At 32.7% G+C, this 65,903-nt stretch overlaps 1 protein-coding gene and 2 long non-coding RNA genes across 3 annotated transcripts in view; 1 reads left to right on the forward strand and 2 right to left on the reverse strand.

The window, feature by feature from the left end:
- LOC139491004 (uncharacterized) overlaps positions 1-2,910 on the reverse strand; it is a 2,944-nt gene extending 34 nt beyond the window's left edge. The window contains exons 1-4 of the long non-coding RNA XR_011656444.1: positions 2,803-2,910; positions 1,791-1,904; positions 1,179-1,292; positions 1-357 (exon numbers count right to left, since the gene is read on the reverse strand). The exon at positions 1-357 is cut by the window's left edge and continues 34 nt beyond it. This is a non-coding gene — a long non-coding RNA (uncharacterized lncRNA). The remainder of the gene's footprint in view (positions 358-1,178; positions 1,293-1,790; positions 1,905-2,802) is intronic.
- A 27,715-nt stretch (positions 2,911-30,625) lies between these two features.
- LOC139492720 (low-density lipoprotein receptor-like) lies at positions 30,626-49,707 on the forward strand. Its single transcript, XM_071280873.1, has 14 exons — positions 30,626-30,797; positions 32,419-32,544; positions 32,877-32,908; positions 35,977-36,094; positions 36,501-36,626; positions 38,065-38,190; positions 39,389-39,514; positions 40,693-40,821; positions 41,293-41,418; positions 45,570-45,689; positions 47,928-47,951; positions 48,588-48,592; positions 48,739-48,867; positions 49,663-49,707. Exons 1-14 carry the CDS (start codon positions 30,626-30,628, stop codon positions 49,705-49,707), a joined length of 1,404 nt encoding a protein of 467 aa, XP_071136974.1.
- A 4,892-nt stretch (positions 49,708-54,599) lies between these two features.
- LOC139491006 (uncharacterized) lies at positions 54,600-57,967 on the reverse strand. Its single transcript, XR_011656445.1, has 3 exons — positions 57,823-57,967; positions 57,048-57,142; positions 54,600-55,150 (listed from the first exon to the last, which is right to left on the reverse strand). It is a non-coding gene; the product is annotated as an uncharacterized lncRNA (long non-coding RNA).
- Between the last annotated feature and the right edge of the window lie 7,936 nt (positions 57,968-65,903).

A 65,903-nucleotide genomic window follows, 5' to 3' on the forward strand; every position in this document is an offset into this window, starting at 1 on the left:
AGCCGACAGTGTGATGGCTGTATAGCCAGACATGGCCGTTAAACACTTCAATTATCATCTACCCTTACATATTATTTAAAATAAAAAGTATAAGTCGAATAAATATATTTTAAACTGGTTTATTTCGATCAATTTCTTGTAGTGAAATTATTGAGAGAAAGACACAAGAGATGAAGAAAGTCATAGTAATAATTTAAAGATTTATTTTTTTGCGGTAGTAAATTTAATTATAAGAATAATTCCGTCCTTCACAGTTCCGTCCTTGGTAACCAGATTTACATATGCAATCGTAATCATTTACTTTATTCCAACATACAGCTCCGTGTTTACAAGGATTCGGATGGCATTGGTCTATAGCTGAAACAGTGATATCAAATGTGTTATGAATTCTGCATCATGTAATATATTCCTAGGTTAAAAGAAACCTGAGTGGTTTAAATTATTCTTATTCTGTAGAGAAAACCTTCAACATATACAAAATAAACTTCATACGTTGATATACCCCTTATCAAAACGTAATTATGCTATGGCAAGTATGGGGTTTTATATATATTATATAATCATTGGTGTTTACATAGATGTTTAAGTCTCAAACGAAACTTGCGTATACTCTTTGAATGCAGCAAGGCATATTGACAATTTAGTAAAGACACTCGTTTTCTACGAAGACAGGAAGAATTGGTAACTGCATATCATTTAAAATAAACCTGAGTCTGCTGCGATGACAGTTTTCCTTTTTGTAAGTACAAATATAAGTGAAAAATCTCAATATCATGGATTACACTTTAAAAGATTGGATTTGAACTAGATGGAGAAAAGGATACAGACACAATTTTACAAATAAAAGTTGAGGAGTACTACGTCAAAATAAACAATTTGTGTTTAATTAAGGTACATGGCCAAAGAGAGATAACAGTAAACAATTATTTGAAATGTTAAAGCACGTTAATAACCAAAAATATTCAAATAAGACATATAGACTTCTGGCAATTAACTTTAAACTGAACGACCATATAAGTTTGAATGTCTAAATTGTGTGATGAAAATATAATTTCCAATTTGATATTCATATATGTAAAGTTAAGGTAATGTGGTATGATTGCCAATGTGAGAGATATCCACCAAAACAGTTTAAATGTTGTAAAAACAAGTTTTGATGACTATTTAAAAGAGTTTACCTTCATCACAGTTCTTTCCTTTGTAACCCTGTTTACATTTGCAAAAGTAACCGTATTCCGTACTTTCACACAAGGCGTCGTTCAGACATGGATTTAGAAGGCATGGGTTGATGTCTGAATTAGATAAAGAATCAAAACACATTACTCAAAACGCTGAAATATTATAGAAACATATTTTGGTTTACGTTGTTCCTCAACTTCGTCATTGATGAAGCCTTGCAACTGTTGTGATTCAAACGAAATTTATGATTCTCCTGGAATACTTCGTTATAGGTCTGATAACTTTTGTAACTTGTTTACAACCACTTGGTAACTATGTTTAAAGTACACGGGCAAACATATTTAGTCTCAGTAGTATCTATTATCATTACGGTGACAGACCACCTAAAGACATTGACAATGGGGAATGTAGGATTTCTGTTTATTCATTTAAAATTTGAATGAAATTGTTCAATATATATACAATTAATATAAAACAAAATTGCATACATGTAACGAATACATTTTTCGTTTAGGGTAGTTAAGAGAATGCAAACAAGAGATAAAGAAATCCATAATAACAATTTAAAGAATATTTATGTGTTCGTTGATAAATTTAATTATAAGAATAACCTATTTCACAGTTCCGTCCATTGTATCCAGATTTACATATGCAATCGTAATCATTTACTTTATTCCAACATACAGCTCCGTGTTTACAAGGATTTGGATTGCATTTGTCTATAGCTGAAATAAAACTAAAACAGTACTAGTGAAGTATTTATTATCTTTTATCAGAAAATATCTAAAACAGCGGAAAGATATCAAATCTGTAACAAATTCTAACTCATGTCATAAATTCCTAGCTAAAAGAAACCAGAGTGTTTAAAATGATTCTAATTTTCAAGAGGAAACCTTCAACATATACAAATTAAACTTTATGCTTATAGTTTTTAGTGTTGATATACCCCTCATTAAAGCGTGATAATGCCATGTGATATACTGCCTTAAGTCTGTATCTCCTTTGTTATGGGTAATCTTCTTTTTGGGTTTGTTTAATGTATATGATTTACTTTTTGCGTGTTTATATGAGATAATTTTAAGTTTCAAACGAAACTTGCGAATACTCTTGGGAAACAGCAGGCCATCTTGACAAATTAGTAAAGGAACTCTTTTTTTTACGAAGACAGGAAGAATAACTGTATATCGTTTAAAATTTAAGTGAAAACTCTCAAAATCATGGAATACACTTTAAAAATCGTATTTAAACTGGATGCAGACGGGAGACAAACACAATTTTACAAATAAAGCATGAGGCCTATTACGTACGTCAAAATAAACGATTTGTGTTTAAATAAAAAGGTAAATGACCAAAGAGAGATGACAATAAACATGTATTTGAAATGTTAAAGTACGTTAAAAACCAAAATATACTCAAATAAGACATATAGACTTCTGGGAATAATCAACTTTAAACTGAACGACTAAATAAGCCTAAATGATATGATGAAAATCGAATATCCATTCTGATATTCATAAATTTAAAGTTAAGATAATGTGGTATAATTGCCAATGTAAGAGATGTCCACCAAAACAGTTTAAATGATGTAGAAATGAGTTTTGATGACTATTTCAAAGAGTTTACCTTCATCACAGTTCTTTCCTTTGTATCCCTGTTTACATTTGCAATAGTAACCGTACTCCTTTCTGTCACACAACGCATCGTTTAGACATGGATTTGGAAGACATGGATTGAAATCTGAATTAGAAAAAGAAGCAAAACACATTATTCAAAACGCTGAAATTCTGATGAAGCATTCAAACTGTTGTGATTAAACGCAATTCATGATTTTCCTGGCGTACTTAGTTATAGGTCTGATAACTTTTGTTAATTGTTTGCAACCACTTGGTCATTATGTCTCAAGTACCTTGGCGAAACATATTTGGACTCGATAGTACCTAATATCATAGCGGTGACGGACCACCTAAAGACATAGATAATGGGGGATAATCGTTTTCTATTTATTTATTTTAAATTTGATTTAAATTGTACAAATATATATAATCAATATAGCATAAAGTTTCATAAATGTAACAAATACATTTTTGCTTACATCCACTTCAATTGAACTTCGGTAAATATTTGTCTCTTTGACAAGCACATCTCCTTTTTTTCAAACAAACAGACTTACCAATTCCCTCATTGTCCATATCTAGTTTTCTGTTACCCTAATGGTTATTCGAAATTAGATATTGTCGGGGTACTTTAGACATAATGTAGGTCGTTACCGCTTGTGTATAAGGTTTTGGTCCCTTGCTTGTTGACAAGAAATATTATTGATGTGCTTATTTTGGTTGTGAAATTTTTATAATCATTCGAAATATAATCGAGGATTGCTTATGAAAGATTTGTCACAATATTTTTACTTTTTATTTTCGATGGTGTTCAGCTTCGACCTTTATTTGGTTTTATAAATAGTTTGATTTTAACATCATGGATGAACCTTACATTATGTAGAACTTATCAAACAGGCCATTGGTTAATTTGGATTTACAGCTCGACAACGGTTTCGGTTCTCATACATCCTTTGCATTTAAACATTCGGATTTGAGAGTTCCTGATGAAGGTAAACCGAGGTAAGCGCTTCCGACGTATGCAATTTATAAAATGTTGATTAATATTCATATGATGGATGACCATATCTGAGTAATGAAGAATTAGTTGGTCTTTATCTTATTTCTGATATCTTTTTGGAAAAAAAACGCGACTAATTTATATACTTATATTGGCAGCTATATGCATTGATACCCGAAGTCCAGCTTCTGTTAATACCTTCAATATATTTAACACCAGTAGGGAATATTATCTCCGTAAATTAAAACAAACAAATTGAAACGAAATTACTGTATGCCGCCTTAATTTGCATAGACAAAGATGTGACTGTGTATTTGTATTGCTTGTAATGCGTGTTTTATGTTCGCTTAACATGGCCTTATTATGTAAAAGGAAAAGATGTGTGCAAGCGTGACAAATATTTGTATGTGTGCAAGTGTGGCAAATATTTGTATGTGTATCAAGTCAGGCTTAGTGGAAATGATTTCAAATAAAACAAATATCCGATAGAGTTTAAATAAAGCTGATACAAGAAATATAAGTCCCAGTACTACCTTCCATTATGAGAAAAATGCCCCCGATGTGACAAAATATGAAACAATACAAACGAAAACAAGACGATTTTATTTAAGGGCATACGAAACAGTTACAGGGGAGGTGTGACGTTGCTAACGTAAAATTTTATTTTCACGACGTCAAACTATGACTTATCAGGAAATGATTCAGTTTTTGGCTGATTTTTATCATTCAAACTTATTAAACTTGAAAACGAGTTCATGGACCCCACATTTTTAAAATGCCATTTGGTTTCATTGCGCGAGAAGATTATGTGTGCCAATTTTCATGAAAACGTAAATAGTGCAATTTTTTTAAACTTGATAAATATAGAGCAAAAAATTATGTTTTTTCTTCATTCATGAACATTTGATAAATATGAGTTATTTCTGAATAAAAAAATGTATAAACTTTTTGGATACTTATGAAATACAGAAATATCAAATGATTGAACAAAAAACAATTTGCTTTCATTTTTTAAAACAAAAAAATTATGTCTTTCTTTCGAAAGGGAAAATACGGCCACAAATCCGAATTTTGAGCAAATATACAAAATTTCGACCTCATTTTACTCAAAAAAAAAGCACATGAAGGTATATTTTTTGTTATATATTTGATTTAATCAGGTAAAAAATAGTCTATATGGAAATTTTTTATCAAAATGTAAATACGGGATCAAAACTGTATCGTATGCCCTTAAGACACAATAATACAAAAGTAAAAATTATGACAGCCGGCAACCACTGCAAGACTTTGACAGGATTAAACATGTTTGTTAGCACTCAACTTACTCCTTAACCTGTCACAGTGGTGTAACAGCACAACATCAGGAACATACGAATAAACTTTCAACAACAAATCAGATCGTAATGAAGTACTAAAACAACTAACATGAAAACTATTACTAAAGACACAAAGTTCCGATCTAAGAGTCTTTGTTTCTACGTCTTTTTGAAGTATTACTGTGTTTGTAGTTGATTTGGTTTTTTATTCTGTTTTAGTATCAGTGGACAATTACGACGAATGAAGTGATATTTAAAGTAAAACTATGTATTTATCTTAATGAATCATATACGAATGAGAATGACTTATCATAGGTGACCAAATTTGATATAAAAATAAGATTTATCATGATAATGTGGTATAATTAAACATTTTACTCACAGTATAGCCGTCTTGCTGGAAAAAAATATCATTTTTGAAATCAATCAAATTATGCGCAGTATTTCAAATATTTAAGAATTATCTCTGTAGAGCATAAACAAAAATTGAAAACTACATTTTATTTTATCAGAAATAAAGATTATCACGATAATGAAGAAAGTATAAAACCGATAGATGTGATAGTTATCAAAGGTACAAGGATTATAATTTTGTACGCTAGACGCGCGTTTCGTTTACATAAGACTCATCAGTGACTCTCATGTCAAAATATTTATAAATCCAAATAAGTACGAAGTAAGATGTGAGTTATACGATAATGGAAGAGCAATCTGGACATTCATCTAATATTTCTCTTGTTTTGACATAGATATCATTTCTATGGTAGTTTTCTGTAACATTGTGTTTACTCAATATTGTATAACCGCTAGCATAAATGCCTGGTATATTTGATGTAATTTGTAACCAAAGGGTTGATGTCGATGATGGTTGACGTTTCCTCACAGAGGGAATAACCAGCCTGTGTAGAGCGCGATGTTTTGTTGCAAAAAATATTTATTTTTAAATTCTTTTTTCTAAAAATAAAATTTAGACCTGGCAGATTACCTAAGCTGTATTTAGCACACTTTTTTTTTTTTTTTAATGTTCTTGAACTTCGAATATGAACTTGGCTTGCAACTAATTTAATCTAGCGCCACTTATGAGTCTGGCGTAGACGAAACAACCATATTACCTTCAACCATAACTCATTCTCTATAGTCAGCTTTGCAAGGTCACGGGATAACAAAACGTGATTAGAAACTAAGGGTATGATTGAAGTTTATAATATATAGACTGACAACAATTATGACAACCGGCTAGACTAGAGGACAGCTACTTAAAGAATATGATGGGATTTACATGCTTTAGATGTAAATATGCTTTCAGAGCCTAGAATGCATTCAACTTGGTGAACATGCATGTTAATCTCTTTTACAAACCAGATAAACATGTAATATAAACACTTGACGATCAAGAGGACGACGAGAGACGGACATACAACACCATGATTAAAACAAAGACCAAATTACAACAAAAAACGGCAGAGAATAGAGAAAAGGACTTTTATAGGTCCTCTTTTTTAATTGATGTGCTGGTTGTTTTTCATGAATGATAAGAATCGTGGTAATTGATCTTGGATTGTAAAACATTTAAATATCATTAAATTGATTAATGAAGTACATTTTAAAGCATATAATAATATTTCAAAGAAAAATGTGTATATTTTAATTGTATTCAATTCAACTTTTGGGTATCTCAGGTTCATAAATATCGTATTGAACATATGTTGATGTTGCTTTGAAGTTTAGATTGTTCTCCATTTAAAAGGTTGCCTTAAATACCACAATCGTTAGTATAACCAATTATCTTTGTAGATTCATAATCATATATTCATATTAGAATTTAATTTACCTAAGTCTCGCTGTTGAATTTCAAGTCCAGTTATCCTTAGTTTACGTATAGGCATTGTACCATCTGCACGTCTAAATTTGTTATGGTTTCTCTGTGAAAATATACTTTCAATGTTCACCACTGAAAGGAGAAAATGTGTATTTTATGTTATGTATAATTATACTTTAAAAAAAAACTTAAATCACTTTGATAGCAGCCAGTACAACAGACCACATTGACCAGCACGACAATAGCATTCCGATAATAGAAATGTTGAAAATATTTCGGAAACAAAATAAACATAAAAATACACCGGCTAAAACTACACAGAAACACAAACAAACAGTAATAAAAATAATGTTTGTATTATGTAATTGCTTTTAAACAATCGTTTAATTTTCATACTAAAAACGCCCTCAACAATGCGATGGTTTTATGTAAAAAAAAAAAACAACAAATGAATAAGTTCTTTCATTTCTTATCATTTAAACCCTCCAAATATGTTTTTATTTTACTCTTTTGATTGTCAAAATAGATCTTCTTATTTTAAATAGCTCATACATTTTCTGGTTTTTCAACAGCTCAAAAGCATTTTCTGCCGCATTTGTTAAAACACTTACCAATGACAGCAAGATAGATTAAAACAACTTTTTGGAACATCCTCCGTCGTCAAGTGAATTTCATCTAAAATGACACAACCTCTGAATCGTCCTTTTAAATATTTATGTTGTGCAACTAGAACCATACTCTGCAATCTGTTGCCACTGTTTATTGGTATTAATCCAGATGATATTTTTACATTTCAATAAAATACATAAAAATAACAGACGATTTATCAAAAAACAATATGAATTAGTCGTGAATTCATTACATGAAATCACTTCAAAGCATAATTATGATAATGTAACAAATGCTGCAAAAAAAAAACATAACCTTAAATTTGAACAAAATTCAACATAGCAAAGTAGGGCGATGTGGACATTTTTTCTTCTTCAGAAATACTATAAATCAAGAAGTTGTATGTTACGGAATCCTTTTAGGGCTATGCTAATTTACTTTTTACAATTTGAGATAACAAATTAATGATTTGTTATATTAGACTAATAATTTGTTATATAAAACTAATAATCAGTTAAATCTATTCGAATTGATAGTCTGTTTTATCAAATTGATAATCTGTTCCATTAAATTGTAAAACGTAAATAAGCATGGCCCTAAAAGGCTTCCGTACTACTTCAATGGCTTTCAAGCTATTTTTTTTCATATTCGAGCATTCCAGATACAGTTTATCAATAAGAGATGTTCGGACGCCAATATCCGGCTCAGAATTCATACCCGTTCCATTCATACTCCGCAGTACTGCACTTAGTGTTACTAAGTATGGAACGGAACGGATATGAACTATGCGCAGGAGATTATTCGGACGCATGCAAAGTGTAATTTTCATTACCTACAAACATGATCATGTATTGCGCCCGGGTAATGCCATAATACTTATGACAGTCTTTTGACATTAAATATTTTGCATTATATAATTTCAATTCAAATATGTACTCCCATTACACTATATATTTAAAGCATGTGTGTCAGCATGACAAAATGAAACTAGACAATGTCAACAAGATCATATACACAACAAAAATAAATATTTTATTATATATTGGGCCTGTATGGAATATTTTGAAAATTAGCTTAATTATGCACCCTGATGAAGTATTTTTCATCAGTAAACGTTGTTGAAATTTATCTAATCATACTAAATTATATCTAATTTTCACTTGATTTACCCTTTTAAAATTTTCAATCTTAAGGTAGTTTGTAAGGTCACGAAACCATACGTATTTAATAAATCTGGACATGTGGTCGAAGACTTATATGTAAATTTCATTTATATGTCTGTATAAACTGGAATAAAAACATTATTCTCTGCTAGTCAAAAGGTACAGTTTACATTTTAGTACTTAGATTATCCAATTTTGCATGTTTTAAAGAAGTTAGAAATATCGTTATCTTTCGTACTATTTATACTAAAGCTACTGGTATTTTCTTTTGAATAAATTTGAAATTGGTAACGTAAAAAGACAATACATTGGTTAGAGGTATAGGGGGAGGGTTGAGATCTCACAAACATGTTTAACCCCGCCGCATTTTTGCGCCTGTCCCAAGTCAGGAGCCTCTGGCCTTTGTTAGTCTTGTATTATTTTAATTTTAGTTTCTTGTGTACAATTTGGAAATTAGTATGGCGTTCATTATCACTGGACTAGTATATATTTGTTTAGGGGCCAGCTGAAGGACGCCTCCGGGTGCGGGAATTTCTCGCTACATTGAAGACCTGCTGGTGACCCTCTGCTGTTGTTTTTTATTTGGTCGGGTTGTTGTCTCTTTGACACATTCCCCATTTCCATTCTCAATTTTATTAATAATTTACTTTATAACAAAGGCTTACAAAAATTAAAGAAATGCTTTGTTATGTTATTTATTCCTGCAATAACAGGTAAGAATAACTTGTATCTGTGTAAATTTGCACTTAATCTAAAAAGAAGGACGTCAAAAGATACCAGAGGAATAGTCAAACTCATGGATTGATAATAAACTGACAACGCCATAGTTAAAAATAAAAAGACATACAGACAAATAATAGTACACAAGACACAACATAGAAAACTAAAAACTAAGCAACACTACTTACGCCAAAACAGGGGGCGATCTCAGGTACAGTTTACATTTTAGTACTTAGATTATCCAATTTTGTATTGTGTTGTTGTAAAATCTTTCCATATGCGGAACAAAGAGTCTATTGTACTGTCATATAAAAATTATTTACCAATCAATAAAAAATTAACAATAGTTAACAATATTTAAAATTATATATTACTACATTTTTTTTTAAATGGCTAATGTTTAATTTCCAAATCTCAACAGACAGTGTACGTATATATACAATGTCTAAAACACCCTCGGTGGTTTGTAAATAAACAAATCATGGATACTAGGACTAAAATTGTGTACGCCACTCGCGTGTTTTGTCCACAAACGATTCAACAGTGATGCTTGAATCAAAAACGTCATAAAGGCCAATACAGAACAAATTACTTGAAATGTGCCAAAAAGTAAAATCACAAAAATACTGAACTCCGAGAGAAATTCAAAACGGAAAGTCCCCTATCAAATGGCCAAATTAAAAGCTCAATATATTGCAGTCATTTTAGTCGGCACTTCTGAATTGTCATGAATTGTGATTGATATGGTCATTATTATAAAGTAATTATTCACAAGATTTTAAATCTTTCGAAAAACAAAGGATTTTCGTTAGTTTTTATGTTGTTTTGTGTATCTTGTTGTTTGTTTGTTGATGTTTTTGCCATGCCGTTTAAACGTTTATTTTCGAATTTGAATGTTCTGTTGGTCGTCCCTATTTCACATTCAATATGTGTCAAACAATTGACTGGCTCTGTTTTTTTCCCACTATGACAGAATGTTTATTCATCTTAATTTGTGACAAATATTTAACGCCAAATTAGTTTATGAGACTGTACACGCTGAGAAAACACATCAATATGTTTGATTGGTTACTGGAGTTTTATAATCCCGCTGCAATTTTTTTTTTTGAAATTTGATTTGAACAAACAAAACGATGACTTTGTATTCAATGCAACTTTAAAAATTGCAACGGTTTTTATTAGACAATGAAGTAATAAATGAATGTATTTGTTTTCAATTATTTTGAATAAAGACAACAATATTATAGTATACTGCTGTTCGAAAGTCATAAATCGATTGAGACAAAAACTAATCCGGGTTAAAAACTAAAACCGAGGGTAACACATCAACTTTAAGAGGAAAACAACGAAACAACAGAAACACTGACGTGAACGAAAAACACATGAAAAGGCAACAGACATAGAAACGAACTTTAAGATAACAACTGCCATTTTCCTGCCTTGGTACAGAACATTTTAAGAAAATGGTGGGTTGAATAAAACCATATTTGAAAATGAAATATATAGAGAATAATTTAGGGTTGCGTTTTAAGAGTCCTTCAGTATATGATAAAAATTAAAGCACATTTATTTTATGCTGCACACCAAAATGTTTTATATAGCAAGTTAAAACATAAAAAGGTAACCAATCACAAAACCATACGAACATAAAAATTCACACCAGAAACAAAAGGTCTGAAATGCCCTCCAAGGACAACAGTTCCTGTCTCACTAGTGAATATCGTAGTTCATACTTATGATGGTATGATACTAAACCCCTAAAGGGAGGGATTGTGCCTGATATGCATATGATGAAGACATAATCTTTCAATCAGTGTAATTGAAGTCTGGAGCTGGCATGTCAGTTAACTGCTAGTAGTCTGTTGTTATGTATGTATTATTGTCATTTTGTTTATTTTCTTTTGTTACATCTTCTGACATCAGACTCGGATTTTTCTTGAACTGAGTTTTAATGTGCGTATTGTTATGTGTTTACTTTCTAATTTGGCTAGAGGTATAGAGGAGATTTTATATCTCATAAACATGTTTAACCCCGCCGCATTTTTGCCCCTGTCGGGAGCCTCTAGCCTTTGTTAGTCTTGTATTATTTTCATTTTAGTTTGTATACCCCACCTACGATAGTAGCGGGGCATTATGTTATCTGGTCTGTGGCTCCGTTCGTTCGTTCGTTCGTCCGTCCGTTCGTCTGTGCGTCCGTTCAGGTTAAAGTTTTTGGTCAAGGTAGTTTTTGATGAACCTGAAGTCCAATCAACTTGAAACTTAGTACATATGTTCCCTATAGTATAATCTTTCTAATTTTAATGCTAAATTAGATTATTAACCAATTTCACGGTCCATGGAACATGGAAAAGGATGGTGCGAGTGGGACATCCGTGTACTTTGGACACATTCTTGTTTGTGTATAATTTGGAGTTTAGTATTGCGTTCATGTTCAGGGTCCAGCTGAAGGACGTCTCCGGGTGCGGAATTTCTCGCTGCATTGAAGACCTATTGGTGACCTTCTGTTGCTGTCTGTTCTATGGTCGGGTTGTTGTCTCTTTGACACATTCCCCATTTCCATTCTCAATTTTATTTCCTTAATAGCAGCAACAAATTATTAACGATAATACAATAATAGGAATTACGAGCCCTGTAGTTTCGTATCAACTGGTATATATATTCTTAATACGCATACGCCACCGAAATGGAAAGTTAGCATTTGGAAAATTGTAAGCATTTCTATTCATAAAGGTATGTTCATATTGATTATTGTCATATCTAACAGGTATAATGGAGGATCTTAAGCCTACGTGTACACCATGTTCAGACGGCTCTGGCTGTATATCTAGATTGGAGTATTGTGATGGCATGAATACTTGCGATAATGCGGAAGATGAAAACGAGGATACATGTAAAGGTATGTTAATTTTCACATGTATATTGATGTAATTTAGAATGCATTAAACGTTGTTGATTTTTTGTGACATTTTCTAATCACTAAATGGGATTCGTGAATGAGTGTTAAATCCAAACAAACTAGTGTCTAGTTGGTGAACAAGGTGTGTACTATCAATGATCGTAGTATGCGTTTAACTGTTAATTGTTTCGTTGGCCATCATACTAAATCTCCATATTTTTTATTTGTATCAAATAAGACGTTTGGCTGTACAATTATCTATCATCAATTATACACGGTGCTAGCACTTGTGGTTTTTTCTAATTTTTCATCAGTGCCAAATAAACATTTAATAATCATAACAGGCCTAGGGACAATCTTATTCATCTTTTTTATTTTACATATTTAAATATGTACTTAAGTGAGGTTTTTGAAATTTGTGTCAGATTTTTCTAATTTTTCATTAGTGCCATTTATTCAAACCTGTTGTATGTATAATCAGTCTGTATAATAGTCTCATATTGTAATTTTCTGTAGTCTCTTATCTTTCTAAAATCTCATTAGGTGTAAATATTCCCTATAGTTTTATGAAGTGGTTGTTTGTTATTCGTGTCTGAGTGGTATGCAAAGACTTTTGTAAATGTATATTGTCAGTGAACAAAACATTGTAGGTCACCAATGGCAGGCTTACTAAATATTTAAGTTATTTATATTTTCCTATCCCAAAGAGCAAAGGTTTCATAATGTAAGCCTTCCATTGAATGAAATGAAAAGTTTAATGATCACATCAACCTGGTTTTTGTTTTTTTTACAGCTGTAATTTAGGTAAATTATTTTCTGTATGTATTGATAAGAAGTCCTGATTATTTCCTGTGCGTATTGATGATAAGTCTTAAATGTCTAATATTTAGTACAAGTAACTCTCCTGGTTGAGCAAATCACAATTAAAGTCAAGACAGCAACCCACATATTTTAGCATTGTAATCAATGACCTACTCCAAACAAATTTAACATAAGGGATATCTGTGTGTTAACCAAAACATAATACTTGCAAACCACACTGGCTAAAGCAGGAAGATATGTTAAAATAATAATTTAATTAAAAATAATCAAATCAGTTTTGGCCCTTGAGAAACACTCAGCATACAAAATAAAATTTTGAGTTCCTGCCTGAGCAGGTCAGCTTGCGTTACCTTCATTTAAAGGAAGAAACTGCCTGCCCGACAATGCGCCAGTCAGGAAGTGGAGTGTCTCCACAGAGAGGATGAGAATAGACATCTCATCTGCAGACGGGTTGTGCAAGGTCTGCATCAGGGGATAGCCCATGTGGTGCTATTACAAGTAGTAAGTAGCATGGTCTATCAAACTGGCGCTGGAATAATTTTGATCAAGTTTGTCCCCGAAATGCTTGGGGATGAATGAAATTTTAGAAATGACCAGTGATAAAATTCCATCAAGGTCCGAAAACACAGATGGAACAGCTGAGTGCCCCCAAGGATTTAGGAGAGTGGACTTATTCACCTTCAATAAAGTCATGAGAAAAAAAAAAAAAAATAACAATAAAATAATGATAAAATACACATGTTGACATATAAAATCATAATAAAAAAAAATACATTTTGCAATGATATCATAATGCTTTGTGTTCAGAATTACCTAATAAATCTGTGCATACTTAATTGAAGAAGATGACACTCTTATATACCTGCAGTTTCTATCAGAGGACCAGCGTTCTAGTACTTTGACCAAATGGTCTTCAATATGTGCTTTACCTGCAGTAGTGGCAGCTCAAATGCGTAGGCTATGACCATTATAGTGATCGGGATTGAAGCCACATAAACTAAGTACATGTTTAATGCAATTAATGAAATAATTTCTTCTAAAGCTGAAGAATTTTGTGAGATAAAATAAAAATCAGAAGGGAGATTAGGAATTAGATTTTTTCGAGTTCGAAAATATTTAATTAAGATTTTATAAGGACAAATCTGATTTTGTACTTTATGAAGTTGAATATCTATACCCTTCCTGAAGGGATCTGTTTTTGACTGTTTCAGTTTCAAAACGGTCATATCTTTATGAAATGTAATATCTCCAATACATATATTTACAGATGAGTCATATTGGTTGGCATTCAAAACTGTGAATTCTCCACATCTCAAAAAGCCATGAAAAACCTACTGTACAGGCTGTTTCTAGCATTAAATCAATAAAAGGGGTAAACACCCCATATATAAGACGAAATATGATTTTTTAATATCTCAAAAGTAATAGGTAATCTCTTATGGTTCCTAGGTTTTTGAAGTTTTTTGACAGAGTTCAAAATGTAAGTGAGTCTATCTAAAGGTGTGTTGTTGTCAGATTCTAAAGGGTCTTTACAAGTATTCTGCAAATACCTGTATCTTATCCCAGATAAATACAATTTAATGTCACATTTGTTCAAACATGTGAATGCTATAATAAGAAATTAAATTCAGTATGCCAGAAATAATATTCAGTATTCAATAATGAGAAAACCAGAAAAATAATATTCACTATTCAATAATGAAAATTCTATAAAAATGATAATCATGCAGTATTCGATTTATGAGAATGCTATAAAAATAATACTCAATGATGATAATGCTATTAAAATGATAATCAGTGTTCAAATTATGAGAATGCTAGAAAATCAAAGTTTCAAACATTAGAATGCTATAAAATTATCTTCAGTATTCAATGATGAGAATGAAGTAAAAAGGATATTCAATGTCAAATTCAAAAATGAGAAGCTACACCAGATCTATCAATTATAGATTTTGAACGTCATAGTAGATGCATTCAGTATGCATTTAAGAATGAGGATGAAAAACTGCCTGTATGTCAATATGCCAGTTCAGGAATGTGGAGCAAGGGGTTTCCACAGAGAGAATGAGAATATACATCTCATCTGCAGCCGGGTTGTGCAAGGTCTGCATCAGGGGATAGCCCATGTGCTAGTAGAGTAGCAGGGGTCCATCAAGACTGGCTCTGCAATACAGGCATGAGGATGTAATAAACCATATTCAGTATGATAAAAAAATTTGAATAAATTTGTGAAGATACCAATCTGTTCAATTTTTATGCTGTTGAAAAAAAAATCCTTGGCTAGAAGTTCTCATCATTGAATACATGTTATATGCAGTTAATATATTTAATAGTCCTTTCGAAGATTCTTGGTGGTATTGAATGCTCATGTATAATACTGTAGTCTGTATTTAAACTAAACAATGTATGTATAAATAAAAATTGATAAGCATGTATACTTTACAGTAAACATGACTGTAATCCGACATATTGATATATTAAACATTTACACTTTCAGTCCATCAGTTACTCCTCAACAGTTTATATAGCAATAGAACCTATGTGCATACTGTCTTACTTTGAATAAATAGATAACTGTGAAAAACCAGTCACCTTGAAAAAGACATACAAATGTGTAAAACATCTCTTTATAATAAGTACAAGCCAGCTGTATGGTTCCATGGTGTAGACAGTTTTAAATGTAACATAGTCCATCTAAAAGACGTATATTGTCAGATTCTAGGGATTTAAGTATGCTAAAAAAAAAACAATGTCCCAATTACAATTGGTTCATAATCACATACTTCCTGACTTCTTTGGTACAAATGAGGCTCACAGTAGTGCTGTTTTGTAGTCAATATCCTAAAATGGTACTGATTGAATGGTTGGAGAAATATGTTCACATGAAAATAGAATCTGAATATACTCCATGTGTAGTAAGGATGCTCTAGTTTCAAATGTTGTATGGTTGAAGTATCTGTTACAATCCTGCAGGAACATGGGAACATCCTGAATTGATAAACATGTTAAATTTGTTGCTCATCTGTTCTTAAACCACAGGTTAAGGATGAAATATTGTTAAAATTATCAAATTTCAAAGTGATACTACAATAAGAATACTGGCAATGTTCAAGTGTATATGTCGGTATGATTGAGCTTCAGTAGATTGAAAAGTAAAGTTTAATATCCATGCCTGGAAAATGTTGGTCCCATTGACATACAAGTTCAACTGTAATCCCGTCTAGGTAAATTAGTCACTTTAAAATGACAGTGTCTAAAGTCTTTGTTTGTAAATCCGATGAAACTCAGTGTGCATACAGGAGGTGCATGTCTCCATTTCCATAAAGTTTAATATGCAAAAGAAATAAAGGAAGGTGTCAGTAATAGGCAATATTGAATGCTGGAATTCATTCTATGAAAATATATATATATAATATGTAAATGTAAAACAAAACAAAGTAACTGTTTTACCCATAAAATCATTTAAAATCGGAACTGAATTATACTAAATGTCAACAAGTGTAATTCCTCATCTTTTGAATCAGTAAAGTACCGGTATACGAGATGCAATATAAAAATTATAAAATTCAAAAAATTGTAATAAACTACTTAGCCCAACATGGCCAGCCCCTAGATCATGTAGATTTGAATAAAATATCTTTATTTAATCTATCTGAGGATCATGAACTATTTTAGTAAAAGTGCAATAGGTGGAGCAAACACTTATAACTGAAAGAGAGAGGATCCATATTGGATGTAGCTGTTTTCTGAAGAAAAAAAAAAGAAGAAAAAAATTTAAATATGAATAAAGTGCATATGAACATGATAAAATTTTCATATAAACCAGTTAGATCAGTAAGTCTATTGTTTGCTTGAATTTAAAAAATTTCAAAGAAAATTCGAGGCACAATACATCTGGGTATAACAAATAAAATTCAGTCCAAATATACTTGCCTAGAACAGTTGTTTTGAAAGTATCTCTCTGTATGGTCAGGACGCACATGTGCATACGGATCCCAAGCCTGGTAGTAAGTGGATCTGCTATAATTCCTGCTCAGTCTCATAATTTACTGTCTAACACAGTTAGAAACTTTACAAGTATTACCAAATATTAATATATTGGTCACTCATACTCAGATTATCTCGATATGATAGTGTACATGTACTAGGTACTACACAAGTTTGCAAACATTGAAAACTCAGTTGTGTAATAGGTTAATAAGATCCAAAGTGAATAAACAAATTAAATAATAGCTCTTTAAACTATATCAACTAGTCAGACTGCTATGAACCTAGACAGTGATTATACAAAGACCATGCATATGGCTTCACACACAGATTGGGTATGTCAATCAAATAGAGGAAGAGACTGACCTCACTTGGCCTTCAGAATGATATACTAATTGCTGTGCAATAAATTTATAAGATCTGTTTTCATACTCTGCATTTCCTCACCAAGAGTAATTGCTTGTGACATATATCTGATAGAAAAAGATTAATGTTTCCCTGTTGAGACTCCATAATCTCAAAGTGTCAAATACCATAGAAAATATTCTCAAGCTAAAACAGGTGGTCAATGATGTTCAAAGTATCAATGATGTCAGCATCTTTCACCAGATATTAAATATACTCTTGTTTGTATAAACAAAACTTATATTACATATAAGTAAGATAAATAAACATTTAATAATCATAACAGGCCAAGGAACAATCTTATTCATCTTTTTTGTTTTACATAATTAAGTATGTACTTAAGTGAGGTTTTGAAATTTGTGTCAGATGTTCGGACTCCTTGGGTTTTTACCATACGATACAATGTAAAATATTTTGCCCCATAACACCCATTTATCTTTAAATTTCATATAAGACTTAATTAGTACTGCAACCGACATCGAAAAAGACGCTTAGTTAACGAGTTTAATGGTCCGGAATAACACACGGCTGCAAATTGTTTTAAATGATAGAATAATATCTATATTTTAATTTCCGTCGGGTCGTAAAAAGTTTCTATGGTCACATTTTTGTATTATATCCCTTTAATGGGGGTACCCCACAATTTACGGTTTTGGGTAGTTACCTTAAAATCCAAAAATATATTTTTTGGGTAAATTTCCCGCTATTTTCGTAAATATTTTCTATGCACATATCATCAAGGATCATCGGAATGATGAAGACATAAATATAATACCATCTCCAAGTAAAACTTTGAAACTTAAAGTTAGCTGTTTTTAAGGTAGAAATTTAACGCGTTTTTCTTTGAAAACGAGAAAATATATAATTCAAAAATAGTATTTGACATTTGAGAGGACAAAACATATTCTTGCGATACTGCATGCAAATTTTGCTGGGCAAATTCCAAACAATTTTGTCAAAAACTCAAAAATAAAAACATCATTTGTACCTTTTTTAGTTACGGAAATTTCCTATCCGTCAATCAGCTCCACCATTTATTTTTTCCTTCACCGTCAATTTGATAGTTTTGATGTGATTATGTAGATTTTGTAAGAGAAGTTAATTAATTTTTGAGTGATTTGAATATATATAGTAGTTCTTTCGTGTATTTTCTGTAAATAAGTTATATTTTTGTTAATAAAATTTTGACTTTATATAAAAGTTAACCAAATCCTTCGGATAAGAGGTTTTTCCGGATGATGACTAGTTGACATTGTGTGAAAATACATTGTATGTCAATGTTTAACCTCAGAGCAATTAATATGCATGCAAGTGGTCGGGGGAAAAGTACTATTATTGAAGATTCGCATATATTTGGTGTGTGACAAGGTGATGCTAAAACCAACTTCTCTTAATATTCTGCTTTCCGTGGGTGAATCATCAGTGATGTTATGAGACTGGCACCAGAAGGCAAAATTGGTGCGTCTTTATATTAGATTGATTGATTGATTGTTGGTTGCTTAACGTCCAATGACAAATATTTCATGCATGTTCAGGACGAGAACAAGTTAACAATAAAAACAATAGGTAGGTTTTGTCATAATAGAGGCCATTCGAGATGATGATCGGGAAAATTTAGACTGCCACTGGAAAATGATTGGATTGGGACAGAAATTTTCCATTGAAACAGGCCACCTTCGGACTCCTCAAAGAGTTGATGCAAGGGTTTTAACATGCAAATAACGTGACACTCCCTTTACACGAGGCATCGGACTTAACGTCCCCATTCTGACCGGACGTGACTGCGAACTTGATACATCGCCCCACTTCGTTTTACTGCCGGTCGGGAGAAGACCAAGTGACCACATTTCGTTTCCCCAGTCACCCTTGGGGAACTTTAAATTAGAAACAGAAATCCATACATGTGATCAAACTGATCGACATGTATCCTCACAACCTGACACTTGTATACGATCTCGCGCTCAGTTTGGATATGAAAACAGGGTTTTTGTGTGAAAGACAAACCTCTAAACGTATTGACAGTCTTTAAAGTTGTGGTTATTATTGTGAATAATCATTTATCCATGCATAACCAAGTACTTATTGAAGTCAACACCTGTGCAATTAAGTAAAACAGTTACTGAAAAATTAGAATTTGAACTTGCTGTCAGTTCATTAATAACGATTGTTAGTGATGTGATTTGTTCTTCCATAAAAAAAAAAAGCCTTTCTCATGTAGCACATCCTCTATATATACCGATCAATTTTACCCAAGATTGTCTCTGATACTTACCAAACTGCCAAACTCCAGAACTACATGTAACTAGATATTGTGACACCTTACAATTCAGACACAGTGGGGCCAAGGGATATGAAATAAAGAGTTTAGCTCTGAACTCAATTTAGGGGATGCCATATCTGCTGCAGGAAAATTGAAGTCTATGTTAAGACTTTCAAAATTACACCAAGGTGTGTCTGAAAATATTAAGGATACATTAAAAGAAGAACAATTACTTCACCCTGCCACCAGTGCTCTTATGAGCTATGTCCTCGTTTTGGTATTTCTATGGAAATGCATAGCTTGTTAATAGATATCGGAAGATGTGGTATGAGTGCCAATGATACAACACACCATCCAAGTCACAATTTATAAAAGTAAAGCATTATAGGTCACGGTCCGGTCTTCAACACGGAGCCTAGGCTCAAAAGTTCATTTGTTAGTTAATTGATAAAAATAACACAAAGGCGCTTCTGAACCGTATATTGTCCCTAAAGATAACAAAAATTCGTAAATGGATGGCTATTACAAAATCAATCGTTTCTGTAGCAACATTCGCCCCATTACATTTTGGATTGGCAGTGCAGATACATCATGCATATGCATATGGGAATATTGGTCACTAACATTGATCGAAACTTTGTACTCACATTTCTTTTGTGCTTCCTATGCAAAGGTAAGACGATATCTGACGAGTTTGACCGAATCATGACGGTATTTACGCTCCAGATAGCATTTGTACTCAAAAACTGTGTTTGCTTTGAACAAACTCTGTCCTACGCCGAACTTGTTCTTATAAAAAAGGGAAGTGTCTTGTAATGCTAATACGCGTACTGAATCCGCATATGATGACTAAGAGATTGATTCATGTCCCTATTTTATGAATACTTGAGCTATTGTGTGTCACTTTTAAAAGTTATATAAGGACCATGACTGATTTTGAAGTACAACATTATAAAATTGGCATTGCATTGTATAATTTTTCATCCTTCCCTTAAAAAATTAATGAGTTAACTTTATTAGGATTATCCCACTAAAAAAATGTTCATGCACCAAACTGACTTTGTTTTACACTCATTTTTTTTAAACCTCGCATTCGCCTCGTGTGACTATAGTATATTTTGTGTTATAACTGCCCTTTCTAGACTTTGCAAATTCAAAATATGTTTTATCTATAACTAGATACTAATTTTCACAAAATACACAACCTTTAAGATGCAAAATTAAAAACACTGTTTCAGCGCTTGAATTTTGTTTTTTTCAAAGATAGAAGAAATATTGAAATAATTTGATAAACTGGTGTTTTATACATTAGAAAATAATTCTGTAATATACTATAGTGAAATACTATACACAATATGAAAGTTTATGGATGTGAAAAGGTCAAGGCCACTTCTTCTTTTGCTATGTCTTAAATGGAAAAAAATCAGAAGGTTCCAAATCAACGCCATTTTTTAATGGCAGCTTTTCATATAAGTAGTCAAATTTGTCGTTTTAACATCGTTTATACCATATGCTTATGATTGAATCGTTTTTGTAGCATTCTATTGAATAAATATCAGAATATTTCTCCTTTTTGTCCTTGTGGTTGAAATGTTGATATTTTTAGGTCTGACCTTTGACCTCAATTCCACAAAATTGTGACCACTCTGGATTTTTACGACCCAACTTTTCTTATTATACACGTTTTCCTCTTTCCATCGATATATAATTTAGGTGTGTGTTCTTCTGGACCATTAAAGTTTTAAAAAATGAACTCTGGTTGCAGTACTATAATAGCTCATAAAAGGTCATTTGCCAAAATTTAAGCAGATTCTTGATTTTTTTTCTTTTGAATTAAGACCCAAATAATGCTAATGCAATATAAGTTAGCCATGTCCCGTCATATTTCAAAAATCAAATATCTCGAAAAGGAGCTCCATGCCTTATCAATATATTTAGCTTATTTTGTTCCTTAACTTATGCTCTTCCGACTTATATATAGTATCAATTTTTAAATTCTTGATTTTTTTAAATTCATCTAAGTACATCCTTAATACTGTTTGCCCTTTGTTATTTAAGAATCCATCCAAATTAGGGATATTATATGTTTTTTCGTCTCGTTCTTTTGCCTCTCTATGTACAGTTTAGAATTAAACGGGAATAGTTACACCCTGCTATGGTCTGTGAATTATCAAGTTTTCACTGGTATATACACTTTCTTAAAGCTATAGATGGTTTGGCTGCATACTAAATAAGAACCATCTCAACAAATATAGAGGGAGACTTCTCTGGCTGTTAAAACGAATGTCTTGAGTTCAATTTTTATCTCACAAATATTTATGTAAAAAGAGGACACATGGTTTTTTGGTAAAGGAACACATACCATAAATACTATTTTTTTCTAAATCGATTAGAGAATTATGATTTGATCATATCTGTCACTTTATTTCGTATTTAATTTTATTTAGAGTTGGAATGCGATCAATGGAATAATATAGGTGTCATACCACCAATTAAAAGTCCCTATCTGTTCAACCAAATTTTACAATTTTCACAGCTTTCTAGATATTTTACCTTAAGTTTAACTTCATAGAAACCAGGTATATCCTGAATCGTAAATGTATCAGCTTTCTACATGCTAATTTTCAACAGATGTTTAAAATCATATAAAAAAGAAAAGGTCTTCCGAATAGAGGTACCACTAAAAATAACCCCTGGTTTTCTGGAAATCTTAAATTAGTATACTATGGAGTGCATTAATCCTCAATTTTGCATGCATACTCATAAACAAGTAAATTTTTGCTCAAAATGGTCTTAATATATTTCTCTTTCACCAAAAGTTTCATTTATGCCAATTTGTTGGTTAGTTTAAGTAAGTTAACAATGACATCAAATGCACTATTTTTTGTCCGAGTAGGCCTACTTTCACATACGTTCTAAATTTGAGGGAGTAATTGATTGTATGACACCTAAAGAGACAAAAAAGTTTAATAGAAATCTATAATTTGCTTTATTCTTAATCCTTAGTCAATTTGTAGTTAAAAACAGCCTATCTGAGAATTATGCGACTTATATTAAAAATTTCACAGCTCAATTTAAACTGACTGTAATGTATGACTTTGAGTAGTATAGTGCGAGCAGTATGAGCCCTAAACCTCGGACACGGGACGCGCGCAGCGCATGCGCTGACGCTATATTTGGGCCTTAGCGTGGACACCGTAGTTGACTCTGAAATCTAAGGGTATGACTCACAGGCCGACACCATATTTGGGCCTTCGCGCGGACGCGAGCGCTTTAGTTGGACCTGAGCGCGGACGCGAACACTATATTTGGGCCTCCACGCGGACATCGGGACACCAACTCCATATTTGGACCTGAAATCGGGACGCAAGACGTTATAGTTAGACCTGCGCGCGTACACTAACGCTATATTTGGGCCTCAGCACGGACATCAGAGTTGGACTCGACATGGGGATGCATAATTAAGGATATGACTCACACGAACGTCGTATGTGGGTGCAGAGGCTATAGTTGGGCTTAAGCGCGGGCGCTATACCTAAATATTGGACCAAGCTACCCTCCAAGGTGGACGTTACGTCACACTCTAGAAAGTGGTGTTCGGATAAATCTCTCTCACACTTCCAGATATCAGATCTGGTTCAGGACTTGAGACCTGCTACATATACATGTAGGTGTTTTAAGATTTTTTTTCCCTTTTTTTTTCTTTTCTTTTTTTTTTTCTTAAACGGAAAACGGTTTTTTTTTTGTTTTTCTTTTTTTTTTTTTTTTGTATTTTTTTTTTTGTTTTTTTTTTTTGTATTTTTTTTTTTAACCAAATAAGGCTACGAGTTTGCTGTCATTCTTAATCAAGTCATTGGATGAAAAGGTGCTGATAATGTCCTTCATCTCCAGTCCTCGACATCTCAATTTGACGTAATAAATGCAATACAAGCCACAGGTATTTGAATCATCGGGTTGAATTTGATTGCCAACCACACAGTATTCCGGTCCATTCACGATGAGTACATTTCTAAAATAGCGTTGGTACGTTTCCGGGTATCGTCCTTAGGAGTCGAAAAATTCGGGTGGACCCGATGCGGGAAAATGAAAAGCCACCCAATGACTCCCCTTTTGGTCACAGTTGTCCGTATTGACCACAAACGATCTAGGTCTGTCGCTCACATAGCTAGGTAAGTCTTCTGCACAGCACACGGTCACGGTTAATCCGCTCAAAGCATCCTCTACATCTTTCCCGGTCATCGGGAGAACAATGCCGTTTTTCTTCCCACACCCTTGTTGACTATGGGCTTCCAATCCGCGAAGGTAAGCAAACACTACTCCACAATCCCGACAGGCGATGAGATCTTCTCGTCTCTCAGCATCGTCTGACGATAGGTCTGTTGTCTCGTCGGCCATGTCTTCGTCTGACGAGACCGAACTTTCGTCTTCGGAGAGATGGGTGTCCTCCTTCTTTTCATCATGTGTCTCTCCTTGACCGATCTGCAAGACCTCTGTGCGCAATCTGGAGGCTTCCGGGGTTCTAGCTTTTAGGTCAACCAGAAGGTATCCGAAAGGTGTGTTCGTTGCCTCTTCGAATTTCCGGAGAAAGAAGTCCCATCGAGAAGGATACATCTGTCGGCCCAGCGTCATGATGGGTTGACGATCAATGGGGTTATTAAAGAGAACGAGATAATGACAGTTTCGTCTCTGGGTGGGGTCTTTGCCAAAGTATAAATTCTGATTCAAAACGACGACCGATAAATTTCTATGGTGACTCCCTTCCGTAAACAAATCATTTATTCTGGAGTCTTTGGCCGAGGTCGACATGAGATCATCTAATAGGATCATGTTTCGAATGTTGGGATCGAAAAAATCGTCCCTTTCGAGATCAAAAGAAATTCCACGAATGAATTCAACGCGTGGAAGCACTGTTCGTTGTAATTCCTCGTTATACAACCAAACAATTCTTTCTGGACTGGGACTACACAGTCTTTTTATGTGTTGAAGCACATCTTTCATAAAATGAGTTTTTCCGCAGGAGGTGGGACCGGACACGATCATGGTAAAAGGGTGTCTAAACACGAAAGCCTCCTGCTGCTGCTGCTGCTTTTGCTGCTGTTGCTGCTGCTGCTGCTGCTTTTGCTGCTGCTGCTGCTGCTCGGTAACATCTGGCTGGTATAGTGACTCATCGGAAGAATGCTTACTTCTCATATGTCTTTGAAGATCGTGCGGCCACACATATACTTTACGGCAAATATTGCAATTAAACATATTCGTAATGTCCTAAATATGAATGTGTAGTTTCCTCTTATAGATTCTTTCTACGAAAATGTAGCAAGAGAAATTCGTGGTCATCTTGTAGACGACATATTTGCAAATGATCGTCTCTCAACACAAATTCGATGTGATACAATTCATTCCTGGTGACCGGAAAATAGATTGGTTTCTCAAACGTCACGTCCGTGATATCTTCATTCAATAACCGTATCGACTGGAGAATAAGGAGAGCCGTTTCCCTCACGTACGACTGGTGCACGAAATCGGAACAGAAATACATGCGTCTCGTTGAGGCCTCTAATTCCGGTATGAACGACACCTCCAATAATGCACATTCCCACGATCCATCTAACGTATAGCGTTTGGGCAGCCGTACTTTGAAATTGCCACCTACATTGTTTGCAAACGTTGAAAGCGAGTCTTCGCTATTAATAAATAAACAAAACTGGTCCATGATGTTCATTTCAGTTTAACCTTTAGTCTTTCGCTTATAGCTTTATTAAACCCAACCCCGTAGTTAAGAAATAAACGTAAAAAGTAGTTGGTTGCTGAACGTCCAGTGGCAAATAGTTCATGCAATTTAACAATAAATACAATAGGTATAGGTCTTGTGATAAAGCGAGGGAAATTTGGACTACCGGAAAATGAGGAAACATTAGATAGAGACAAACGTTTTGTTAACAGGCTAAATCGCGTTGTTATCTTCAACACAGTTTTATGTAGAGGAATATATAGACATAGAAATTGTTTAATTGGACCGTATCCTAAGAGCCGCCCATATTGTCTCATTTAAACCGGTTCAATAAAATTGAGAAAGGAAATGGTGAATATGTCAAAGCGACAACCACCCGACCATAGAGCAAACAACAGCCGAAGGCAACCAATAGGTCTTCAATGTAGCGAGAATTCCCGCACCCGTAGGTGTCCTTCAGCTGGCCCCTAAAATATGCATAATAGTACAGTGATAATGGACGTCATACTAAACTCCGAATTATACACAAGAAACTAAAATTTAAAATCATACAAGACTAACAAAGGCCAGAGGCTCCTGACTTGGGACAGGCGCAAAATTGCGGCGGGGTTAAACATGTTTATGAGATCTCAACCCTCCCCCTATACCTCTAGCCAATGTAGAAAAGTAAAACAATAACAATACGCACATTAAAATTCAGTTCAAGAGAAGTCCGAGTCTGATGTCAAAAGATGTAACAAAAGAAAATAAATAAAATGACAATAATACATAAATAACAACAGACTACTAGCAGTTAACTGACATGCCAGCTCCAGACCTCAATTAAACTGATTGAAAGATTATGTCTTCATCATATGAATATCAGGTACAATCCCTCCCGTTAGGGGTTTAGTATCATACTATCATAAAATATATGAGAAGAACATAACCCGTGTCATGCCAACAACTGTTTTTTTAGAAATAAATGTGTTTAGTTCCGATGCAAAGACCCTATCAGTGAATCAATGTTAAAGCCAAAATATGCAATCTTTAATGACCTGACAACAGTATCGTAACTATATCCCCTTTTAATAAGTCTATTTAAAGGTTTTGTTAGTTTCTGAGGAGAATACTGACATTTTTGTGCTTTATAAAGAATATTTCCATAAAATTTTGGATGTGAAATACCTGAACGTCAAACCGGTTCTGGTTTCTCTGCACAGATATAATTCCTTCACGTGCACAACAACTAAAAGGATAAGTAAAGAGAAATCTTACAGCATACTATTCATATTTGTTTGTATTTTTTTTTTATATAATTTTACAGCCCATAGTTCTCTATTTTTTTATTTATATTCTTTATTTATTTATGCCCATTATTATAAACTCCATCAAAACCTCGTATATAAATATAGATACTAGATTAAATACATTATCCGTGTATTTGTGAAGATAAAAAATCAATTACGGCCGTTGACGATAAGATATTAATAAATGAGAAACAATTTTTAATGACAAAGTGTGGATTTTAGTTAATCATTTGGGGTAAAATTTTAATCATGACCATATGATATTAATAAAGTGGTTCAAAGAAGTATAAAAGCAATAATACTGAATGTTTCACGGAGATAAGAAATCGAAAAACTTCAAAAACGATAAATATTTGATGTCACAGACGATATTATTACAACTGTTGCTTATGTCTGTTAATTAGGAGCAGATAAAAACCTGTGTACACCTGTAAACATGTTATTGAAAGAAAGTGTATAAAGATACTGATTTTTTAATCACCAGATGTGCTTTATCTCTTCATCTAATTATTTAAGGTGTCATCTTAATCAGCACCATATGATATTAATTAAATGGTTGAAAGAAATAGAAAAGCAATACGACTGAATGTTTGACGATTGTCATGTTAATAAGATAACCCTTACTGAAAAAATCAGCCTCCTGCAAACATTTGCTGCAAGTCTGCTGCGAACTTGCGGCAGACTTGCAGCGAACATAGAGTCCGTGTTTGCAGCGTGTTTGCTGCAAATACGCTGCAGGTCTGCTGCAAACAATTTACCATGCAAATGAGTGTTTGCCGCAGACCTGCTGCAAACATTTATATGCAAATGAGTGTTTGCTGCAGACCTGCTGCAAACATATTTATGCAAATTAATCTTTCTCCTGCCTGTTTGCTGCAGACCTGCTGCAAACATTTATATGCAAATGAGTGTTTGCCGCAGACCTGCTGCAAACATGTTTATTCAAATTAATCTTTCTCCTTCGTGTTTGCTGCAGACCTGCTGCAAACATTTTTATTCAAATCAATCTGTTCTCAATTAACCAATGTCATGTTGTGTACACATCATTTTATCTATATTACACAGCAAATTCTTAAAAAGTTATGTTACATCCATCCATTCATAAAATAATTCAATTACTTTATCATTTGAAAAATTATCATAGCATAAGTTTATACCTTTTAACATGTTTAATAAGTTAAATTGATTCCAAGTACGAATTACATGCATGAATCTAAAGTTAAAAAGATTTATTTGAAATTTTCTTTGCGCATGTATATGATTATATACAGCTATAGTTAAACTAAAATTGTCACAAAATTCAACTAGACTTACATATTTTTTGTAAGTTATAATCTCTAAGCATATGAGCGTCAGTACGTACTGTATATTGCATGGTTACATATTTGAAAATGTATTTTAAACCTCATGCAGATATCTGTGGAGGGAATGAATTTCATAACGGTTAACATTCTACGATGAATATGTAATTACAAATAATGTCTTTAAAAACTAATCTGTTAATTACCAAACTATAATACCTCCCTGAACACTAATATATATCATGACACAAACATCACCAAAATTTTCAAATTTCAAATTTTTATCTTCCAGGAAGTTACCAATAGGCATGCCCAGTCGTTTTATGTAGTTTCTTGCAATGCTCTTGCAAACATATAAAATTGTCAAAGATTCCTGCAAACAGCTGCGAACATCCCTTATATTCTAGTTTTTCCTGCAATCTTACTGCAAACATATTTGTTTCTGCAACCTTGCCGCAAGCTTGCAGCAAAAAGCTGCAATGTTTGCAGGAGGTTTGCAGCTAGCTGCGAACATCTGCAAACATTATTCAAAGGGTTCCTGCAAGCATTTTGTTTGCAGCAGACCTGCAGCAAGTTTGCAGCAGATCTGCTGCAAACATTTCAGTTCTGTAAGGGAAGTAATCCAAAAAACTAGAAATAAGAAGATAAATATTCTATGTATTGATATCAAACATTTTTGATCCAAGTATCTTTACACGTGCATGTATTTATAGTACCGCCTACTAGATTGAGTGACGTACAGTTTATCTGATTTATATAAATAGTATATCTTGGAGAATTCTTACAGTTGTTATAAGCATGTCTTAGTAGTAACTATTTTAAGAAGTAGATTTTTTTCTTCTTCAGAATTATCACAGACTTATTATTAAGGGGTTGGATTGAAAGGGTTAGTGTTTAGCTAATTAAAATTCGCGTCCGTTTTGGAGAGTATACCGTCCACTTTTAAGGGTGTGACGTAACGTCCACCTTGAAGGGTAGCTTGGTCCAATATTTAGGTATAGCGCCCGCGCCTAAGCCCAACTATAGCCTCTGCACCCACATACGATGTTCGTGTGAGTCATATCCTTAGGTATGCATCAGTCAAACTCTGATGTCAGTGCTGAGGCCCAAATATAGCGTTAGTGTACGCGCGCAGGTCTAACTATAACGTCTTGCGTCCCGATTTCAGGTCCAAATATGGAGTTGGTGTCCCGATGTCCGCGTGAAGGCCCAAATATAGTGTTCGCGTCCGCGCTCAGGTCCAACTAAAGCGCTCGCGTCCGCGCGAAGGCCCAAATATGGTGTCGGCCTGTGAGTCATACCCTTAGATTTCAGAGTCAACTACGGTGTCCACGCTAAGGCCCAAATATAGCGTCAGCGCATGCGCGCAGCGCGCGTCCCGTGTCCGAGGTTTAGGGCTCATACTGCTCGCACTATACTACTACTTTGATAGAAAATACTTGAAAATTTCATTTTGGGCTACAGGAACATAAACTTTCAATATCAAGATCAGTTTTTGCTGATTTTTCCTTGTTTGTTCTACTTCTTTAAAGACTTTCCACAATTTTTGCAATGAATTTAGTAAAAAATCCAAGGTATTGAAGTGTCAAGGAATATTGACCCCCCTTTTTTTCATCTGGTGTCAGTAAAGTACTACAAATTGATCAAAAGTGCAGTCATGGTCATTTAACTGTGTTTATTTACATCAGTTAATAAAATTTAAGATATAAAAATTTCATTTGGAATAATAAATGGTACTTTTGTGAGTTTCTGCAGTGTTTACATTAGGCTATGCTGTCTGCCAAGTACATAGTATGACGCAATGATATGAGGGGTAAAAATCAAATAATTTCATTAAATCTACATGACAAAATTTGTTTGGGGGTAGTAAACAACCTATGTTTCAATGTTTAACACCACAGAATAACTTTCTGTGCATTTATAACATTATTTAGGACATTTTTTATATAAAAGCATATTGTCAGGATGGGAAAAGCTAAAAATAGCACAAACTCAAGTTTTAGGATCTAATTTTGCAATATGTGACATTTTGCCCCCAAAAAGATTGAAATGTGGCTACTATTATCTCAAATGATCAGTTAAGACAAAAAAAAACCAATTGTTTTCTGATTTTGATGTTTCACCGCATTTTGCTTAAAGGTGTACGTCATACCACCAAATTAAAAGTCCCTATCTGTTCAACCATATTTTACAATTTTCACAGCTTTCTAAATATTTTACCTTAAGTTTAACTTCATAGAAACCAGGTATATCCTGAATCGTACATGTATCAGCTTTCTACATGCTAACAGATGTTTAAAATCATATAAAAAAGAAAAGGTCTTCCGAATAGAGGTACCACTAAAAATAACCCCTGGTTTTCTGGAAATCTTAAATTAGTATACTATGGAGTGCATTAATCCTCAATTTTGCATGCATACTCATAAACAAGTAAATTTTAGCTCAAAATGGTCTTAATATATTTCTCTTTCACCAAAAGTTTCATTTATGCCAATTTGTTGGTTAGTTTAAGTAAACAATGACATCAAATGCACTATTTTTTGTCCGAGTAGACCTACTTTCACGAGTAATTGGTGGCATGACACCTATAAAATGTAAAGATGGGATTCATTGTTTTTCGGAATGTTCGTTATGTGGAGACGAAGTATACTGTAGTGAAGGTTCTGATGACGATCCTGAAATGTGCAAAAGTAAGTTATATGACTGTGTATGCCTGCAAAACTGCGTGACTGAAATTGTATTATATTGGGGTTTACATTTTCGCAATACACACGCACAAGCACAGCAGATATACAGGTCGATTAACTTCAAGAGAAATAATTTCACAGCAAAATCAATGAAAAAATAAAAGTGACACTCCCTGAGCCTAATATATTACCTAAGTTATTATAGGTTGAACTTCTGTAAATTTAAACAATACCATTTCCCATAGGAACTCCCTTTACGGCTAAAACTGTGCCACTTTTACTATGAAGTTTCGGGGAAAAAGTATATCCGAGAACGGAAAGTTGATGTGCACTACTATTTTATTCAAAGGTCAAAACATAGGGATGTGCGGCATATTTTTTACATTTATATGCCCCGAATTTCTTAGAGTTCAAACTTATACTATAATTATGTACTACCCCTCCATTCACGTTTGGTCTTCTCCAGAATTTAATTTTCGCCGCTACCATGTATATTTATACTGCTAACATTCCAAAGTTATGTCTCTATGAGATGAAATATAGAGATCATATCTGGGAACTCTCACGTAAACAAAACAAAATATTTATGAATATGATATATCTCCCCAAAAGAGGTGTGGTTTGTGAAACAGCTGTATTTACAAATTGCAACCGATAGGATTTGTGAATATTTTTTTTACAATGACTGTCCATGTAAAGTTATGGTATAATAAATGCTTTCTATATCTCCTAAAGAGACTCCGGCTACCTCCACCATAAAAACTGACACAATTTCCAAAAACTCACCTTAGTACATCATTAAGATTAATATATTCACTTTTTTAGAATCTTTTGACAAATATGTTTTTTTCAAGTTATTTATATGGTGTGTTAACAAGGTACACATTTTCTTAATCGAATTTAAAGATAAAATAAATCATTCATATTAGCTTTGCTAAAAATTGTCTTTCTCCGGTATATTAGAAAAAGTAGATTTGGAACTTTTGATTCTTCGTATCGTATGAATAAAAGAAGATATAGGTACATTGAAGACTTATTGGTGACCTTCTGCTGTTGTCTGTTCTTTGGTCGGGTTGTTCTTTGACACATTCCCCATTTCCATTCTCAATTTTATAGGACATACGTTAATAAGACAGCTACCCAATGACAATAATAACTATAATACATTTAGATCGCAACACGTAGTCTTTAACGAAAACCAGGTTGTCATGCGATATTTCAAGCTTAAAAATCGTCCCGAATGTATCTTTTTAGTGAATAAGTTTAAAGGACAATAAAACATCTACCGTTGATATCAAATTGTTAATATAACAATAAAGAAATGATTATGACATACCATATGATATTTGTATTACTCCTTTTGTCATTTTAAATTTCATTACGTTGTTTTCAATTTTGGTGCGTCTTTGAAAATCATTATCAAAATATTGTAATAATAACAATACGATTTACGAATGCTACTTCTACTACAGTTTCGTCCTAAAAATGCATGAAATATTTGCCGCTGGACGTTAAGCAACCAACAATCAATCAATCAATCTACTACATTCTTAGTATTAAATATATTAAATTATTTCATTACTGGTTTAATTAAGTCGCCAACATGTTTCTGTCCATTTAACAGATCGAACTTGTCCAAATAATGGAACGAAGTGTGGTGATGGCATAACATGTTATTCGCCAGATGAACTTTGTAATGATGAAGAATTTTGCACAACTGGTGATGATGAAGCTGAAGAAATTTGCAAAGGTTGGTGTTACAATTCGCCGTTTCAGAATCTAATGCATTCTGGGTAATATTTCCAAAGCGTATACCAAAACGTTATGATTGGTTTAAAATGTTATAAACAATAGAAATTCAACCAATGATATGACATTATTTTTATGTTGGTGTACTAATAATGAGATTACCCATAGTCCTCTAGATTCTGAAAAGGCGAATTCAGTCAGTTCACGAGATTGAAACGATGCCGTGGATTACATTGTTTAGAAATCGCAGTTACCAAATATCTTGAAATGTTTTGTAGTTTGCATGCTAATTCGGACACAACCAACTTATAAAGAATCATTTTTATTTTGTAGCATTTGCTGCATGTGAACTATTAATCCTCGAGGTATTATACTCAAATTACAGAGCTTCCTTTTAATTGATACCGAACTTATGAAAATGAGAAATTGAAAATAAAACTAGATGTGTCAAAGCGACACGAATGGCCCCGTATCAAAAAGTTGAAAAATCTGCAATTTCAATAACACATTTGGACACAAACATGATGGTAGTCTCACATATCAAAATTCAGCTCAAAATCTGGAGTTGTATAGACAAAAAGTCCGTATAACTGTGATTTTCAACTATTTTCAAAGTTGATAACCCTTAATTTTTGGGGAAAATTAGCGGAGCGGAACGAAACTGAAACTTGATATGTAACTCATCATGGTTAGCTCACATACCAAAAAATCAGGCCAAAATCTGAAAGCATTTAGAAAAAAGGTCCGTATAACTATGATTTCAAAAATTTATCAAAGTCCAAAGACCGAAATTACAGCAAAAAACAGCCGAGCGGAACGAAACTTAAACTTGATCTGTAACTCATCGTGGGCAACTCACATACCAAAAATCAGCCCAATATCTTAAAGCCTTTACAAAAAAAGTCTGTATGACTGTGATTTTCAACAATAAATCAAAATCCATAGCCCTTAATTTCGGTAAAAATTAGCCGAGCGAAACAAAACTTAAACTTGATCTGTAACTCATCTTGGTTAACTCACATGCCAAAAATCATCCCAGTATCTGAAATCATTTAGAAAAAAGTCCGTATAACTGTGATTTTCAACAATTTATCAAAGTCCACAGCCCGTAATTTTGGCAAAAATTAGCGGAGCGGAAAGAAACTTAAACTTGATCTGTAACTCATCATGATTAACTCACATACCAAAAATCAGCCCAATATCTGAAAGCGTTTAGAAAAAAACAAAGTGTAATGGTTTGTTGCGGAATGACGGAATTACGGAATTACGGACAAGGGTAAAACTATATGGCACCGACAACTTCGTTGCGGGGCCATACAAACACGTTTTCAACTAACTCAGGTAAAGTTCACATTTGAATGTTAAATATTAGTTTTAGGTACATGTATACATTGTATCATGATCATAAAGCACATCAAAAATATAAATATCTATTATTGGCTTTTACAAATTCGGGATGTGACGGTTCGTGACGAATGTAAATTCTGAAAACCGGATGGAACTAATCAAAATGTTTTGTTTTTCATTTCCTCTTTCAAATATGTCTGATCTTAACAATATTCAAAACAATTTCATAAAAGATGCAATATGCAAAAAAACATTTTTTAAGATTTCCTGTGCCCATCGGATCATTTAACGTTTTGTGATGGATAACACACACACACACTATAGCACTTTAATATTAGCAACATATCTTGGGCAACACAACTATAAAATGAATAACTTACTTTATTGCATTGCAATATAATATTTCCCACAGAAAGTAACCAAAAGTTAGCTTTCAATAAATTCAACAATTGCACTAGTGCAATAAATCTTCAAAATTCATGACGTCATCAACGACAAAATCTTAGTTTAAACCAATTTTTACTTTCAAATACTATATTGCTTTACAATAAAAGGGTTATTGCATGTATATTGGGGAATATTGTCCCTCGTAGAACATATATTGCACTCGCAAGCTCACAAGCTCGTGCAATATAAAATTCTACTCGGGACAGTATTCCTCAATATTCATGCAATTACCCTATAATATAATTATTTATTTTGAATTAAGCATTAGCGAACTTAACTGCAATGGCTCGAATAACTTACAGTACTAACATACTAGGTTGCACTCAATTCAACCGTATTCATTTAGATATTCATGTAACAGACCTATCTATAAATACTGTGAACACGTGTTCTTGAAGACAAATCGAGTCTGTATCGATATACGTATGTAACGTAAGCACTTTAGTGAAGTTAATAAAAACCCTTCCATTATTTTACGACCATCACGAGTTGGCTGACCGTTATGAACTACTTTACAGCTGTTGACAGATAAGTTCAATGCTCTTCAACTTCGTACTTTTATTTGGCCTTTTTAACTTTTTTGGATTCGAGCGTCACTGATGAGTCTTTTGTAGACGAAACGCGCGTCTGGCTTATATACTAAATTTAATCCTGGTATCTATGATGAGTTTATTTTCAATAGTCGATGATACACAATCACGTCTTCTTTCCCTCGAATGTGACCTACCGAATCAGATATAGCAGGGTGTGTGTCTTCTTTCTCTCGAATGTGACCTACCGAATCAGATTTATCAGGGTGTGTGTCTTCTTTTCCTCGAATGTGACCTACCGAATCAGATTTAGCAGGGTGTGTGTCTTCTTTTCCTCGAATGTGACCTACCGAATCAGATTTAGCAGGGTGTGTGTCTTCTTTCCCTCGAATGTGACCTACCGAATCAGATTTATCAGGGTGTGTGTCTTCTTTTCCTCGAATGTGACCTACCGAATCAGATTTAGCAGGGTGTGTGTCTTCTTTCCCTCGAATGTGACCTACCGAATCAGATTTATCAGGGTGTGTGTCTTCTTTCCCTCGAATGTGACCTACCGAATCAGATTTATCAGGGTGTGTGTCTTCTTTTCCTCGAATGTGACCTACCGAATCAGATTTAGCAGGGTGTGTGTCTTCTTTCCCTCGAATGTGACCTACCGAATCAGATTTATCAGGGTGTGTGTCTTCTTTCCCTCGAATGTGACCTATCGAATCAGATTTATCAGGGTGTTTGTCTTCTTTCCCTCGAATGTGACCTACCGAATCAGATTTATCAGGGTGTGTGTCTTCTTTCCTTCGAATGTGACCTACCGAATCAGATTTATCAGGTGTGTGTCTTCTTTCCCTCGAATGTGACCTACCGAATCAGATTTATCAGGGTGTGTGTATTATTTCCCTCGAATGTGACCTACCGAATCAGATTTATCAGGGTGTGTGTATTATTTCCCTCGAATGTGACCTACCGAATCAGATTTATCAGGGTGTGTGTGTGTATGCAATGTGATCTACCGAATCAGATTTATCAGGGTGTGTGTATTCATTTCAGAAGTGTTTGACAAAATATAGATGATTCAATAATTGTTATAATTATTATTAAGATTTCGTCTGTAGGAAAGGTATGGTCAAATGCCAAGATGGTATCCAGTGTATATTAAAAGTGATCTATGTTCTGGTGTAAAAGATTGTTACAGTAATGATGGATCAGATGAATCACCAGAAGTCTGTAATGGTAAGAATACAATACAAATGTAGAAATATGTATTGATTTTTTTTTAAAGTCACCGTTATATGAAAAATATTGAGGAAAAAAAATCTTTCTTCAAACCGAGAAATAGAAGGTTACTAAATGGATAAGTAATTATTGTAAAAGAAAATACAACCGTTGACATTAAACTGATTATAATTGATTCATAAATGAAAATTTTGTATTCAATCAAATACCAACTGTTCAATACATAACAGTGAAATACCTTTTGGAATAATCTCTGCTAGAATTTACATGAAAACATATTTATTTCAAAATCTATATTTTTTTTGTAAATATTAACATCACTATAATCATTAACCGTTTCCACTGCGTGATAAATGCGATTGTAATATTTCCTAACGTAGTAGATGCAACAATTTCAATTTAGATTTCAATTGTGGTTATGGAAAGGTCAAATGCCAGGATGGTATACAATGCATATATAAAAAATATCTATGTTCTGGTGTAAAAGATTGTAACGATGGATCTGATGAATCACCAGAAGTCTGTAATGGTAAGAATACAGTGACATTATGGAAAAAAAGTAGTTATGCCCCATTTATGGGCATTATGTTTTCTGGTCTGTGCATCCGTTCCTTCGTCCATCCGTTCGTTCGTCCGTTCGTCCCGCTTCAGGTTAAAGTTTTTGGTCGAGGTAGTTTTTGATGAAATTGAAGTCCAAACGTAGTTCACATGTTCCTTATGATATGATCTTTCTAATTTTATTGCCAAATTAGAGATTTTCTCCCATTTTCACGGTCCATTGAACATAGAAAATGATAATGCGGATGCGGCATCCGTGTACTATGGACACATTCTTGTTTTTGTAATAATATGAAAACAAAGTTCAGGAGCCTGTAATTCAGTGGTTGTCGTTTGTTTATGTGTTACATATTTGTTTTTCGTTCATTTTTTTACATAAATAAGGCCGTTAGTTTTCTCGTTTGAATTGTTTTACATTGTCTTATCGGGGCCTATTATAGTTGACTATGCGGTATGGGCTTTGCTCATTGTTGAAGGCCGTACGGTGACCTATAGTTGTTAATGTCTGTGTCATTTTGGTCTTTTGTGGATAGTTGTCTCATTGGCAATCATACCACATCTTCTTTTTTATACTGTATGAAAAAATATGTTTAGGATAAAATGCCTTTGTTTACGCGAAACTACGTGTATGCACACCAATGATGTGTTATTTTTTGTTCTAAATCAAATATTTAAGCCATTATGCTTACATATGATAACATGATGCATAAACGAAATTGATATAAATAAATATATATATATATGTATAATCGGACAATACTACATTAATCAAAATAGACATAATCTTGTTTCTGGTAGAATCAGCAGAAAAGACTTACATATGTCATCAACTACAATTTGTTCGATAGTAACACGAAGATAGACATGTACAGAGAAGTTTCATGAAAAGACATGTTCACACTAAGAACAACTATGTTAAATTTAAGATACATTAGTGAAAACTTGATATTTGAATGGATCACTGTTATCAGAATAGATGAAATCAACAATGTATGTTAATGTGAGAGTTGTGTCTTGAAGGAAATAACCAGGAAGATCTTTGTTTTCTTATTGTTTTTAAATTTTTAGGTAATAATTCAAATTGCATTACCCATGTTGCACTAGCTAGGGCATTCATTTGTTTTTTTTAAAGTACTTGGCACGAATACAAATGAACCATACTATGAAATGGCAGAAACCTGCCAACCGAGTGGATATTATAAACTGATACCGTGAGACAAAACACATTTTACCTTTTTTGTGTGCGATATAGGCCTAGGCAAACCACGTGAAGAAATGAAATGAATTTCCTTATAGATGTTAACCGTTTCCTATACGTGAGAAATGCAATTGTAAGGTTTCCATACTTTTATTTTCAAAATAAACACATTAAAATGATTTCATCTGATTTTGATTATTTTGTTTTATAGGTTATAAGTGTTCAAAACGAAAGGTAAAATGTAGAGATAACATACAGTGCTATTATGAATATCTTCGATGCAATCAATTTAACGATTGCAACGATGGATCTGACGAGGAAGAAGACTTGTGTAAAGGTATAAGACATTATAAAATGGAGAATGGAGTTTTTAATCCACTCGAGAGACTTCAAACAGAACAATAAGACACAAACAATATATTTGCTGATGAACAATATTAACTATATACAAGAAACGAGTGCGTGTGTAAAAAGTCAAGCTAGTATACGCGTATATATGATGCATATATAAATGAAAACAAATGCAGTTGTCAATCTCGAATCATTCGCCAAAGAAACGTATCAGACGTCCCTGGAATAATAACAAAGCTTGATTGATAGAGATTGGGGTTATCAAAAATATTCGTAATGATTTAGAACATTTTAAAATGCAAGTCTTCATCATGTTCATGTGTATAACGTGAATAACCTGTATATTTTCAATTTCCTTTCATTTTGCACATCTTAAAAGGACATACTGTTTGATTTGTTCCCTTAACTGTGTTAACTTTCGAACTGTTTACCATTTCAGTATTGATTGATAAATGATACTGGGAATTCTTTGTTGTACTTTTGTAGTTAGATGACACAGCATTAATGTTTTCGCAAATCCTTTCGTAATAACTTATAACTTAAATATGCATTAGATTATTGTACTTTTGTTTTTATTTTCCTTGCATGATAGTTGAACACATTTTACTGATTTTTATATGCAGTAGTTTTTGAAACAGGTTTACAACGCAATATGAAGAACATAAACTTAACAACCAAAAACAAAACAAAACAAAAACAAACAAATAAACAAAACAGTGAAACCAAACCAAAACCTAAAATAATGTGTTTTGTTTTTTTGTTTTTGTTTTGTTTTCGTTTTACTAAATATGTAAAAGAGTAATATTTCAACTTAGAAAAGAGAGGCGAAAGATACCAGAGGGATTTTCAAACTCATAAATCAAAAATAAACTGACAATGCCATTGCTAAAAAAGAAGAAGACCCACAGACAAATAATAGCACACAAAACGCAACAAAGAAAACTAAATACTGAGCAACACAAATCCCACTTTAAACTTAGGCTGATCTCAGGTGCTACTGAAGGGTATGCAGACACTTCTCCACCTTTGACAGCCGTCGTGTTGCCCATATTAGTACACATCAAGCAATAAGTGTAATTTGGTAGGTAAAACTTAGGAAAGGGGGAATTGTTTTGACGTCAGAAACATATCCACTATCATTTGTAAAACGGATATTCCAGAACGGTTATATTTATTCTTTGCAGCTCGCCCTTGTAAGCGCGACCAGTTTAAGTGTGGGAATGGTGTACAATGTATCGACGATAAAAGATTTTGTGATGGAATTGAGAACTGTTTGGACGGTTCTGATGAAGACGGAGAGTGGTGCAAAGGTTCGTTTAGGCCAAAACAGAAGGAAACTGTTTAGTTTTCCTAACATCCAAAGGGTTCATAATTCAAGTCTCAAGAAGTGCTATGCAAAACTTATCAAATTTCAAGTTGTATTGTAATTGAAATGAATCATATCCGTATTTGTTAGCTCTTTGATACGGATAAAGGAAGTTAATACTTGATAAAATCAAATCAAATACACAGAGGGATTTTAGGTAAGGTTATCATATATTTTCATATATTTGGATGGTTGAATTTTACAAAATTATTCCACTAAACCGAAATTAAAATAGACACATTAATTAAATATAATTTGAGAGAGTTTTTTTTGTGTTAAGAAGTAAACAAAAATTAAAAATAGCAAACTCCAAGGAAAATTCATCACGGAAAGTCATTTGTCAAATGGCAAAATTCAAACCTCAAACACACCAAACGAAAGGAAACCCGTATCAATTTAACTGTTATATTCCTGACTTCGTACATACATTAACTGAGCTTAGACATTCGAGCACTTCTATACCAAGCAAACAAAATTGTCAGCAGCCCAGTATACACACAAAAAGCAAAAAAAATTCTCAACAGAAACATGTTTATTGTTTTCCCACTATTAATTTCAAATTTTAAAAGTCAAGTATTCCCTTCACCTGTATCACGCAGCAATATACCACAAGGACACAAGAAAATCAGTAATTGGATAACATTGCCTACGGAAATAGTTTCCATTACATTGGTTTTCGAAACGAAAGCTAACGAAAAACAAAACGGACCAGTCATATTCAAGTATTTGCAGATATGCGAATCATATACGTAATATTCAATAATATTCGTATCAGCTATCCAGTTATCAACCCGCTTATTTTAACAATACATCGGAAAAGCCATATGTTCCCTTACTCGAATGATATGGCAAAATCGTTGAAGATACATTGATTTTTTGTCCTGTTATACATAGTGTCAGTTAAAATACTAATTTTAATTAGCTGTTTCATCTTTAATTTTTGTATTTTTCCTTTTGTCTTTTGTCTTTTTTTCTGTTTTCATTTCATTATTGCGTACTTTCTGATCTGATTATTCACGTGTGTATGTTCAAAATATTTGGTTGTCGTCCAATATAACACACCTTATTTTGTCTTTTTTAATTATTTTTTTAAATAGGCTTTAAAACAAATCTTTTTTTCAGGATATTATTGCCCTTACTGGAAAAGAAAGCGTGCTGATGGAAAACAATGTATTCTTGCAGATGGTACTTTGTGTAATGGAAATGCAGATTGTAATGACAAGTCCGATGAAGATGCAGAATTTTGTCGAGGTACTTTTTTGATGGGCTAATCTGCTTACCCTTCCGGAGAACTTGAGATCAACCCCAGTTTTTGATGGGGTTCGTGTTGCTTAGGCTTTAGTTTTCTATGTTGAGTCTTCTGTACTATTATTTGTCTGGTTGTCTTTTTTTTTAGTCATGGCGTTGTTAGTTTATTTTTGATCTATGAGTTTGACTGTTCCTCTGGTATCTTTCGTCCCTCTTTTATCTACTTCATGAAAATGTGGTATTAATATTACGTTAAGGATATATGCTGCCGAAACTTAAAACATATTTTGATCAATGAAATAACGTGTAAATACATAAATGCTTTGCTTTATTATTCTTCCTTATAAAATACAAAGTAAAGATCAGTCATCTTGCTTGTTTCTGAAACACTGCCGTTTATAAGATAGATGTATATTGTCATGACGGTATATCAGAGTACATTTTATTCTGTATTTTTATAATCTATTTATCTAGATTATAAATGCGTTGATGACGATCAAAAGTGTTCTGACGGATTACAATGCATCAACGAATATATGTTGTGTAACCAAAAGGAAGATTGTAAAGATAAATCGGATGAAGATCCAGACTATTTTAAAGGTAAGACTAAAGTGATTGTCTTTTATTTTTTAACTTAGTGTTTTCAAACAAGAAGGCAACTTTTGAAATCAAGTATTCCGGTGCATACTTAATTGGATTCACTATCAATATGTACCAACATACCCATGCTTGTCACGATGTCTTTAAAATTTGTAGCATAGCTACATGTTTAACCCTGCCACATTATTTATGTATGTGCCTGTCCCAAGTCAGGAGCCTGTAATTCAGTGGTTGTCGTTTGTTTATGTGTTACATATTTGTTTTTCGTTCATTTTCTTATATAAATAAGGCCGTTAGTTTTCTCGTTTGAATTGTTTTACATTGTCATATCGGGGTCTTTTATAGCTGACTATGCGGTATGGGCGTTGCTCATTGTTGAAGGCCTTACGGTGACATTTAGTTGTTAATGTCTGTGTTATTTTGGTCTCTTGTGGACAGTTGTCTCATTGGCAATTATACCACATCTTCTTTTTTATATAGCACAAACAAAGGTCAGAAGTAGATTGGAGGCTTGTTCATAATTCCTCGTTTTTTTCACAGCATGCAATTTTATTTTTAATTGCGTGCTAAAAGTTCTTTCGAAATGATATAATATCATAAATGGTACGAACTTTACGAATTTTAACCACCCTTTAAAAAAATATGTGCCTCCGTGGTGTGTAAGGTCAAATCCAGACATCACCATACCATGACCAGACACTATAATACCATACCTGTACATCGTAATATCGTGACCACACATCATAATACAATGACCGCAAACCCTATATCTTTCATTTGTGAATGTACCTCTTTGCCATTTGAAGCATACCAGATTCGAAATCGCACCATTAGTTATCACCAAAACTTAATTTAACTCAGTTAATGCCCGTGGATTTTTTCATAACGGCACACAAGAATAAAAGACTTTTAGAAGGCTATATTCAAATTCAACGACAGCTATGAAAAAGCTAGAAATAAAATTAATTCACAGAGACAATCAAATATCAACAATCGGAATCGAAATCTCGAAATAACTTAAGAAACAAGAGATAAGACATGAGATGCTCAACTGATCAATTTAATGACATACGACAGTCACATAAATTGTGCTAGTACATTATTATTGTCATTTAATCAGAACTTTCTTGCACAAACTACAATCATTAGAGTCTCTCAATCTACTTCAAAGGACATGCAATAAAATTTAAAGAGGCAGATGCAATTAACTCAATTCAAACGGTATGACAGATGACAAAAACACTATATTTATATTGTATACATAACCTCGTATCGAAGCAGGCTTGCACTAACAGAACCAAACGCCAAATATGTTGAGCATATTAATCAATATCTACTGTCATATACACCAACATGGTGGCTGTGCTTCAATGTAATACACAAAACAGAAAGACACGATTTTCGTAAAAAAATATATACGTTTTGTTTTGTTTTTGGTTATCTATATATTCTTTAAATCATGATTCAATTTCGTTTAAAATAATAATCTAGCTCAATACATGTGGTTCTTTTACAAATCTTCTTGATTATATGGCTTCCTCGTCGTGATCATCTTCTTACAGTTGTTTCGTTAGGCCAAAATCCGAAAGTGTCTAAATGTGGAATTCTTCTCTTTTTAAGCCCACAAAAAGTCATTGTACACTAAATCTAGAACATGTTAATTTCTTTCTTTTCAGCAAGAAAATGTAGAAACTTTGAGGTGAAATGTGATGATGGCATTCAATGCATTCACAATTTTTTTCTTTGTAACGAACATATAAACTGCAATGACAAATCTGACGAGAATGAAGATATGTGTAAAGGTGAAATATATTATACCAGAATTCATTCTTAATGTGAGATCAGCTTCCCCTTAAGGATGTTAGCTCCTCTTGTTTTTGAATTTACGCCAGATATTTTAGAATCCTCTGGTTTTATCAACGTGGTGGCATTTTAAAAAACATTTGCCAACTACATATAACCTCTACTTCTCTTTTCATAATTTGATTAAGAAATAATTCATGGGGGCTTGAATATATCGTGATTTTACCACGGGTTGGCCCTTTATGACAAATATTTTACCCAGAGCGATAGCGAGGGGTAAAATATTGGCATAAAGGGACAACCCGTGGTAAAATCTAGATATATATTCAAGCCCCATGAATTATTTCTGAATTATTTCGATTCTAATAGGACAAATACGGCAATTATTTTGGATCGAAGCGCTCTAGGTGGAGGCAAATATTTGCCGTTCCCATAAATTAACGCACTTTTAGAGTGGCGTAAAAGAATGGAGCAAAGAGAATTAGTGATATGCTCAAACTATTTACAATAACGTATTTAGATAAATTTGGATGAATTTTAATGATAATTTACTTATATGTCTGTTATGTATAAAAAAAATGGGCTTATACCACATTTTAGCATCGTTTGTTTACGTTTCCTTGTTGTGATGATTTTCGGTATCAGAAGTGGTATTTTTTTGTAAACTGCTCAAATTATTACGTCATCATTCTATGACGTCGGATACTTCATTCATAAAAAAACATATGACGTGGGAGTACGATCGGAACAGCCAATGCAATATATTCATATTTTACCACGGGTCTGTACTCAAAGCGTTTGAAGGACGTCATGTTAGAATTACATATAGTTTACAATGCCATCTTTGAAAATCTAATTTAAACCCTGTTATTTCATCATACTTTTTGACAGAAAAAAGGTGCCAATGTTAAATTTAAGAAAAATCTAGTGAGAATCATTTCCCGCCAATTTTCAAAGGCTTATATCTCAAAAACAAGCACACAGACCCTTTCTTTTTTCTGTTTTATAGTTCTTTTATTTACATACATCAATACATAACAGTCCTTTTAAAAGCTTGTTATTTTGAAACAGAGTAGCCAACATCCTTAACGGCGCGAGTAGGGGACGAATATGTTTAGTAATGAATGGGTGTAAATCATGACTAGGTGATATTTTGATTCCAAGATGTACATATAATTGAATCATTCGGAGAAGCAAACGTTGTTCACAACGTACACTTTACATCAATAAAATGAAACGGTGGAAAAAAGATAAATGAAAGATAAGTTTCATTGTTTTCCGTAACTATAGAAATATGCGCAAAAGTAAGTTATAATTTAGTTTCATTATTTATTACAGTTTACGAGAGAGAAAAAAATATGACAGACATGAATAGGCTCCTTATTTGGGCCAGGCACATAAAGTATGAGGCAGAGTTACACATTTTTTGTGTGCGCTCACCCCTACCCTAACCTAAGACAGTGGTGTAACAGTACAAAATAAGAACAAACAATAAAATCCGTCGAAAGAGGTTCACCTCATCAGGTCTTTCTTATATATAATGTCAATACATATTTTGTCCGCTAACTCCTACTTTTCTTTTCATAATTTAATTGCATATAGTTTCAAACAAAAAGTTTAATGTATAATGGTAAAAAAAAGAGAGAACCATGTCCCGCCACATTACTCTTATTATTCATCAAATTACCCGAAAAATCAGTTGCTGCGAATATTTAGTCAGGAAATACAGAAAAATACACCGAAAAGTCCGTTACCTTTCCCCGTTATGAGTTAATAATCAAACAGTGATCACAATAGTACAGACATTTCTCATAATGTAATTTTATAATATGGGGCCTCGGTGGCCAAGTGGTCTAAGTAGTTACTACTGTAATCACTTGCCAGTCACCACTGAGGTTGTGAGTTCGAATCCCGCTCGTGCGGGTGCACTTGACTCCAATCTTAATTGACTAGGATTGTCAGTTTTCCTATCGAAAGTCGGTGGTTTTCTCCGGGCACTTTGGCTTCCTCCACCAATAAAAACTGACCGCCACGAAATAGCATAAATGCAGTGCTTAAAAGTGACGTTAAAACACCAAAAATCAAAAATCATAATTGAATTTTATTATAGGGGTTATATGTGACACTAATAAACATGAATAAATTGCGGTGAATACTAGTATTGTCAAACAATTAATCTATCGAGTAACATACAAGTACATTTTTGTACTCAACATTCTGAAACTGTTCATTTGACACGGGGATAGTTTGAAGTGTTCACGTCTTTAATGTACATATTTACTTTGATAATTGATTCTGTTTAAATCATGTGTTGTATTTTGTGATTTATATGTTTATGTGAATTACAGGTAGAATTTGTGATCCTGGCGAGACAAAGTGTGCAGACAATTATCAATGTATAAAGATAATTAATGTTTGTGATGGATTGTATGAGAGTAGGGATAAATCTGATGAAGTTCAAGAAGCATGTATTTTAAATTTTATACCAACTTCTGATTTTATACAAATATAGTAAGGATGATTCCTTCTCAGTTACAAAATAACAAGCCTTTTAAAAAATATCAAACTTGGATAGAATTTATGTTGGTATAAAATTGAGAATGGAAATGGGGAATGTGTCAAAGAGACAACAACCCGACCATAGAATAGACAACAGCAGAAGGTCACCAACGATATCCACAATATATCCAATGGTGATCCAATGGAAGGATCTGTCGTATAGTTGTCACTTGTTCAGACGTACTTAGCATATAATTATTTCTATGACAGTATCTTACGATCCTTTACGATCGATAATTTCTCTAATCTGCCATCAATTACATCTTCATGCCTAATATAGCATGTACTGTGTAACAACTCTGGATTTTACTGATGAGGAAAGGTAGCAGAACTAGCCACCGAAAGCTGAATTTTGAGTTAATTCTAGGTGACAGAGTGGTCTAGAGCGGACACAGTGCAGGCGGCGTTGTCTCGATATACAAATATTATGAGTATATAAGCCATTAAAAATACGGCGTGAAAAGAATCCCTCTAAAGTTTCATACATATAACATTGCCACATTTTTTTCTAAAAACAATTAAAAAAATATCAAGGATTTTATAAGATTTTCAAAACTGGCTTTTTGGAATATACGTATTAAGATTATGAAAAGAATAGTAGGGTTAAGCCTGGAAAATATTTCAATGGTACCATGTCCTTGTCCTTTTAGATATAAGCGATAGAAAATTTGACGAGAAATGAATCTCTCTACAGTTTTCAAATATTTAACATTGTCCCATTTTTTCTAACAAAACCTATAAAGAAATTATAAGGCTTTTATAAGATTTTCAAAACTGGCTTTTAAAATATATGTAATTAGATTATAAAAAGAAAATTAAGGGTATGTGGGTTAAATTTTTAAAAGAACCAAACGGATAAAACCATAGGATAAAACAATTCTGACAAAATGTCATAAACAAAAGAAGCGAACATCCTTAAACCAATTTATTGTATATAAGGCACTGCGTATATCCACCTGATATTTACATTTGGATTCAATTTTGAAAGCCAACACCTTTATTATATTGTAAGTTAAAATTTTGACTTGATCATATTCGGAGAAATATATAATATAGTTTTACTTTACGTTTTTGTATTGATAAAAATAACCTTTTTAAGTCAAGCTCAAAAAGCTTCTGTAAATCAGTTTATCATGCAATTGGCCAACTATTGTACAAATAACAGGTATACAAATAAATGTGTGCTGCATTTGTACTTGTACAAATAAAGTCTCCTGTTATCCCGTTTTGATGTTGAACAAGCGGTAATATGAATATTTCTGTTTCCTAACCAGTTCATGTTCGGGTCCTCTTCGCGGTTCGTGTCTATAAACTATGTCGATAACTATGAAAAATTAGAGACAAAGATTTAGATTTTTTTAAATAAATTTTCAAGCGTGTTTTGAGTAATTTCAGGATACCCACAATATATGAACATTGTCGGACAATATAAAATGTATGTGTACTTGCTACGAAACAGGTGGAAGGCTCGGTGGAGCCTCGCTTTTCGTCCTGTTTCTAAAGCTCATACAAATAAATTCTATATTTACCGACAAAATTCATATATTATATATTTAACGTTTCAAAGTGCATATTTAAAACATTTTATTGTTCGAATTTGGAACGTTGAATTATATATCGGTATTAATATATTCGATGCATGTATCAGAAATGATACAAAAATCTTTCCGTGACATATAACGTAAGCCAGGCAAATTGTTACTACAAGCAACATTAACGGTAACAATGATTAAGAGACCATATCAGTTTAAATTCTTGTTCAGGTTATTACATTTTGTGACTAATAAAATCATCATAGATACCAGGATTAAATTTTGTATTTACGCCAGACGTGTTTGATTCCAATTTGTAATTCGTCGTGTTTATGTGAATGATAATATTTCTTGTCGATATTCTAGATCTTTGCAGAGCTTTTTTTTTATTATTTGTGCATTATCCTTGGTATTAAATAGGATTGCAATAGTTGTCCCTTGTCATAAACGAATTTATGATCAATCAATCGAAAAATGGTGTATTCATATCAAGGTGTCGATGTCATGCACATTTTTTTTTTTATTGTTTGCTACGATAACTTGATTCCGTCTCTTTGAGGAAACCAAAATTTCATATTTAAGTTTCTTTCCCAAATTCATTTTTTTTCCTTTCAGCGAGAGAATGTCCCTCTGGTTCAAGTAAGTGTTTATGACGATGGGTATCCTAGATGCTCAACAGGGGAGGACGAAGATCCAGATTTTTGCTTAATAAGTATTACATTTTGTAATTTTAACTATGTGTGAATGTACATTAATATGTTGGTACTCAAACAAAAACAAGGTTGTCGCTTGCTGATGTGGTTCATAAGTGTTTCTCGTTTTTTTTCATATCGATAGATAGGACCGTTGGTTTTCCTGTTTGAATGGTTTTACACTAGTTATTTTTTGGGCCCTATATAGCTTGCTGTTCGGTGTGAGCCAAGGTTCCGTGTTAAAGGCCGTACTTTGACCAATAATGGTTGACCTTTACAAATTGTGACTTGGATGGAGAGTTGTCTCATTTGTACTCATACCATATCTCTTTATATCTATGGCTTCATTAGTTTGACAAATAAAAAATCAATAAATCAAAGTTTACAAAAACTTATGGATTGTTAAGATAGAAATGTTTTCATATACATATGCATAATTTCTACATGTAAGATAAAAACTAAATCTCAATTTGCTATGATTAGATTACGATTTCTATTGTCATTCAGAAAATTTCATATACATGCGACAGGTTTGGTCTACTTGAAGTAATAATTGATCCAAAACATTATCCAATATGTCCAGGAAAGGTATGTCTTAGTCATATATACAGTGTCGGTTGGTCGGCGTTTTGTTCCTTTGAGAGTTCAACACCATTATTGATTGCACATACATGTGCAATGTGTCCCGGTATTAAACCATTGATTTCATAATAAACAATTTTCTTTCTTTATAGACAGAGTTTGACCAACAGGAATGTCCAGATGCTCTGACCTCAATCCTCAGTGCATTTATGATCATAGTTGGTTCTGCAACGGCCGAAGTGAATGCCAATATGGAGAAGATGAATATGATTGTGTCAAAGGTAAGGAGTCATTTAATTAAATATCATGCTTACTCGTGTATGATGAATTTTTGCCGTTTCACAATTTAAAAATGTACATTTTGAAATCTACAACTATTTTAACAATCATTAAATTTTATAACAATTGAGATTGGTCTATGATTACATCATGCATTTTAAGATGTTGACAATATTAATTATTTCATTTAAATTAAACAAGATAGTGAAAATCACCACCAATTTCACTTCAATTGCATAAATCACAGAGGCAATCATCACGTTCAACACCCCCAAAAACGACATTGTTATATTTACATTTTCGATTCATATATCAACAATTACAATTTGCCTTTTGAAGATCCTATGATAGATCAACAATATATCTTTCAAAATCATGTTGTTTTGAAAATTCTATAGTTCAACACTTACCTAAATTATAAACAGTAGTTAACCATATTTGTTTAATCTTACTTACCACAGAGACATTGTTTGACTATATTTGATACCAATACATGTTTTGGTACACTTTTTGAGCCCTGAAAGACCACAATTGTTCATTTTATAATACAAACAGCTTTTCTATAAAAGCATGAAAAGCAAACCTTTGATCGACCTCCTTGCTATGTTTGTTTTGGGTGTTTGTAAACAATAGGTAGGTAGTCTGTTTCAATCTGTTTAATATATATTGGAATTTGATTGGACACTCAACATTAACTTCATTTCAAGGCTACGTTCCACATTGCATTTCAATTTTAATTGTCCAATCTAATTCCGGTATATATTAAACAGACTTAAACTCTGCCTACCTATTTTTAGCAAAAATCCAAACAAACCTACCAAGCAAGTCGATCAACATTTTGATTTGCATGCTGTTATAGAAAAGCTGTAAAGCGTTCTATTTATTAGAACCTTGGATGATATCACAATTACTGGTATATACTATTTATGTACACCGAGATTGTGAGTTCGAACCCCTATCGTGTTGGTGCACTCGACTCCATTCTTAATTGACTAAGATTGTCAGTTTCCTTTCAAAAGTCGGTGGTTTTCTCCGGACTCTCCGGCTTCCTCCATCCATAAAAACTGACACTACGAAATAGCTCAAAAGTGGCGCTAAAAAGTGGCGTTGAAACAACAAAATCCATCAATCAATATTTATGTACATGTACCTTGCAAAGTTTTAAATTCGATAACAGAACAAAACAAAACAAGATACTATTTACATTTAAAAAGAAGATCTGTTACTACTGATATATTTCTACAAACCATGTCAGTTTCTGTTATTCCTTTACAAATCCTGAGGCTTCCACGGAATTTCCATGGCTTGCATAGTAATTTGAGTGGATTTAAAATAAAAACGAGCAAAATCTAACCAATCAGATCAGATACAAAAGTGTTGTTTATACAAACTATATCACTTTACTGCAAAAACTAAAAATCAAAATACTAGTAGAAGATTGTCAATTGTCACTTCCAAGTGGTGAAGTTGAAATACGCCATTTTAAAGAATATAATGACGCCATTTCGAGTTGGTTGAACGATATTGAAAAGTTGATTCACAGATGAATATCTTCCAATCGTCATAACCATAATCCCGAATATGATGTACAAAATTTGATCACCGTTTTTTTTTTTACATAAGCAACACGACGGGTGCCACATGTGGAACAGGATTTGATAACTCTATCGGGCCACCTGAGATACATTCCCCCAGGTTATTGAGTCGGTTAGTGTTGCACAGTCTTTAGTTTTTCTATAGGGTTCTTTGTAAACTGTTGTTTGTCTTTTTTTGGTTTTTTTCATGGCGTTGACAATAGATATAAGAAGATGTGGTATGAGTGCAAATGAGACAACTCTCCATCCAAGTCACAATTTGTAAAAGTAAACCATTATTGGTCAAAGTACGGCCTTCAACGCAGATTCTTGGCTCACATCGTACAGTAAGCTTTAAACGGCCACAAAAATGTCTAGTGTAAAATATTCAAACCAGAAAACTAACGTTTTAATCTATATAAAAACGAGAAACGAGAAACACTTATGAACAACATCAACAAACGACAACTACTGAACAGCAGGTTCCTGGATTAGAACATGTACAAACAAATACAGCGGCTTTAAAAGAGGGACGAAAGATACCAAAGGGACAGTCAAACTCATAAATCTAAAACAAACTGACAACTCCATGGCTAAAAATGAAAAAGACAAACAGAAAAACAATAGTACACACGACACAACATAGAAAACTAAAGAATAAACAACACGAACCCCACCAAAAACTAGGGGTGATCTCAGGTGCTCCGGAAGGGTAAGCAGATCCTGCTCCACATGTGGCACCCTTCGTGTTGCTTATGTGATTAAAAAATCCGTTAAATAGTCTAATTCGGTAGGTCATATTCATGAAAGGGAAGGGGATTGTAGTTACGACGTAAGGAACATATCCGATATCATTTGTGAAACGGTTATTCCATAACGGTCAACCAACTCGTGATGGCGTCCGTAAAATTTAAAAGTTTTTATAAGGGCAAACCTTCACCCTTTCCTGAAACAATAGTATAACATCAGAACATAGAAAGACACACTATAAAATATCAATTTGAATGGCTAACTCAATGAAAAGACATATTAACAAAAACAAGTGAAAATACACGGAATTAATAAATTTGATCTATGACACAATGTAAATACAAAATTAATAAACACAGGGGCTTAGCCATGTGATTATGGACTTTCCGATTAGATTTTCCTCTAAGTTCAGTATTTTTGATGTAAAACAAAATAGAAAGACAAGCATAACAATTGGACAAAAAATTTATTGCCTGTTTATGAATGTACAAATTATTAAGAAACTAAGGTTTCGTCTGACGCAAATACAATATTTAATCCTGGTATCGATATTGTATTCAACTCCCTCAGTCAAAGTTGACATTCGATGGATAAGCATATTATTTTGGGTATTTTTTGTAATGTATCGCATCATCTGTGTTGGTTTTTATACATCCTTTCCACTCAAATATTTGCGTTTGGGCGCTGCCGACATTAGAATATCAAGAAACACGCTCAGGACCAAAATAGTTGTCAAGCGTAGTTTTTCTTATTTCCATTGTACACTTTAAGATGGCTATTATATGATTATTTGTAAATGTGATCACCAATGTAAACATAAAAGTTTTAACTTTGTACTTGCTTGGCTTTATAACTGTTTTGATCTGAGCGTCACTGATGAGTCTTATTCAGACGAAATGTGCGTCTGACGTATTAAATTATAATCCTGGTACCTTCTACATAAGAAAACGTCCGGAACAAGCCAGGAGTTTGACAGTTGTTCCATTAGTTTGATGTGTCTGAGTTTTTGATTTTGCTATTTGATAAGAGACTTTCCGTTTTGAATTTCCTTGGATTTCGGTATTTTTGGTTATTTTAATCTTTGATATGGATATTAATTTGTAAAGATCATTAACTTGTTTAATCATAAAAACGTCGATAATTCTTTTTATTTAATTAAAACGGTCAATATGAGGTTTATTGTTCTAATCAGTCTAAAAAAAAACATTATAAGACATTATTTATATTAAAAATGACAATATTATATTGTGTCTGCCGATTGAGGTCAGTTGCCGCGAATTTGAAAAGAAACGGCTAAACGCGAAATAAAGATCCACGAAAATAAGTTGGTTTACAGGAAGGAGCTTTTCACTCCTAACGCCAATATATAACCTAAATCTTATATAGTCAAATATTTTTTAAACGCAAATTAATATGATTTCAAGGTATGTATAAAATCTCAAACCAAAAGAACACATTGACTTTTGAAGAGGTATAACTCATAACGTTTTATAATAATGTTTTATTTAACGAAAAATGCACATGTTTAACCCCGCCGCATTTTTGCGCCTGTCCCAAGTCAGGAGCCTCTGGCCTTTGTTAGTCTTGTATTATTTTAATTTTAGTTTCTTGTGTACAATTTGGAAATTAGTATGGCTTTCATTATCACTGAACTAGTATATATTTGTTTAGGGGCCAGTTGAAGGACGCCTCCGGGTGCGGGAATTTCTCGCTACATTGAAGACCTGTTGGTGATCTTCTGCTGTTGTTTTTTCTATGGTCGGGTTGTTGTCTCTTTGACAGATTCCCCATTTCCATTCTCAATTTTATCTTGTTCAATAATATAAAGGTCCAGCATAGCAAAATAGATAAATACTAGAGCAAATATTGCTTAATATGCTAATTTTTATTATAGTATTTATAAGAATTTGTTACATTATATAATTCAAAAAATGTTTATTAATCAAATATATTAAGATATATACAATACCAGATACAGCAATAACAACACATTATAAATATCAAAGTATAAAAAACTAATGGAAACACAAATTGCACGACATAATCATTCAAAAAATATTCTTGATAATCTTGTTCATATTTGATTCTGTTACTGTGTGTTCGCTTCTTTAGAAAACAGTAAAATCACAAAAAAACTGAGCTCCGATGAAAATTGTAAAGGAAAGTCCCTAATCAAATGACAAAATCAAAAGCTCGAACACATCAAACGTATGGTTTACATTTGAAGTATTCCTGACTTGGTACAGGCATTTTCTTATGTAGAAAATGATGGATTGAACATGGTTTAATAACGCTAAACCTCTCACTTGTACGACAGTCGCATCAAATTTAATTATATTGACAACGACGCGTGAACTGAGGGAATTGCAACTGTAATTGTAGAAGTATTATTATTAAGTAAACTTATACACTAAAAAGTGTCAACTAAAACATGTCATAGAAACTGAGTTCTAAATAAAAGGTTAACTATATTGTCATTACAAGGTTTTCAGTTAAAATATGTTCTCCGATAGACTGCAAAGTTTTGTTTGTGTATATCATCTCGAAGAGTTCTCATCTGAAAACAAAATAAGGATACTATATATTAACTACGTTAATTTATGGTCATTAAGAAATATATAACAATATATAACCATAAAACGTACCGTAAACGGTTTGAGTTACGGCACTTTGTACCTAAAACAGGGGGGTGTTTTTTTCACATGTCGCACCGTATCTCAAAAACGATTCTTGATTATGGCTTACAACTTTAAACACTTCTTAGTTATATTAATCTAAAGATCTGTATACTTTTTGGTGATGATACAAAATTTAATTTTTGAGTTATTGAGTATTTTGTAAAAAAAAGGGGGAGGTTTTTTTTACATATTGAGCCGTATCTCAAAAACAATTTATGATTATTGCTTAAAACTTTAAACACTTCTTTGTTATATTAATCTAAAGATCTGTATACTTTTTGTTGATGATTCAAAACTTTATTTTGGAGTTATTGAGTATTTTGTTAAACAGGGGAGGGTTTTTTTACATGTCGCGCCGTATCTCAAAAATGATTTATGATTATTGCTTAAAACTTTACACACTTCTTTGTTACGCCTCCGGGTGCGGGAATTTCTCGCTACATTGAAGACCTGTTGGTGATCTTCTGCTGTTGTTTTTTCTATGGTCGGGTTGTTGTCTCTTTGACAGATTCCCCATTTCCATTCTCAATTTTATCTTGTTCAATAATATAAAGGTCCAGCATAGCAAAATAGATAAATACTAGAGCAAATATTGCTTAATATGCTAATTTTTATTATAGTATTTATAAGAATTTGTTACATTATATAATTCAAAAAATGTTTATTAATCAAATATATTAAGATATATACAATACCAGATACAGCAATAACAACACATTATAAATATCAAAGTATAAAAAACTAATGGAAACACAAATTGCACGACATAATCATTCAAAAAATATTCTTGATAATCTTGTTCATATTTGATTCTGTTACTGTGTGTTCGCTTCTTTAGAAAACAGTAAAATCACAAAAAAACTGAGCTCCGATGAAAATTGTAAAGGAAAGTCCCTAATCAAATGACAAAATCAAAAGCTCGAACACATCAAACGTATGGTTTACATTTGAAGTATTCCTGACTTGGTACAGGCATTTTCTTATGTAGAAAATGATGGATTGAACATGGTTTAATAACGCTAAACCTCTCACTTGTACGACAGTCGCATCAAATTTAATTATATTGACAACGACGCGTGAACTGAGGGAATTGCAACTGTAATTGTAGAAGTATTATTATTAAGTAAACTTATACACTAAAAAGTGTCAACTAAAACATGTCATAGAAACTGAGTTCTAAATAAAAGGTTAACTATATTGTCATTACAAGGTTTTCAGTTAAAATATGTTCTCCGATAGACTGCAAAGTTTTGTTTGTGTATATCATCTCGAAGAGTTCTCATCTGAAAACAAAATAAGGATACTATATATTAACTACGTTAATTTATGGTCATTAAGAAATATATAACAATATATAACCATAAAACGTACCGTAAACGGGCGTATAAATGTTATTACAAGAATTTTCTGACTTCATACAGAGACAGAAGGCAATAGAGGAACACATTTCAAATACTTCCGGTTCAAGCCATATTAATGATTTAAGGGAAAATTAGAGGTTGTATACTTTAGAAGTTACACTTTCGGGAGAGAAAAAAATGCGATAGGAATGGCCAAGATACAATACACAAGGAAAGATAGTTACAAGGTACCTAAAAGTAGATATGACAGTACTCATTAATAAACGTATTTGTTTGAATTTGCAAAAATATACATTCATCGTTTAAAATTTTCATCTTGTAAGTTATACATATGCACTAAAACTAAAGTTGCAACTCAGTGTGGACGAACTTAACATTTACAGTCTTTAGCGGTTCGGCATTTTTTCTTTGTTTTACCTCGGGAGTGTTAATCGACAAGAACTGAAGGTCTCACATGGTGTTATAATATCATTATTTGTTGGCTCCATGAAATTTTGTTATGTATAGATGTCTAAATTAGTGATCTTGAACAGTTTGCCTTTTTATACGCCCGTCAAAATTTTGACGGGACGTATTATGGTATACAAATGTCCGGTGTCCGTCCGTCCGTCTGTCTGTCCGTCCGTCTGTCTGTCTGTTCGTCTGTCCGTCTGTCCGTCTGTCCGGCGTAAACATGTCGCACCGTAACTTGAGAACGACTTATCCAAATTTCATGAAACTTAACATAGTTGTTTCTTATGATGGTCAAATGATCTGTATACTTTTTGGTGAAAATAAGATTAAAACTTTTTGAGTTACGGCACTTTGTAACTAAAACAGGGGGGTGTTTTTTTCACATGTCGCACTGTATCTCAAAAACGATTCTTGATTATGGCTTACAACTTTAAACACTTCTTAGTTATATTAATCTAAAGATCTGTATACTTTTTGGTGATGATACAAAATTTAATTTTTGAGTTATTGAGTATTTTGTAAAAAAAAGGGGGAGGTTTTTTTTACATGTTGAGCCGTATCTCAAAAACAATTTATGATTATTGCTTAAAACTTTAAACACTTCTTTGTTATATTAATCTAAAGATCTGTATACTTTTTGTTGATGATTCAAAACTTTATTTTGGAGTTATTGAGTATTTTGTTAAACAGGGGAGGGTTTTTTTACATGTCGCGCCGTATCTCAAAAATGATTTATGATTATTGCTTAAAACTTTACACACTTCTTTGTTATATTAATCTAAAGATCTGTATACTTTTTGGTTTTGATTCAAAATTTTATTTAGTGATATTTAGTTTTTTTGTAAAAAAAAAAAACAGGGTTGGGGGTTTCACATGTCCCGCCGTGTCTCAAAAACAATATATGGTTATTGCTTAAAACTTTCTCAGAAACTATTTATGATTATTGCATAAAACTTCCACACAAGACGTCGGGCGTATCATGCACTCATGGCGCAGCTGTTTTTTTCAATAGCACATGTTTAAAATTTTAATACAGATCCAGGCCCTGTGAAATATCTCACTATAATGGTTCACAAATATGTGTCCTTGGATAACTTATATGTAAGAAGGACACAAATAAACACGTTTGCACGCAGCTTTTTATTACATTTGCGCGCATGTATTTAACACAGGTAAATTAAGATATTCAAATGCAATTTTATGTAGAATTAAATATAAAAAATACATAATTAAAGTTATGAATGTCATCATAAGCTGAGAGCACACGTAACGATTGTTAATCGATAATGTTAATAATTTGTATGATAATGCACCCAAATGCAATTCATTGATTTAAGTGCTATTCAATAACTCATATTAAACTTACTGCACATTTAATGGCTAATATTCCTCTATTGTGGGTTCCAATAAAATCTTGCATCAGTACTGGGAAACTGTCTGAGCGAAACCGATGTGCAAATTCTGAAGAAGAAAAAAGGGTCTTAGTCTATAATTGTTAAGAGTAGATTATCAAAATAAAACTTTACAACTGAACACTTTTAAAAATATATTTGTGTATGCCACTTTTGTACCATCGTATTTTATAACAACATAATCGATAATCTTGTTCTATGCAACATGTAACAAACTTATTACAAATGCTTAAACGGTTTAAAACTGCAATTTCGTTAGATTTATGTCTTGACGTTTTGATTATAAAATAAATAAGTCGTTTTTTATTTTAGTTCTAATTTAACATTGTACTTTCAATTAACCTTTAAATTTGCGGGACAATCTCATTAAGATCTGACAAAGTGTATTCAGTTGTGTGTAAAGCTCTGATTACCAGCTGATTTAAATCAGACTGATTAAAATTAAAATAAAAAATTAATGTCATAATACTACATGTGCAAAAATGATTCTACTATTAAGTGGTCATTAAAGGTAAATTTTTATAGGGATCACATTTAATTATTTAATTGCATGGATTGCATTTCATTTATGGATACTTTTACTTCGCAGGAACTTATAAGTACAATGTAAACATTCAAAGACACGCATGTAAATAAAATTGTGTTTAATGAGTGTAAACAATAAAATATGACGGTTTTGCAATAATCGTGACAATTTGTAAATAGACAGAAACATTTCAAATAGCTCACCTGTACAATTAAACGAACATAAAGCATGTCCAATGATGGTAATTAGTATTAATATGATCTTCATTTCCGATTATACTTTTTCTTTTACATAAACAAACAATTTATAGCAACTTTTATGAGGAATTGATCGAATTGTCTCAGCAACGGCTTGTCGTACTGTGATGTGGGAAGTAATGGTTTTATACGTTTATATATTGCACCTCTTTCTATTCTGGGTATTTTTTTTCCGAATTCCAACACTAAACCTTGCGTAAGAGAAAAAAATGTATCGTGGGTTTGACGAAAAAAAATATTCTTTCATTGTAATCCCTTTAATTGATTCATTCAAGCGCTCATCTCTTATTCATTACCGTTGTTATAGGTGGGAAAACATGATCAAAACTAATATAAATGAATAGATTTTAGTCCAATACAATTAGTCCCTACACAAATTGACAATTAGGAAATTCGATAACTAAGGATTAACTACATCAAAATTGCTAATAGTATAACTTTTATTTGTTCATTGTGTGGTGTATCCACCGTACTCATGATAATTCCTTGAAATCAAGGAATAATATGAGCGTTTACAATATTCAAACTGACAAAAGAGAAAATTTTAAGATTTTATCAATCGAAAAACAAAAGGTGATCTAAAATGGCCTTTATTTAAGTACTCAAAGTCAGTAGACACAAAACCTATTTTTCAAACTAATATCTATTGATTAAGTTTTACCGGAAAAGATTCTTTAAACAAACCTGATGTGTACACTGCAACAGCATCGACTAATTTAAACATTGAAAAAAGTAAGTTAATTAAAATACCGAACTCCTAGGAAAATTCTAAACGGAAAGTCACTAAGCAAATGGCAAAATCAAAATGTTAAGCTCAAACACATCATACGATTGTATAACAACCGTCATATTCCTGGTTTGGTACAGGCTTTTTCTTATGTAGAAAATTAGGAGATAACTGTATCAAAATTGAGATTGGAAATAGGGAATGTGTCAAAGAGACAACAACCCGACCATAGAACAGACAACAGCATAAGGTCACCCATAGGTCTTCAATGCAGCCAGAGAAATTCCCGCACCCGGAGGCGTCCTTTAGCTGGCCCCTAAACAAATATATGTACCAGTTCAGTGATAATGAACGCCATACTTAACTCTAAATTATACACAAGAAACTTAAATTAAAAATAATACAAGACTAACAAAGGCCAGAGGCTCCTGACTTGGGACAGGCGCAAAAATGCGGCGGGGTTAAACATGTTTATGAAATGTATTGTATTTTAAGCTTGGCTTTCGTAGAACGTAGATAAAATATACATTACAGTTATCTCCATTCTAATGCCACATGTTAAAATGAATTCCATTTAATAAATATTTTGGCTCAAAAATGCCATAAATAAAAATTCAACAAAACTGTTGCATCGTCTTTATCATCTAAAAATGTGACGTCATATGTATATTCTGGTTTTATAGCTAGCTGAACCTCCCAATTGTATGACAATTGCCAACGATGTGTGAGTAAAACAAACAGACATAATAGGTAAAATGTCAAAAAAGGAATACCGCAGTCACATTGTGAAAAAAAACGTAATGCCTATGTAAACAAACAAAGCACATCAGCAAAAACGAAAATCATACACAAATTTACAATAGCACAATAACACAATGACGGATATATAAGTACAGGGCCATGCCAAATAGATATTTAAAAAATAGACTACACAGTAAAAGAAATAATTCACAAAAACAAATAAAAGAATGCATAACACTGAAACAACTGACGAATTGTCTCAGAGAAAAAATAAAAGCCTGTGAATAGTAAAATAATACACATTCTCATAAAGTGTTTTATTAATGGTATATAATTAGAAGATTCAATTTTTGTCAATTTTGGTGCCAAATAAGACATCTGATCCCTTCTTTGTCATAAATATAATAGACACACTTAAAGTTTGATCTCTTAACTCTATTTTCTTATTAAATTTGCTACATTTCGCATTTCCCGGTATTATATTAAAATTTTCAACTTTTTTTTTTTAAAACAATTATAGACGTCGTGAATGAAAATTGATGAAGTTCTTCCAGATAAAATAAAGCAGAGGCTTCATTTTTGGATTGTTAATATTCTAAAGTATAAATTTAATTTGTAGTACTTGAAACTTTATAAAAAGTAAATTCAGAAAAATACTGAACTCCGAGGAAAATTCAAAACGGAAAGTCCCTAATCAAATGGCAAAATCAAAGGATAAAACACACCAAACGAATGGACAACTGTCATATTCCTGACTTGGTACAGGCATTTTCAAATGTAGAAAATGGTGGATTGAATGGTGGAGTGAAAATCAGTTATTTATTTTAAAGTTACTTTTATTATGAATCATTATATGCTATATTTTTTGGCACAACATATAGGTCAATTTTGCATTAACATTTACGAAAAAGTGAATTTTCAAATAACAATTTATAGTCCTGCATAAAGATAATCCAAATAAGACGGATCATTTTGGATATTAATATTGAATTATACAAATTTAGCAACACAATTTTATGAAATTTTATCGAAATTGAAAATTAAATATCAAAACAATTGACATCCAATCAAACATTTTATAATTATAGATACCCAGATGATAATAGTTTATCTAGATATTTGAATAACGTTATATATTAGTTCTACTTTAACAAGCAATGTAAGTCTTATTTGACATTATGTACAAGGACAAACAATTGAAACAAAATTGCAACATCCGTTTTAAGTACACACGTTTTTGTTTTATTTTAAAACCCATCTAAATCAATTATTCAGGCAATAATACAAATTTTGTTTACTATTTTCTATTCGTTTTTTATCAATAACATCTTTAAAAAGAAATCTAAGACCAGAGTTTGTTTTCAAAATAACATTGTATACAACAGTTACTATTTGATAATTGGACCAGGATTACAGATACAAATATATTATTTAAATTAATTTTATATTTCATTTTAATAGTCATGATAATTGTCGAATATTTTTTTTCGTTTGACGTACACATTTGAAGAAAGTTCACATTTACATATGTAGAGTTCATTCAAAAATAAATAAGATAAATTCAATAAATAACTTTTTTATGCAATTATGATCATTTGAAATTGGTTATAAAATTATTTGAGTGATTCCTTTCCTTTAATTAAAAGTCTATATAGGAAGCATTACCACTGACGTATAGTGTCACGTGTGAATATTTGACGTCACTTTAAGGAGTGTTTTTGTTTTATTTTCAAAACGGCTCTTTTCATATGATGCATGCCTACGGGTTTGAATTCAAATATGTTTTTGAAGTAAAATGAATGCGAAGATGCAGCAGTTCATCATTTTAATTTCCGAGCCTATGCTATGACTGTCATTTTGTTTGCAACGGTTGACAAAAAACTGTATGTTGCCTGGCGAATAAAATAGTAATAGATGTATGGATGTGTTCATGTAATGGCTATCATGGAAAGTTTTAGACCTATACCGTCTTGAGCATTGAAATAACTTAAGAAAGGAAATAATCCATTTCAAAGAAATCTAAACAAATATTTAAATAGAAATTTAAATCTTCACTATATAACCCAATATGTGCTAACACCTTTGTGTTATCTTCATTTAAGAATTCAGGGGAAAACATACTAATTTGGTACTTTTTCAGATTCTTTTACGTTTTACTTTTTTAAGTTCAAATGTTTCCTTTATATATATATATCTCATGAGTTATAGAATAACTAATAGAAGATTCAAATATAGAAAACGTATTCAAAGATTGACCGAACAACTTCTTTATCAATGTTACAAACTATGTATGTTGTCATTTGTTCTCGTTTGACAAGCTTTTTAACAAATAAAAGGGACCACTTGTCCGAATATATATTCTGCTGTGTGTGTCATCTAACATCTTTATAAGTGACCAATATTTTAGTTTGGACTCAGTTTCAACATCTTTGATTTGCAACAGAAACAAAGCAAAAAGAAGGAGACTTAATTTAATCATTGCATTCTCCTTCTATATCGTATATTTTAATAAATATTAATTGCAATTTCATAAATTCTATTATTTTGGCATTCAGATTGCTAATGATTGATGGCTGTTTGACGTCAAGCGGCAAATTAGATTTATATTTATGACGAGAACATGATTAAACAATATGAATATTAATCCTGCTTTGTACTTAACTGACACTCTTAGGGGACGACCATTTGATATTATGGGGGGGAGGGGGCAGGAGGATTTTGAAAATGAATAACTCAGCCTTGATAATCACAAAAATAAATGGTTTGTTCTGTGGTAGTTTGAAAATAAATAACCTGACTTACAATTTATTGAAAATAAATAACTCGGCAGGTCTATTCTGAAGTATGAGATGACACCAGATTCTGTATAGAATTCATCTTTTTTTTTTTTTTAAATCGGGAAACACTTCCCAATTTTTTTAATAATATAAGTATTTATATAAATATTATTTAAATATAATTGAAATGTCTGAAAATGGTTTTCATTTAACTTGAGGTATATTGTCTCAGGAACACTTATCTCACTTTTATTACTGGACAGTAACTACATTGAGGCAAATGGGAAATTTCAAAACTAAAAGCTTGTCTTCATATCAAATTGTTTTTACGGAGAGCGTCTTGCAAGAAGCAAGTTCTGTTGTCCTCGGACATGGCGCCTGTTTTTTGGGATCAATGTTTCTTATTTATTTGTCTTTTGTTCATTCTGTATTCTGTTAGTGTTGCATTCCTTTTGTAATTTTGTAATTTTGTTATTAACTTGATCATGAGTTTCCAAAAAAAAACCAGCAGCCACATACTTAACTATGAGAATTACATTTTTGCTTTATCCTACATATTGGTCTTTGATGTTGTCCCTAGAAACTTAAGTCTTACACTGAATCTACACATTTTGCTTTGAGGCAAAAATATTGTCAAAAATGATTAAAACAGAACTTGCATATCCATATTAAGATAGGGTCTGGGAAACACCCAGAAAGCATGATTTTGCATCATTAGTTATATAGCTTCTTGGGGACTTTTGCGGCTTCAAAACCCTTCAAAAATGTGTTTGCCTCGCTCCACTCCGCTCGGCAAACAAAAGTTTGGCAATACTCTTAAAATAGGCAACTTACAGCAAAACTATAATACCGTGTATGCATGCAATACATGTACATGCAGTTGGGAAGATTCATTTCCGCAAACGATGATGATTAGTTCTGATTAAATGGTACATAATGACTTGATTGTATATAATAGTTTTTTGTATTATTTATAATAGAAAATTAATTTAAAAATTGTATGTTTTCAAATATTATAAATATAGTTGTGAAAATAGATAACAAGTCCCTTGTTTTAATGAAAATAAAAAATCTTGCTTCAACAGTGCAGAAAATAAATAATCTGTCATCTTAGTTTACAAAAATAAATAACCGATCCAAAACAAATCCTCCTGCCCCCCCCCCCCCCTTCCCAGAATATCAAATGGTCGTCCCCTTAGTAGAATTTGTAACATGCTAGTTCACAAAATCAGTCCACAGTAAGACATGTCGCACTACTCGGACCAATTTTACTAAATCAGAGCCGACCAGTGTTTGCTCTTACTCATCAAAGCCGAGAGCTTAGCGGAGAAAAAACAAATAACAATTTAAAAGTCTTTGGCTTGACCCGGTCGGTGTTCGAACCCACGACATCCTGCACCCAAGGCGATTACGATACTACTAGATAGAACTATTTAACTTTATTACTTTGTCATCAGTGGTTAACTCAGATTGATTCGATTTATAAAACATGATGTAAGTTATTATCCACTTTTGCACTTTTAATCATTTCACACATCGTTGGAAAACATCATGATATAGGTACAATTCATTCAATAATTCTACAATTGGGATTTATTTAGGACGCTTTCATTACAATTTATCTATTAAATAAAATTTTAATTTAATTTCTAAGTGAGCATATCCGCATTGTTATACATATAAAATAGGTAACATTTCTAAAATAATTACAAAATATCTAGTTTACAAAGGAATTAATCAGGATGAGCATTTTAAAATTGTCTTTGTTTCTGTTATGTATATGTTCAGCTACTTCTAGACGCATGCGGCAGGTGAATAGATGTGTTGAAGATGTAGATGTTGACTAATGCAGTAGGTATTTATTTTTCAAGTCATATTTGTTTCAAATTTATTAAGCAAGGCTAAGCTATGTAGTGTTTTGTAGACTTGATAGTCTTTTCCCCCAATGGCGTTGTTCGTTTCTCTTTGATTTATGAGGTTTAAATGTCCTTTTTGTATAGTCGGCCTCCTTTTTACGGGAAAATTAAATCCAGAAAACCATTGCATGAAAATGGAGACGAGAGAGCAAACCGAATATGACAATAGACAACAACTAACGCGGTACCAAGAATGAGAAACAGTAGCGGATCCAGGGGAAGGGTTGATTCACCCTTTTTTTTACGATCAATGCATTTGAATGGCGACATATGGTTCGAAAACCCTTTATCCTCGGTTGGGACCCCCCTTTTTTATTTTTAAATGTCTAGATTCGCCCCTGGCCAGTGAAAATTTTTACGAAGATAAAAGTTATCAAAGTTATAATTTAGTACGCCAGACGCGCGTTTCGTCTACATAAGACTCATTACTGACGCTCATATCAAAATAATTGTAAAGCCAAACAAGTAGAAAGTTGAAGAGCATTGAGGATCCAAAATTCCAAAAAGTTGCGCCAAATACGTATACGGCTAAGGTAATCTATGCCTGGGATAAAAAAAAATTTAGTTTTTCGAAAAATTCAAAGTTTTGTAAACAGGAAATTTATAAAAATGACCACATTATTATTGATATTCATGTCAACACCGAAGTATTGACTACTGGGCTGGTGATACGCTCGGGGACGAAACGTCCACCAGCAGTGACATCGACCCATGCCATTGGTTTAAATAGTTATCAAAAGAGGGACGAAAGATACCAAAGGGACAGTCAAACTCATAAATCTAAAACAAACTGACAACGCCATGGCTAAAAATGAAAAAGACAAACAGAAAAACAATAGTACACATGACACAACATAGAAAACTAAGGAAGGTACCAGAATTATAATTTAGTGAGCCAGAAGCGCGTTTCGTCTACATAAGACTCATCAGTGACGCTCACATCAAAATAATTGTAAAGCCAAACAAGTACAAAGTTGAAGATAAGTTATGTTTTTTTTTCTTTTAAGATCCCAGTCAACAACAAAAATTTAATAAAACAAAAAAGACATCTTAAAATCAATACCTGTTAACAGTCGTACATGACATCCTCATATATCTTTAATGCAGAAAGATTTACAGCAATATCATGCATAGATCATGATTAATGGTCCATATATAATATTATTTACTAACTTGCATATATTACAATTTATTATATAATGAAAACACCTTCTCGTTTTCAATTATAACTATTAAACTGATCATTAGATAACAAGTAGTTAGTAATTGCTAAAAAATAGTAAATTGTTTTGGAATTTGTAATCAATATTCTCTTTACATTTGTACTTTTCAACGAATAATGTTCGCCTAAAAAAAGTGTAAAACAATGATATTTTCTTTGTTTCAGTTTATCTGTTGAGTGATGATAATTATGGGTTTGAGTACTTTTACAATAAACGTGAAGTAGAGTATAACGATATTATCTGTATGGTAGGTTTAAAATGATGTATATTTGAACAAATGATTAGAATAATATACAAAACACTAATTAGTAAACATTTAAAAAAAAACCACAACAGACCACACTTATATAACCACCAACACCAGACACAATTAAAAAAAAAAAAAAAACAACGGACCGTTCCAAATAGCCTGATTTGGTACGGATTAAACAACTTGAATGGTTTTTGTTTACAGTTTACAGTCTCATGTTGCTGTTTTTCATCCGATAATCACTGGTAATGATTAAGTGAGTAAAGTCTACTACATGAACTAGTAATTATATGAAAACGGTTAAAGAACTATCTAATACTGGCCTTAGAAATATCATGTATATAGTACTTAGAACAACACATAATACTGAACCTTTTCTTCAAATTTGATCTA

This window comes from Mytilus edulis, chromosome 10 (assembly GCF_963676685.1).
Source record: "Mytilus edulis chromosome 10, xbMytEdul2.2, whole genome shotgun sequence".
In the NCBI taxonomy this organism is placed as follows: Eukaryota; Metazoa; Mollusca; class Bivalvia; order Mytilida; family Mytilidae; genus Mytilus; species Mytilus edulis.

What these genes read in the sequence shown, in the direction of transcription:
- LOC139492720 (XM_071280873.1), top strand. Translation starts at nt 30,626, where the DNA reads ATGACATCAAATGCACTATTTTTTGTCCGAGTAGACCTACTTTCACGA. An exon ending in GTGAACTATTAATCCTCGAG is followed by an intron (nt 32,909 to 35,976) that starts GTATTATACTCA and finishes TTTCGTCTGTAG; the next exon opens with GAAAGGTATGGTCAAATGCC. An exon ending in ATCACCAGAAGTCTGTAATG is followed by an intron (nt 36,627 to 38,064) that starts GTAAGAATACAG and finishes TTTGTTTTATAG; the next exon opens with GTTATAAGTGTTCAAAACGA.